We start from the raw sequence: 60,948 nt of genomic DNA on the forward strand, positions 1-60,948 counted from the left end.
AACAGCGGGGCAGGCCCCGCTCCAGCAGCGAGCCGGCCACTCGGGAGGGGCGTGTGGCTCTCGAACAGGATGCAGGCTGAATAACCCTCCATTCCTGAAGAGGGTGGTCCCCGAAGGTCAGGGCTGCCTTCAATGGGGTGGCGGTGTGAGAGGAAACTGCCTCAGAGGGTGCTTTCATAATGCTCGGACTGTGAATAAATTCAGCTTGTTGTACTCCGGGTTCCCAAGAGTTAGTCATCAAAAACGTGAATAGGAGAATAAGGTTAGGAAAAGAACAATTCTCCAGCTGAACTTCCATTCCGGGATGAATGGGGTCCCTCCCCCTTCCTCCTTTGACTCCAGACAAAGGGCTTTGTAGGCCGTGTAGGAATTCTCTTTGCTGCCTAGGAGGAATGCATGGCAGTAGGTGACACAAACAGCCACAGGCTGAAGTTGGACGGACCTCTGGAGATGATCCATCCCAAAGCCCTGCTCAGGCAGGGTCAGCTGCAGCGCATGGTCCAGCGTCTGCCCACTGGCCTTTGACCAGCTCCACACTGCAGCATCTCTGGGCCACGGTGCTCCGGCTCTGCGTGGACAGGCGGTGACCTGAGACGTGATGTCACTGTAGGCCACTCTGACACCTTCTGTCTTCCCAGTAAAAGAACAGAGTCAAAGCACAGTATCACACTACATGTGTGATACTGACTGGTTCTGGTGAGTCTGGGTATGAAGACGTGGGTCAAGGCTGATCCATGCTTTGCCCAGTTGCTTAATTATGAAAATAAGACAGATGAAGAGAATGTTGGGTGCTGCATGGCATTAACACACTGTGGCCCTTTAGGACCATCCTTGAATTAGGATAGAACTGACTGCTGCTCCAGCAAATGCTCCACTTAATGTAGTGGTAGGGGGCCCAGGGGCCTTTGAACTTGATGCAACAATAAACCCAGAGAAAATGATAGAGATATTTCATACTTCAAGACATAATGATTTTTCTGGGTGTATTTGTTTCTCAAGGTTCCAGAAGGTGAAGGGGCAGACAGGGTCATGCCTTCTAGTCTCATGTGTCCACATCAGCACTTTGCCCCGACCATCACTGTTACCAGGGTGTCTGTCACTCTTTGCGAGCAGATCTTATCTGAAATCTCCACTGAGGCACATATAGGCTCCAAGACTGTTGTATGTTGCTCAAGCTAAAGTCACTGAAACGTTTCAGTTAACGAACAAACACAGTCTGTTGCTTTCCTCTGTGTGACGCACAGAAATCTGTCTGCTTCCTCCCAGAGCACAGTACAGCATGTCTCAGCCATTGGCTACTATAACTATGAGGGGCTAAGCATTTATATGGCACTGTAACGGTGAACTGAGTGCTTTGCAAATTCAAAAACACTGATCTCATTCCCAAAGAATTCAGAGTCAAACATGGTCAAGAAAAAAATGGTGTGGTGAGCAGGAGTAGTGAAGTCATCCTTCCCCTGTACTCGGGAACTCATCCACTGGTGAGGCCTCACCTCGAGTGCTGTGTTCAGTTTTGGGCACCTCAGTACAGAAAGGACATGGAGGTGCTGGAGCAGGTCCAAAGAAGGGCAACAAGGCTTGTGAAGGGCTTGGAGAATATGGCCTATGAGGAGAGACTGAAGGAACTGGGGCTGTTCAGGCTGGGGAAAAGGAGGCTGAGGGTAAACCTTATTGCTTTCTCCCAGTATCTGAAAGGTGCTTACAGCGAGAGCAGGGCTGGTCTCTTCTCACTGGTGACAGGTGGCAGGATGAGGGGAAATGGCCTCAAGTTGTGCCAGGGGAGAGGTTTAGGTTGGATATCAGGAAGAACTTCTTCACAGAAAGGGTTGTGAAGCACTGGCATAGGCTGCCCAGGGAGGTGGTTGAGTCACCATCCCTGGATGTATTTAAAAACCGTTTGGATGTGGTGCTCAGGGACATGATTTAGCAGAGGGCTGTTAGTTAGGGTAGGATGGTCAGGTTGCAGTTGGACCTGATGATCTTTGAGGTCCTTTCCAACCTGAGCAGTTCTATGATTCTGTGATTCTATGATGATCTTTAGAAGTCAAGTAATCAACCAATGTCTAAGTTCTTCTCTCTTTAAAACTGATACTACTTCACTGTACACACACGCAGCTACCAAAATAAATGTAGGCTAAAAAAGAATGGCTGAGAGGAGCCCAGAGGTGTTGTGGCAAGAGAGCTCGGGAGGCTCTCAGGAAGCAAGGGAGGGGAATGGAGCAAAAAGAGGAAACTCCAGAGAGGAGGCAGGAAGCCAATGAAAGGATTAAGAAATGAGATGTGTCCTTAAAGTGTGGGGGAAAAGAAGGTAGATTAACCTTTAAGTTAGGTAAAGGGAGTACAAGAGAACCTGCAGTGTAACTAAGCAAATTGCAGCTGCTCAAGAAAGGAATGGGCAGAGCGCGTAGAAAGACTGTAGACCCGGTGATAAAAAAGCAAGGGCCACTTTGAGAAGATACTAAGACAGAAAAGAAAAGCTTTGGATTATACCTTGAATGAGAGCCTGGTTATAAGAAAGAAAACATTGCCCCAAAACTAGAGAAAGTGCTGAAAGCAGATTTAGTGAGAACTGTTCCTTTCACATCTGAAAAAAAAAAAAAAAAGTAGGTAATATGAGCAAGGACTTTGGGAGAAGAAACAATTAAAAACAACAGCAACAACAGCATGGCTATGAAACTGTCAGTCATGGACAAGACATAAAATCACTTCCTCACCAGAAACAGAGGCAGAAACTGGGAGGAGAGTGGCACCGTTAGTAGTGTGGTGTCTGAGGCGCCTCCAGACAGACACCCAGCGCAGCTGACCAGCACAGCTGTTCTATGTCCCCTCTCCTCTGTCAAGATGAACGTTTCCAGTAAATGGGCACAAAGAGGAGAACTGCACTGGCTGTGAAATGCAAAGTGGCCAAGGAAATTGTGACACACAAAAGCAGAGTTTGCTTGGGTTTCACAGCATTGTACAAGGCTTCTTAAAAAGCCATAACTTTAAATTTGCACATCTGTATTGCTATGTATTCAGGAGATATTTAAACAGACTCAGTGTGCACAGGAGCTCGTGACGTATCCTGAGCCTGCCCCACTGCTACAAACGCAGCAAGGGCTTGGCACTGCAGTGCGCTAGCACTTGGAGTTACATGCGATTGTATGAGAAGGGGAGAACAGATGAAAGAGAAATAAGACTGTTTTTATTAGGCTGAAGGGAGTGCAAAGAGCATGGGGAGTAACTGTAAATACCTGAATTCACAGCACCTGGAGCAAGACGCGGCTAGGGCACCAATATTTGTAGTCATGGTGACAGAGAAACAAGGGCCTCTGGAAGTATTTTTCAGCCCTGGTGAGATGGTGCTTGACAATTTGTTGCGACTGATGTGTCTCTATTCACTTTGATTTACAGGATAATAATACCACTATCTTTGGGATTCTGGTGCTCTAAGACTCACAGAAGACTCTACTTATTTAAAATGTTACAGCAACAGGCAACTTGTGATTCTCGTTATGAACAAATTCTGTATTTTAATTATTTGCAAATCACCTCTTACCTATCTTGCAGTTTTAGTGACTGGTGATGAATAAAACCACCCCTAACACTGAAAGGTCGTTGTTTTTTTTTAATTGTAGTCTTCAGAATTTATGAGCTCTTAACACAGTATGCAAATGTAATATAAAGCAGAGAGCAAAAGCAAATAGCACAGATTTGTACATGTGTGTAGGATTGCTGTGGATCTTTTTAGACAAACAAGTGTGTATTGGTAACAGCAGTGGCTGGTGTGGGAAGAAAGTTCAAAATGGCTGTAGGCTGAAAGACCGTGTGGAAGATCAGGAGACAAGCAGTGATATTTATAGTCATCTAACAGGGATACACCGCTGTCAAACACGCTTAGAGTGAATGTCTTTCAGTTTGGACACTGTTTTTGAGCCACATTACCCTCTGATCATATTCTAGTAGAGCATTATGGACTGTTGGAGGTTTTTCACATTCACAGGCTCCTATGCAGATGTCACTCAGAATTTCCCCAGAACATTTTAGGGGCTGTAGTCCTGGGCCCAGTTTTCATAAAACTTTACAGACAACAAGACTCAACACACAGTTTTATGTTTCTAATGCAAAGGTCAGACTATGGAGATAGTTGCCCCCACTCATCTGTCCTGGTTGTGATTATACTGATCTGTAGAGTTCAGGCCACGTCATTTTCTTCATGCAACTGACTGATCTCACAGAAAACAGTAAATACCTTCTCTCATTTTTCTGGCATCCTTCTGTGCTGATAAAGATGAGTAAACAAGTGCAAAGCACACAGGACCTCGGCTCCCAGAACACACAGAGGTGTGACTGTAGATTTTTCTCTGCTCAGTTTTTCTCTCTCTTCCAAGAAAATACACGAGGTTTGTTGGCAGGGATTTCATACGCTGCTTTCAGGTGCCTTGACAATCTGTCACTTTGCTTCCTTCCCACAGGCAATCCAAACAGGTGAGGCTGCCTCTGGAGCCCGTCTGGCTCTGAGCACCTGCCACTTTTGCTGGCAGATTTTGAGCAGGAGAGCTTATGGCACCATACGGCTGTGACAGGTACCCAGTACAAGGCCAGCTCAATTGGCACTACTGCATGAAAGGCAGTTTATTTAGGATAATGAAACACAGCACTGGGCTTACAGCATAACTGAAAATGACTGTGTGTTAAGGGAGTGTCAAAGGCTAGACTTCTGCAGATTGCCAAGGTCAAGACCTAGGATATCTTACAGATATCTCCTAGAGCTTTGTGTCCAGACAACAGCCTGGAGCCATGAGTCTGGACATCCTTTCTCATGCATGACCCTTCATGCGTGGCATCCCTTCATTACTTGTTTACTGACAGCATGACCCAATGGCTGCTCACAATCTGGGAGATGAGAATTGTGTTCCTGGCTTTGCCATTGAACGCTGCGTTCCTCGTGAACATTTGTGCAACCTGGCTGTGTTTCTCCTACAGTCTGCTCCATCCTTTTTATCTGTAGGGGTATCATCACTGCTCTAAAGAAGGTCTCTTGTTATGTATTTTTCAAGAGCAATTGGAGTTTTCAAGCGCACCATCAGTTCCTGCAAGATTAACTAATACTTGACCCATGCTTGGCTGCAATGTTCTTGCTCAGCGGCTGTTCCCCGTGTGCCGTTGCCTTGCATTAACATGGCCTTACTTAACTCGTGGCCATTTCTGGCACCTATTTCCCACAGTGCCATACAAAACCAGACTTCATAAAAACAGAGACACAAACAGTTTTTTTTAAAGAAGCTCATCACTTCTGTCTGTAGCTGACCTCTATACCAGTTTCCACCGTGGTCTATTTCAGTGTGTATGTTAAATCTCTCTTACAGTTTGACTTTCCTGTTTTATACTGGCTGTCCCTTATTCACTGTGCATTGCTGATGTCAATCTGCAGTCTGTCTAGTTCTCTTCCTCTGAACTATGTGTCTTCTTCTTATCCGCAGTTGTACTTCCATGCCCATCTGTACTATTATTTTAATTATCTTTGAATACACATTAATAGTAGTTCTGAACACATGTCAGTGCCCATTTTTTATCCCATCTCTTCCTTTACTCTGTTTTATGTTCAGTTTCCTCTCAGGATTTAATCAGTAGAAATTATATGCTATTATTATCTTTTCCTTCTGAGCAGATTTAGTCATAATAACAAGGCTTACAGGGAAAGAGCCAAGTCTTGTTGAAAGATCTGGTCCAAAGCTCATTAGCACGGTCAGTATTTTTCTGATAATCTTCCTACTATATTTTCCTGCTTCTATAGGCTCTGTCAGATCTGATAGCATCTTAGAAGAATGCTTTCCTCTTAGTCCCACATCTAGCCTAAAACGTGCAGTATGTTGGGAACCTAAAATGTGTTCAAAGGCTATCTGATCTGACACTTTCTTGCAGGATGTCCTTTTCTGAAGAATTGCTTTTCCTTCTATTGCTTCTGATAAGGCAGCCCATTAGAAGTTCTAACTTCTGACTCAATTCTACCATTTGGGTGGAAGGGGAGCCTTTATGTTTCTAAGTTGGGATGCTGGTAACATATCTAGTTTTATTTTCAAGGATACTGTTCTGACAGCCCTGTCGAAATCCCTGGTTAGTACCTTTATTCTCTCTAGCAGTAACTTCAGCCTTAGGACAAGGAGGATCTCTATCAGTTACTAAGAGGGAAACACCGTGAGGATCCTGAAAAGGTCTTGGTGACTTTGCTGTGAGAAGGGTTAGGATTGTGCTAAAGGTTCTGTGACTCACTGTAGTTTGCAACCGAATGGACATCAGTTCCTAACGAACCCTGAGGATCTGAGCTGTGCGGTGTGTGTCCCTCTGCTGCGACAGTTGCATCTATATGACATTTTGCTGGCAATCTTCCGATTAATCATAGAAACACAGACCTCAAGGATTACCAAGCTCCAACCCCCCTGCTGCAGTCAGGGCTCCCAAATCAGCAGGCTTCCATCAGGTTTTTCTGGTGAACCATCTAGTAGACACATTTCTCGTGGTGCTTTCGGGAAACGTGACATTTAGCTTTACTGACCAGGCATTAATTGCAAGCAGGTAACTAAATGAAAGCACCCACCTCAAAGAAAGCTATTTGGGCTTCTTTTGAGTAGATTACAGTCTGTGTCGTGTGAGTCATCTTTGTCTCTTCTCTCAGGGTTTTATCTAAAATATCTCAGATTTCCTTTTTGTGTGAGCTGTTCAGTGGATAAAGCTATCTGTAATTTTACACTGATATAATAACTTATGTCTGCGTTCTCATGAAATGAGACATCTTTTCTGCTTTCCAGAGTTTATGTTTCCTGTAAGCCAATTAAATCACAAGAAAGAGATTTCTTATTCTGTATTCCAAACTGGTAACAGAAAACAACAAAACACTAGGTTCAGGTTAACAGCTGAAAAACATTAAATGCATGCTTTTCTTGATAAGCTCACTTGAAAATATGTGCGGTTAGTTATAAAGATGGCAATATAAATTCCTTAACACTCAGTAGTTTTTAAATTGTATAGATCAATCTAACACAAAAAGTAGATAGTACTTCTTTAAAAAATAATTAGCTTTCTAGTGGGTAGAGCTACAAAGGACTTTAATACCAGACCATCAAAGTAGGTACAGTAAATTATCAGAAACAAATACAGACTTCCTTTAAATCAATGCCAAACTGTGTCAGTGGGCTTTGAGGCATCAATTTAAAATAATGATAGCACACAGAAGGAGCCATTCATCCAGAGATTCTTTAGTCCTTCCAAGACGTGGGAATCATTCAGTTTTCCTAACAGACAGGGAAAATGAGGTGCAGATACAAAAAGATTTGTTGGCAGTCCCAAAACGTGTGAGTGGATGGAGAAAAGCTGAAATGTGCTGCCTTTGGCTCCACAGACCTCATTACCACTGGCACCAATAGGAAACTTTCTGTTAGACTTATCACCCTTTTGAGGTGTTGGATGGTCTCTGTATGGTTGCAAAACATTCTTGCACTGATATATGTAAGGGCAGGGGGCAGTTTATAGTCTCCATGGGTTCATGGGGACTGTACACACGGTTCATTCCTCCCCACATGCCCCACTGCTGCTTTCCCATCCCATGCTCCTCTGGGATTTTTGCACTTTGCACTAATGACTCTGGGATTTTCTTCTCCCATATACTGGAGAAGTGCTTCATTAGTTCCCTCAGCGCTCCCCACAGTTTCCTCATTTTCTTCCTGCTCTTTACCTCTCTACACAGGTACTTTATACAGCTACCCTTGTCCTCACCACTTCTAGAGTTCCTTGCATTTTGCACCACACTAGGACTTGTGCTCCTCCCACACCTTTTCTATCTGGAGAGTGAATCATTTCTGCATCTGTGGCAGGAAGGGCAGAGCCATGCTGGGGATGTTGTTTATGCTGGGAGAAGCTAACAGCAGCTGTGCCAGACCTTTGATGAAAAGACAATTACAGGTCAGATTGATGGCTACTGGATCCCTCACCAGATGCCAGAGCTTCGTATGCCCTGCATTTCCCTCTTCTCGTTTTCTCCAGGATGAGAAGGGCACTGCCTATGGATGTGTAAAATTTCCTAACAGTATGGAATCGGTTGGCTGTGGTGTTCAAAAACCATCTGCATTGCATCTGAAGAAAGGAATGTCACCAAGCTGACTGCAAGGACTTGAAAAGTTGGCCGACTGATTCCCAAATGGAGAGCACAGCTGGCTGCTGTTGGTGAAATTCCACACAGACTCACGACATTCCTGCCGCCCTTTCAGGCTCCAGTTGAAGTCAATGATTGACACCAAGTGCGGGGCTGGGGGCAGAGTACATAGGAGCATGGATCTTTGTGAAATTCAATGTTGAACCCTCTCTATGAGGGTCATAAACGCACTCTGAGCATCCACAATGCCTTTGCCGATGAAATAAACCTGGGTTTGTATTTCTTCTGCAAAGCTGAGTCAGTTTCAAAGCAAGCTTTTCCCTAATTCACCCATTTTGTGTTGAAATCAAATTCCAGTTCCTATATTCTCTACTCCTTTGCCATTAAAAACAAGTTTGATGATAGGTCTCATAGACGCAGTCATGATAAAAATAAATTAACTTATCTAAACTGCAGTTAGAACTTAGTTTTTCACCTACCCAGTTACTGAACCTGTCTTTGCCATTAATGCTAATTCTCACTACCATTAGACATACACATTATATTTACTCACGAGTTGGGTTGTCTATGCTGTGTTGGACTCAGAATGCCTGTTTCTAACCGATTTAGAGTTGGAGATTTGGGAAGAATGATTTTCCAGTATCACTCTGCAAATAAAATAGATGTATTAAAACAAGAACATGTCAGTGACGTTTACCTAAGTCCTTTTTCCTTGCATATTGTTCACTGCATATCATAGTAATTTGGTTCTTGACATTTCCTAGTGAAGGATGTTGCTATCAACAAATTCTTTGAGTATGCTCCCATATGTATGTTCGTAACTATTTCATGTGTGTGTGTTACTCTAGCAGGCAAACAGACATATCTTCCTTTGATGATCTTCCTTTATCTTTCACAAGCTTTCTGAATGAGTTCAAGGCTTTGTTGACTACCATTACTGCATGAAGAAAAGATTCATCCACACACATCACAATTGCTTGGTTGCTAGGAGTTTTTTTAGCAGCATGATTTGGTAATTGGTTCCAAATACAATAATTCAGGAAGACTTACACCTTTGCCTATCTAACAGTGATACAAGAGAACTGGGAGGGGAGAAGGCAATTCATTGCATTCGATGTGAGAGAATGGGAGGGAGCTGCACAGAGCTCCTGCCTCTCTTGCTGTCTCAGGTGGGTGGAAAGAATGTGGAGCCATGGAACTGTGCTCTTTCCCACCATACCTGCACAGCAGACAGCTGCTAAGGCAAGTCAGGAACTGGATGCTGTAATCATCATATGTCCAGCAGACTCACTCACTTTAGTGGAGCCATGAATAAACACACTGACCCTTACTCATGGTAGATTATTATCTCGTGGTCTAGCTGTAAGTGGATTTGCTCGTACAGACACATTGTGTTGCTCTTTTTATGTGCATCTTTCCCTGTGGCAATACCTTGTTCAGTAGGACACAGCTGGGATGAAAGACTTGATGGATCTACAGTCATCCCCAAAAACTTAGAGATCAAATCATGTTCTCACAGAGCTGTTGTATCATGCTACAACCCAACCAAATTCCATTTCCTTCATATTTTCAAGGAACTTGATTTTTAACAGTCTGATTTTCTAAATGCAGAAACAGCCTGAGAAGTTTCCTTATAAGCAGTGGACCAGCTGAATGCAGTTACCTTGTGGAAGCAGATGCAATCCATCTCTCCTGTACCTGCTGCTGCTGCTGCTGCTGCTGCTGCTGCTGCTGCTGCTGCTGCTGCTGCTGCTGCTGCTGGGAATTTAAACCAGCAGCTCTGTGCAAATGCATGAAATTCAGAAAGTGCAGCTGGCTGGAACCAGGAGTGAAAAAGTGCAGCTGAATTTCATTCCCAGGTGGATTGGAATGTTAAAGGAAAACAAACAGCCTGATGGAAGAAAATAAATGAAAGTACCTGTTTTACCTAGACATAAGAATGTGGATGACAACCAAATCTTATGAAATAACATATTAGCATAGTAAGCAATTTTTATCTTGATGCTGTTCCTTTAAGCCATCCTGAATTTTGTTGGGAAAAGGTCTCAAGGCATTGAGCAATCTCTGGTTTGGGCAATCATGTTGCTATGCTTCATCGGTTAAGCACAACAGTAATTCAGAAAATGAAGCCATGCTGCATCTGTCATATCATTTAAAATTTACTTCAGTATAGCAGGTATTTGAAGATTGCAAAATGAACCACATTATCCTGCCAACAGTGGAATCTGTTCTGAACCTGACGGGTTTCTTTAGCTTCCTTTGGAGGAGCCAGAGATTTTCTCCTTCCCCCACCCCCTGCAATATATTCCAGTCAATGACACTATTGAAATTCCAACAGTAATTTATATACAGTAACTGGCTGCCCTCAGATGAGATGCTAAACAATTTCTGTGCAGCAGGCTGCATTTTTTTCTTGTGAAATACCACAGTCTGCTTGCCATCACGTAACATTCACTCTCTTCTCCTTCCACACATAGTTTTTAAGCACTATTGACAGTTTGCAGGAAGGACATTTAAAAAAAAAAAAAAAAAAAAAAAAAAAAGGACGATAAACAACCTTAAGGAAATATCCTTAGATAGGACCATCCATAGGTAACATTACTCACAAAAGTAGTCCCTGTAGCTTAGGAAAAAACTATAAATATATCTCCCATCCTGGAAAGACAAGCATAGTCTCTTTATACTTGCTCTGTTGAAGGCAGTGGGACTGTGCACATAATTGAAGACAACTATGCATCCTAAGCTTTCACAGACCAACACATCCCTTCACACAGCAAAGCTTTCCCTGCTGAGCAGAGAGCCTCAGCAACGAGTCAGGCGGAGAGCCCCTACTCCACACTTTGCCATGGGATTTCAAGGATTTTGAAGTTTTGTTTCGGCACGGGAGGCTTCTCCCGTGTTAATGATCTAACTGAATTTACATTTGTAGAGGGGAGGCCACTTTCTGATGTTTTCACTCCATATTAGCACTCCCTGATTATTGCTAGCATCCTGCCACACTGGAGGAGCCTTCCCAGATCCAAACATTGCTCTATTTTGTGGCGAGTTGTTCCTAGTTGACAATTGTCTTTGTTACAGACCGTAGAGATATCGAAAATCAGAATACTTCATGAAAAAGGCTCGGATCCAGGCAGTTCCATCTGTAATGAGCTCAAATATGAACTTTGCATCCAAAAATCCTTTTGCAGTTTGGGCCTGAATTTTTGATCCAGATGTTCATTCCCTGGCTGTCCTCCTCTGGCACTTCATCACCTCCTCCTCTTTGTGAGAGAAAAAAATCAAACCCTCCCCCAAAAAATTAGCCCCAGCCCTTAAGAAGACCAAATAGGCACTGATATCAAGTCTTGTGTGTGTGATTTTAGATAGAAATCTAAGGACTGGTAACAGATCCACAGCAAAATGTATGATCGAAACGAGTTTGGGGCACACAGTGAGCACCGATGGTGGCGCCTCAGCCCTGCCTGCAGCTCCCCACAGCCGGCAGTGCCATCTTCCTCACAGCCTCCTTCTGCCCCGAAACCCTCGGCCAGCGGATGGGACAGCACAGTCACCGTCACAACCGGGACAGCGACGCCAGCATCTCTTGGAGACCATTTCAGGGCTTTTTTTTTAAGAAAGTTGGTGCGAATCCGTCGAATTGAAGGAGCGGGGAGAAGATGGCGAGACGGTGAACAGTTTGTGAGACGGGCGAAGTTTTTGCGAGGTGGCGAAGTGCCACACGGCGCCTGTAAACACAGCGAGGGGCGGAGGACAAACCACTCCCGCCGCCTCTCCTCAGGCAGCCCCAGCCGCAGCCCCAGCGGCCGTTCCCGCCCTCCGCCCGAGGCCCCTCCCCCCGCTGGTATGTGGCGGGAGGGGCGGCGGAGGGAGGGGGGGAGAGTGGAATGACGCGGGCGCGCGGTCACGTGACGCGCGAGGAATGCTAACAATGTAGCGAATGTCCCGACTGCGCCCCGCACTGCGCCCGGGACGGCCGAAGCGGACGGAGATGGAGAGCGGCCCGCGCCGTCGGGGCCGCCGCCGCAGCGCCGCGTGACGGAGCCGGGAGGGCGCCCCGAGGAGGTGAGGCGGAGAGCGAGGAAGGGTGCGGCGGTGCGGCTTTTCCTCCAGCCCGGCCGCCCCTCGAACTTCCAGCCCGGATGCTCCGCTTCTCTGAGGGGAAAGTTAGAGCCCGGGGCCCGGGGAGGGTGTCCCGCGTGTGGAAGAAGGGCTCGGGAGCCGGGGCGTCCCGTCCCGTCACCCCGGGGGGGGGGGGGGGGGGCGGGGGGGGGGGACCGCCTCAGGCCTCGCCGCTCTCCGGTCGCCGTCTGACGGTCCGGCGCGGGGTGACCCTCGGGCTCGACCCCGGCTCCTCTGCCGGGGCTCCTGCTGGAAGCTTTCCTCCCGCGGGAGGAGCGGCTCCGGGGGCTTCAGCCCGGGCCCGACCGTCCCGCGGGGCCGCGCGGAGGTGCCGAGCTCCGTCCGCCTCAGCTCGCTCCACCGGGCCCGCGGCTCGGCCTGAAGGTCACGGCCCGGATCGGCGCCTCGGCCCCGGCCCTGCCCGCCGAGCGCGGCCGCAGCTCCGCCGCGGGACCCGCGCGTTGTGGCGGAGCGCCCCGCGTAACGCCCCGGGACTGCGGAGGTGGCTGCCGGCCGCGTCCCGCAGCGCTGTGCCGGGCCCGCGCCCGTGAGTCGCGCTGGGACTTGAGCGCCTAGTGGGACGGTTCTGTTAGAAGGAGAGGGAGGGATGTTAGGAAAAGACCTACTTTAGGTTCTTGCCGTTTTTAGCGTGCGTGCGCTTGTAAAGGGAAGCCTGGTTTGTAACGCAGTGAAATTCCTGGCTCCTCTTCGCCAGGTTAGTGTTAGAACTCCAGCATGAAGTGGCCAGGCTGTTTCTCTGCGCTTCCGAGCTAAAAAGCCCGGTGCGATGCCAGGAGGCTGCGAGTTAGCAGGCAGCTGCGTCCGTTCCTTCAAACTTCAGTCCTTACTTCTGCAGCCGTCAGTAGTTCCTCACCGTGCCGGTGCGGTTGGAGGCTGGGAAGCAACTTGCCGGCTCAGGGTTTGGGACTTTGCTCCTGAAGCACAACTGAGCTTTAGTTTCTTGCTGGTGTCCCATCCCACAGAGCCACTGGCATATGCAGCTATTCAGCCTTTCGTTTGCTGAATGAAGAAACTGGCGTGAGTAGGCAGTGGTGCTGGGATGGCAGACTTCAGCACGTGAATGCAGCGTGGCTGGTTGGATGCTGCCAGGCAGCTATTGGTATTTCTCAGATGAAGAAAAAAAATCTCAGTTACTCAAAAATTGTTCTGACTTAGTGTTGTTAAAAATATTTGAAAGATTATTTATTTCTTCAGAGTAAAAGACAAGCTTCTAATTAACACAGAACATGTAACATTTTAGCAGGAGGAAAAAAAACCCAAACCAACATTTAAAGAAACCCAGCACCTTACAAGTATCTAATCAAAATGGCTTGAAGCTCAAAAATAATTCTGAGAAATCACTTCTCATCACAGCAAAAAGGCTATGGATATATCTATGCTGTAGGCAAGGTGAAGTTTTAAGATTCAGAGTTACCTAATGTCCAGATGTACAGTCACAAATCCTTAGACACTGTTTCTTTTGATGTGTATAGACTTTAAAAAGCAGACAACTTGTTTGTCTTTGTAAATTATCTGTCATACTTAATGTCCCCATTTCTTGGCTGATCTTGAATATCTAGTTAAAAAAAAAAAAAAAAACAAAAAAACCTTCTGCAAAATATGAAGCACATCTACAGTTCCAAGTTATGTTGTTGCTGTTCTCATTTGTACTGTCTGAACAATCAGTGTTGCTTTCTAGTTTAGCTGTGCTGTGAATGCAAGCTGAAGAAGCTGCCAGCTGGCTTGACCTAGCATTATTAGACTCAAGCCTAGGCTAAAGGTCACAGCAGTTCTTTATGTGAAGCATGTGTGTAAGTAGGAAGGCAGTTCTTTGTAGCAAAAAGGTGGGGAGGGCTGGAGCTCTTCCTGCACATCCCAGGCCTGCGGGTTGGCACGGGGTTTGAAAAGAGGAAGAACAACCCAGATTCCTAAACCCAGCCATATGGTGCCTGCTGCTGTCAGGAAAGGAAGGGCAGTCATAGATCACTTAATTGCTCTGTGTCTTTCAAGCGCCAGCAAGTTATGATGTGGTCCTAAGAAGGCTGTGATGCTGTTTTTGCTCTTTAACGCTTTACTAAGGCTCTGTGCTATTTGTTGCTAAATTCTAAGTAGTCAAAATTCCGTCATGATCCTTCAGTTGCTTTTATCATTGTTGAGCATAACAAAAGCATATTTTCTTGCCTAATAGCTGATTTTGCAATAATACCAAAATTTGAATAGTACCGTTGCTTTCTTTAAAGCAAGTGATGTGTTTAAAGCAAGAGATGTTGCTAAGTGCCAGTTTGCGTGTTTGGGCTTATGCCACTTACTCTTATATGAGTTAAGTTGCAGGAAATCCTTATAGTGCTGAGTCAAGAATTCAAGACTAATTCTATAATTCTAATATGTTAGAAGTAATCATTAGATAATTGTGCATCTAAATGTTAGCAAGAGATTGACATGGGTCAGCACCACCTGTGTGGCCTCCTTTGTATGCTCTCCAGCAGTTTGACCCAGGAGCTCTCAGCGTTGGTCTGTGCTGCTTTTCAGCTTGGATGGCTCTGGGCTGCTGTTACATTGTACAGAAATTTCCCTGGCATGCTTAGTTAAGAGGGTAAGATGTAGACAGTACTGAAGGTGATCAGTCTGTGCTCCTGTATTTCAAAATGCTGAGCTATTATAAAGGACTCTGGGGTCTGACTTGGCTGTAATTTGCCCTGTGCTCAGTTCTTGGTTTAGAGGAGAGCTTGACTCTCTTGACAGTAAACCCCGTGCTTATGAGGAGGTGATGATGGGCTTCAAGGAGTGTGTCTGGACTCCTGGCTTTCGTGTAGTAATCTGTTTGCTTGTCTGTGAGAGGTGGTGGTATTAATTGTAGAGAAATTGTTGTTTTGTTGGGAATGCTGCCACTGTCACAGGAACTGCAATGAGTGGAGTGTACGACTATTTCTGGAGAAGCTTTTTGTGATATAAAAAAAAAACACTGCAGGCAGAAGTGAAGCCCCTTCATAAAGAGGGAAGGAGGGCTGAGAGAAAAGTTCTGCTCTACTTCTGAGTGACCAACCAATACCAGTGCTTCACCAGCTTCTGCGTTTGCAGCTTCAAAACAGCTGGACAAAATTCTGACCTTCTCAATGAGGCAGCTGGAGCAGCAGGGCAGAGTCACCTTGCAAATGCTGGCACTGGTGGCAGAAGCAAACTTGTGGCATCAGTAGTATATGATGCTTCTTTTTAATCCTTTTTCTGAAACGCATCTGTATGTAATGTCTGGCATGTATAGTGACAATGCCACAAAGACTCAGTAAATGAAGAATTCTGATTACCTCTTGATGCTGTAAGGATGTTGCAAGTTGCAGAGTAGCTCAGTTCTACTCTGTAGTTGTATAGCTGTCCTCTGCTGCATATCAGAAGAGGGTTGTGAAGCTGTATCACAGCTGTGTTTCAATCTCATGTGAGCTGCACGAGCTTCTTCAGCCTTTTGTGCTGTTACTGAGTAGCTCCTTCCCCCTGTCTTTTCCTGTGGGGCAGAGTTGAGGCATGTATCACCCTTTTGATTCCCCCACCTCTGTACCCTTTAAAAATAATACAAAGAAAGGAAATAAAACCCTTCTTCCAATTCCAGGGAGAATTCTTACCTTGAACATTGGCTAGAACATTCATGTGGAACGGCAGAAAATCTTGTCGCTTTGTTTTTGAAATGCTGGCAGTTGCTATGGCTAGAATCATCAATATTTCCATTATAAGTCTTTTTCATGAACTCTTGAAACTGAGCTCAGCTAGTGTAAAACAAACAAAATCTTAAGTGGGGGGAAAAACATTTCATGAGCATGCTCTTCCCTAATTATGAAACAGGATAGGCTTGTCCAGGATTTGGTTATGCAATGGGATGGGAAACCTGCCACAATTAGGTAGTGTATGAAATTCTCAAGCTTTGTAGTTTCTGAGGTTTTTATTTTCATTTATTTTCAAAACGAAGCCTTAAAGAAAAATGCTTTTTTTGATTATGTTGAGAAAGCTTTTTGAAATCCTATTCTTAAAAACAGATAAAGTGATAATTGTCATTAATGGGAATCCAGCTGTGACAGCCTAATAGGCTAAACTGATTCACTTTCACTTGATTAATTGTCATGCTGTCCCTTCGGAGGTGTTTACAGTATCAACTTAATTACACGTGCTTTCTGTTTTCTTTCGTTTCAGACGCCGTTGGTCTGTGAAATGATGACTCCAGAGATTTTCTGTTGGAGATGTGAAGATCGTGAGCTGAAGTAAAATGCTGGCAGAAACCTTTTGAGGATTTTGCCATTTTTCTTTTTCCCTTTGGAGGATTTGTGTTTACAAGAAATTGATACCATTAAGCGACACTTTTTAGAAATAAAATAACTAAAAAAAAACCTCCCCAAGAATAAAGCTGTATTTATGCTCAGAGAAAACTGGATTAACAATGAGGCCAAAGACTTTTCCTGCTACGACATATTCTGGAAACAGCAGACAAAGGTTACAAGAGATTCGAGAAGGTTTAAAGCAGCCATCCAAATCTTCAGGTCAGGGACTACCAATTGGACCAGGCAGTGAAACTTCTCTGGACCCTAAGATTTTAGTAGGGAAGGATGCTTCAAGGCAGCAGCAGATGAGACAAACGGCAAAGTTTGGACCTTATCAGAAAGCTCTGCGAGAAATTAGGTATTCTTTGCTACCTTTTGCTAACGAGTCGAGCAATACAGCAACTGTTGAAGTGAATAGGCAGATGCTCCAGGAGCTGGTGAATGCAGGTTGTGATCAGGTACGTATGAGTTTGAAGAGGGGGGAGTTGTCACTGTGATCAAAATAAATTTATGTTTGATCTTAAGGTAACAATTTTGATGGTGGTTATCAAGTTTGCTGGTTTAAAAAAATGCACCAAGTTTTTTGGCAGTCGTGTAGCTGAGCAGATGAACTTGCTGTTGAGAGGCATGTCTAGTGTGGGTTAATTCATGTTATAAAGATGGTTGTGGTGACCTGTAGGACTTCTGTGATTTCTTAATTTGATGTATGAGGCTTAACAGAGTAGCATAGCTTTTTTTTTTTTTTTTTTTTTTTTTTTTCTTCTCAATACTGTGGCAAGTATTAACTGCGAGTACAAGGGTGGAATTCTAATATGTATAAACTCTACTCACTGTCAGAAGCAAATGGAAGAAATGATGTATGTGGTCTTCTTTGAAGCAGCTCACTTGCTGTTTGCAAGGAGCAAGTGTAACTGGCTGCGTGCCTTTTCTTCTTTACCTTCTTTGCTTCCACCGAGGGAGGGTAGCCCTGTCTCAGATTAGGAATTCAGCAGAGATGCTTGTTTTTGTCATCCTGAGATGGGTGTTGGAATACGAGAGCTGCTCTGAAAGTAACGCCTCCTGTTTTGTTATCTTGGTCCAGAAAGTCAGAGGCAGATGTTGGTGGGATGGCAGTAGAGGTTGAACCTTCCCACCAATACTCCATTGCATTTTGTTGCTGTGCAACAGATGGCAGCAGAGGGGCAGTCTGACACAATGGTGTCTGGCACGGAAGTGCATATGAAGCAAAGGTGTGTCATTAAGTTCCTCCATGTGGGGAAAAAATGGCACCTGCTGACATTCATTGGCACTTGCGGAGTGTTCACGGAGACCAAGCAGTGGCTGTGAGCACAGTGAGGCAGCGGGTGGTGTGTTTCCACAGTGGCAACAATGGGTCACCTGCACTGGTGCATGTTGTTGTGAGCATGACATGCTCTTGTTCATCACTGGCAAAAATGCATAACTAATGGCGGTGACTGTTGAAAGAGAGAGCAAATCCTCGGCTACAAAACACTATCAAATAGTGTTATTGTGCTCTTTGTATCTGTTGTAGTTTCCATGGAAATGAATAGGAGGCATTGCTTGCAGAGAAACCTCTGTATGCTCTCAGGACCATTCACGTGGAGCAGATCATGGCCTCTTTATGCTTAGCTGCACGTACCTTGGATGTGCTTCTAGTTTTGGTACTGACTTTCACCTCTGCCCAAGAATAGCTCAAAATGTCTCTCTTGAGAGAAGAGTGTGCTGTTCCTGGTTCAGGTTCTCATTGCTGAAGGAAAAAACTTTTCCCATGTGACTAAATGACAGTTGTTTGTCAGGCTGAAACAGTTCATAGTCCTTGAAGTAAACTATGTTCAAAACTAACACACCATTTTTGGTATTCCCTTGATTTCAGAATTTAACCTCTGTTCATTCGTGGCAGAAACTTAATCAGTTGGCTCTCCTAGGCCGTATCCCAAGTCTGTGTAACAAGGCAGTCTGCGTTTCCTTAGAGCTATATAGGCATTGATTAGTGCTGTTCCTGTTCCATAGAGTTTATGCTGTGTGAGATTAATCAGAGGTTGCACAGCAGAGTGAGAAGTGCTGCAGTACAAGTGAACCACTTTCCATTTCAGTGAAACAAGATGGCTGTAGTGAACAATAATTCAGCTTGTGGAACTGGAGTTTTTGCTGTCACCTTAAACATGCCATGAAAGCAATGTTTTTTAGAATTCCACTCTCCAAATTTGCCGAGCTGTTCAGGATGAGAGCAATCCCTGTGGGTATGAGCCAAGGTTAAATGAGCACAGCTGGATTCTGGATTGAAATGTGCATTTGGTAGGTTACATGGACAAATCATTCACATGCAGAACAAGCTTGTTGAAATCTTGGAAAGCGTTTTGAGCACACTGCAGCACACAAATGTGAAGCAATGTATAAAACAGAAATACCCAAGCACCTGTTAAAATGTCTTGGCATTAAGCATAGTGTAATGCACTAGACGTGCAACATTCTTAGCTGTTTTGCCTTAAATGTTGATACAGTGGTTTTACTTATTACAGAGCACAGAAAACGAACACTGATTGTTTGCTACCTTCTTGGTTCTGCATTTTTTTGTTCTTCCTTACTGGCTGTGATTGTTCCATCTTAGCATTTAACTTTCTTCCCCAGCTGTGACTTGTTACATGGGAATGGATTTACTGGGGCAATCCCTTCGGTGTGTTTTGAGTTCAAAACCTAAGCGTAAGCATGATCACGTTTGGCTAGAGACCAAGCAGAGATTCCAGAACTGGATTCTGGTGTCTGAAAGGGCTGTGTTTCCTGATGTGGGTCCAGGCCATGTGAAGCTTGGCCCTCTCAGAGCTTTGTGAATGAATGGAGCTTCTTGAGTTGGTGTGAATGGTATCTGGCCCTGGAGAGTGGTGTAAGGTGACAGCCCTGATTACTATGTGTAGATTCTTCCTTTCCTCCTGGTGCCTGTGTTGCTCTGAATTAACAATTGAAATGTTTCAGAGCATAACGTGAAGTAATTTCATCAGCCATTCCGAGCTCTCTTGCTTGTGAATCAAAAGTTCAAAATCTCTAGCATGGGGCCATCTTCTATAGTCCAGTGGGCAGATTATGAATCTTCAGCAGAACAGGGTAAAATCAGCTTCAGCTTCTTTGGACATGGTTTAATGTACACCTGGACCCAGTGCTAATGTGAGGCTGGTAAGTGGGCTTTGCTGCCTTCTTTGCCCTCTGACCCGGGCTCTTTTTATATATATATATATTTTTTTTCCCCACTGCAAACTTTCTCAAATTCCAGAAAGAAGTATGTGAGAATGAAAGGACTTCAACCCATGGATGACCTACTTTAGCCTTTCCTTCCAGCAAGCCTCACAGTGTAAGATCTTATCCTTCCTGCCCTGCAGATCCTGTTTTGCAGACTACTGATCAGATGTTTAGTGGCTGCAAGCATCTGAAGTTGATGATTAGGTAGATTAAGAAGCTCTAATTATGGGTGTTCTAGGAAGCTAAGAAACCATAACTTTCAGTTATATGACTCTAACATTAAATTTGTTCTTGTGTGAGCTCCGTTTTACAATTGATGCTGTTTGGTGTTGTAGGTGGTGTTTTTGGGCAGTAATCCTGCCTGCAGTGATGATCTGCTCTGGTGGACACTGCCAGTGTCAGCGTTCTTCCGTTTATTTATTGGGCCATTCTAAGGATTTCTGGAAGGATGGAGGGAAGTGGTGTCAAGGAATGAGAAGTTACATTTTTAACAATGGGAAAATTGGTAAGGGAAGGTGCAGAGAGGTAGAATTAAGATCAGTTTAGAATTGGTTTAATTAGAGAAAAAGGGAACATCATAATCTCCTATTCCTTTCCTCTTGCTGTGTGAAAGACCCAGGCAGACAGGAAATTGGTTATAGGCTGGCTGATAGACTTAACAAGTATACAGAACGTGGTGAAATTCAGGGTAAATACAAAACCTGTGTCTTTCAGTCATTCTAGGTGTTACGCATGCAGATGTCCTTGAAATCAATTAGGAGATTGTGTGTGCCCTTTTGAACAGCCCATGTTCCTTCACAAAGGTTTGTTTTCAGCTGTTTGTATTGCTTATGGTTTCATGGTGACGTTGGGCTCCAGAAACCATAGGGGGAGTTTGCTATTGACATGGCAGATGCCAGGATTACACTTCTATAGATAGGTAGATATCTTTATATATATACAGACAATTAATCACAGTTCTTCTGAAACAAGAGGAGTAGCTTGTCTGTTCTTTGGTGAAGTCATCTCTTCAGCAGTAGTTATCTAGAGAGTACTGATCGTTTTTTATTAGAGCAGTGCAAATTGTTGGAACTTGTAGAGCACAACTGCAGAAGGCCCGACCTTAATTGTTGCAAAATCTCAAAGCCAGAAGGGCTGGTAATACACCGTTATTTCCTAAATACAACTTCTTAGGCTTGAAAGCGTAACATGCAGCTGCTGCGAGGACACGAGGGCACAGAGTGTTGTTCCTGCGGGCTGATGAACTCCTGGAATCACCTGGGGCAACTGGACGGCGCTCGGCGTGGTGCTAAATGCAGCTGCTGTTGTGCATTGAGTTCTTCTAATGAATAGATGCAATTGAGCATATGATCAGTGGCATTCCACCAACCTGAATGGGCTGTACTGTACTTACTGTACTTCCTCCGAACATAAACAGCAGCTGACATTGTAGTGCAGAGTGGGCTGCGGCGGTTCTGGATGAGCTGAGGAATGCAATGCGTTTGTCAGTTCTTTTCCTCAAGCGGGCCCTTTCTGTTTGAGCCATGATGGACCTTCTGAGTGAAGATTTCTAGACAGCTTGAATGGGCAGCTATTTTTGACAGTGATGTTTTAGGGTTTTTCAGAGGCTGCATATCTCTGGGAACGTGCAGTACGTACTGTAGCCTGAACAACTGTGTGAATGTGAAGCATGAAAGTCCTTACACTTCACTTCTTCCAGAGGCTTTTAATAAATATCTGTGTAATAAAGCCCCCCACCTGTGCTAATGCCAGAACATTCAGAAAAGGAAGATCTGTGCTTTGGGCACTGATTACAGTGTATCCCATGGAACTGGAATGGTGTTTGTGGATACTGTAATGAGTACAAGAATATCAAGCTGACCATCTTATCACCTGCATTACACTGAGTTCTTGAAATTCGGGTTGTAGAAGTATGTGGGTTCGTTATTTTTTCTTCTTGCATTGCAGGATTGTCTCGATCTTCTCATCATGGATTCCATCCTTTTTATTATTATGTGTGTAGAACCAGTGTTCCATGTCATAATTGCATATAATCCTTGTCTTTTTGTTTTGGTAACGTGTTACAGACAATGCGTAGCTGGGGTTTTGCTTCTAGTAAAATATCTTTTGCAATCTGTTTGCTGAAGAGGTGAAGCCTAGGAAAGGCAGCTTGCCTTCATGGTGAAGATGAGTGAATTTTATAATATCCCTGAGCAAGTGGGGGAATTAATTTCATAATAAAAGTCTTCCACTTTAATAAACTTCAACTATGTTGAGGGTTCTGCTGTGCAGGATAAGCATCCTAGTTGTGTTCTAAGTGTATGTCCTTTTAACAAAAAAAGTCTGAAGAATAAACTGTCAGAAGATTGCCTAGATTATTTGCCAAAGATATCAACTGAGTCATCATCAGGTTCTTTTGCAGGTCAGGAACAAATAAAGTATTTGTGGGTTACTGGGAAGGAAAAAAAAAAAAAAAGGGCCTTCTAATGAGGGCACTCACTGTTGAATGTGGGGAGGAATCTTATTTTAGCGACTGATGCAGATTTCAAAATTCAGGCCAACAGTCTCCTGTGTTTTCTTTACTACCTAATTTGAAGGTAGCTTGTGGAGTCTGTCATCTCTGCTGGCTGTTTCAGGAGTTTATTTCATAACCTTTTGCTGTTGTTTTTTTATTTGTAATTTCTCTTCTGCTTTGACCTTTTCGTTATTTCTGAGAAATTTCCAATGTCTTCCAGGGTTCATCCATCCAGGCTTGTAAGGGAGCGTGTTTTTTGCACCACATACCTGAGGTTGGCCCCTTAAGTCATTTCAGGTTTTAGCCACTTCAGAAAGCAAGCGAGTCCCAGCTTTGCAGGGACTGAAAGCAAGAGGTGAGGGCTGTTCTTGAGCTGGTGCTCGCTGATTCCTCTCTCTTCTATCCCTGTTCTCTTGTCTCCAACCTTCCTATCAGTTGCTGTCACTTCTGATGACACTGCCTTAGTGAATATACTTCTCTAGGTGTCATTTTGCATTTCCTGCAATGTATCTGGGAAGGTATTCTGTGGATTTCTTCTATCTGAGTGTGGCTGGTCCTGCAGAAGGGCGACAAATGGTTCTGCTTTCTCTTCCCTTTTCACCTTGGAAGAAATACTGTAGTGGTGGCAGGTGATTTGATGCGCTCCTTCTCGAGACAAGGTGTGTTTTCTTGGCTTAGCAGCTGCGCGTTGTTTCAGCACAGAGGAGAACTGCAGCACATCTTGAGTTCTGCCTGTTATTCTTGTTGGTCTGCTTTCTTAGGCAAATTACGTAGAATATACTGGGACATCCTACTAGAATTATTTGAAATGGCAACAGGAATCAGATGCCAAATTTCAACTACAGATCCATATCAATCTCAAATTATGGTAAACTGATGCTCCCTGTTCTTGTCAGGAAATCATTCTTGGAGTTAATGTAACACTCTGAAATCATAAATTGCTGTTGTAAGCTACAGGATTAACTCACAGTTGATAGTTGTATTTATTGTAACTTAATTGCTCGGAAAATGTCAAGCTATTAATCTTTGAGGCCATTTCCTTTTTTATTAAAATCAGTAAAAATTCTGCATAAGCATTAATTTCAGTCTCTGTACAGAAAAGCTTTTGTAACCAAAAGTAAAGATTGCCAGTAGCACAGCAGGAAGTTGCTATCACAATAGTATTAGGGTGTAACTATTCCTTTCACATTTGTGTTATTCTCAATCTACATCTTGGCTGTTGTTTGCAGCATGTATCTGAGTGTGATGTATGCTGTGGTTTTACTCTGAGCCTGGAAATTAGCATCTTTGCATGTGTATGTGGTTTTGTTTGTTTGTTTTCCCAAAAAATAGATAAAAAACAACAACAAAAAGGAACAAAGCCTTGAAATTTGGAGAGAAATGTCAGTAGGAGAGCTTCACGCAGAGGATTTTTATATGCTGCTGTCCTTAGATTAGAGGTAACATAAGATGTTCATTTTGGAACATTTTTAATTCAACCTCGACTCATTCAATTCAATTATTTTTTTGTTAGACACTAAACTAAATAAAAGGGTATTTTAAAGCTGCTAATGGAACTCATGGGAAAGTAGATAAAAGTCCCTGACTGCTTCTCATGTGGTATACAGGTATGTGCCATTTACATGGAATAATTTTTCTAAAGTGTGGATACATATGCATAGATGCACTTAGAATAGTAAGCTTTCTTCCCCTTCCCCCCCCTCCTTTTTTCTTTTTTTTTTTCTGTTATATTCACAAGAAAAAAATATTTGGAAGCTACTTTGAAGTTACTGGATCAGCAGAACTGAAACTAAAATAACTTGGAGTGGGGGAGAGAGTAGGAGAGGGGAATTTTCATCCCTATCTTCCGTGGAAATACTGACATGGCTGTGTATGTAAGTATACAGTAACTTAAATTATAAGGGTGTAGCCAGGCATTTGATTGCATAATCTAATATGCTAAAAGAATCAAAGCTACTTTTATTGTATTTCATTCTTAAGATACGATTGCCAGATGTCGTATTTGCCTAAGGGCAGAATGAAGGTACTGTGACTCTGTGCTTCCTGAAGACGTGGTCATACTGCAACTGTATGTCTTGAAATACTCAGGATGCTGGCTCAGTTCTTAGAAGGCCACTGCTGGAAGGGCAAACAGTGACCAGCACGACTGTGCCTGGGAGGTGGGAACAGGAAATTGCCCCGCTACTGCTCTGCAGTGCCTGTGCTGTGTGACAAAGCAGCAGTGCTGCTGGATCCCAGGTACTGTCACCTCCCTGCATCACAGTGCCCTGTAACATCCCGTAAGTCAGGCTGCAGCCTGAGTGCCCTTTGTTCTTGGGTGTTATCTCACTGTGACTTGCCAACGCATCTGCAGAATCATAGAATCACAAAGGTTGGAAAAGACATCTGAGATCATCCAGTCCAACCATGTGCCTGTTACCAATATTTCCCACTAAATCATGTCCCTCAGTACAACATTAAATGTTTCTTCAGGAATGGTGTCTATACCACCTCCATGGGCAGCCTATTCCAGTACCTAACTGCTCTTTCAGATAAGTTTTTCTTGATATCCAACCTGAACCTCCCCTAGTGCAACTTGAGGCTGTTCCTTCTCATCCTATTGCTGTTACTGGGGAGGAGAGGCCAAGCCCCACCTCACCACAGCCTCCTTTCAGGCAGTTGTGGAGAGTGACAGTGTCCCCCTGAGCCTTCCCTAGACTGAAAATACCAGCTCTATCAGCTGCTCCTCATAAGACTTGCTCTCCAGTCCCCTCACAGCTTTATTGCCCCTCTCTGGATGTGTTCCAGGCCTCAGTGTCTTTCTTGCAATGAGGGGTCCAAAACTGAGCACAATACTTGAGGTGTGGCCTCACCAGAGCTGAGTACAGAGGGACAATCCCCTCCCTGCTCCTACTGGCTGCATTATTGCTGCCAGGATGCCATTGGCCCTCTTGACCACCTGGGCACACTGCTGGCTTGTGTTCAGCTGAGCGTTGACCAGCAGCCTCTAACACAGTGAGGAGAGTGATGAAAGAGACCTTCAAGCTGAGCCTTCTTGGTGGTTGCAGAATCGTAGAGGTTGGAAGGGACCTCCAGAGATCATCAAATCCAACCCCCATGCAGGTTCTCTACAGCAGGTTGCACAGGTAGGCGTCCAGACGGGTCTTGAACATCTCCAGAGAAGGAGACTCCACCACCTCCCTGGGCAGCCTGTTCCAGTGCTCCGTCACCTCACTGTAAAGAAGTTCCTGTGCACATTTGTGCGGAACTTCCTGTGCTGCAGTTTCCAGCTGTTTCCCCTTGTCCTGTCTCCACTCACTGCTGAAAAGAGTCCGGCCTCACCATTCTGCCCCCCACACCTTAGATATTTATAGACCTGGATCAGGTCCCCTCTCAGTCTTTTCTCAAGGCTGAACAGACCCAGTTCACTCAGCCTTTCTTCACAGGGGAGATGCTCTGGGCCCTTGCCCATCTTTGTGGCCCTCCACTGGCCTCTTTCCAAGAGATCCCTGTCCTGTTTGTACCAGGGAGCCCAGAACTGGACGCAGTACTCCAGATGAGGCCTCACCAGGGCAGAGTAGAGGGGGAAGATCACCTGCCTCAACCTGCTGGCCATGCTCTTTTTAATGATGTCCATTGGCCCTCTTGGCCACAAGGGCACACTGCTGGCTTATGGCCAACCTGTCGTCCACCAGGATGCCCAGGTCTCTCTCCGCAGAGCTCCTCTCCAGCAGGTCATTCCCCAATCTGTACTGGTGCGTGCAATTTTTCCTCCCCAGATGCAAGACTCTACACTTGCTTTTGTTAAACCTCATCTGGTTTCTTACTGCCCAGCTCTCCAGCCTCTCCAGGTCTTGCTGAATGGCAGCACAGCCTTCAGGCGTGTCAGCCAATCCTCCCAACTTCGTATCATCAGCAAACTTGCTGAGCGTGGCCATTATCCCCTCATCAAGGTCATTGATGAAGATGTTGAACAAGACCGGACCCAGCACCGACCCCTGAGGAACACCACTGCTTACAGGTCTCTAACCAGACTCTGCACTGCCAATGATGACCATCTGCGCTCTGTCAGTCAGCCAGTTCTCAACCCACCTCACTGTCCACTCATCTATCCCACGCTTCCTCAGCTTTGTTATAAGGATGTCATGGGGGACAGTATCAAAGGTCTTGCTGAAATCAAGGTAGACTACATCCACTGCTCTCCCACCATCCACCCAGCCAGAGACAACAGCATAGGAGGCTACCAGGTTGGTCAAGCATGACCTTCCCCTGCTGAGCCATGCTGACTACTCGCGATAACCTCCATTTCTTCTAGTGATGGCAGCTGCTGTTTTTCATACTTAGTGGATTACCCATTGTATACATTCTGTGCTTGTCTGCTGTTGATAACCAAAATACTATTACTGCTGGAATATTTCTGACATGCCATTGCTTGGTGGCTGGCGTGCCTTCCCTAATGTTGAGTGCTGAGGTGTATCTGTTGACTCAGTCTTGATGGGGTCACCCACCTATAGCACATAGTGAAACAGAAGTGTTCTGGTGATCTTTCCTTGCTCTCTGGTCCGTCACTGGCAGCTTACAAGTTGATATGTAAAAATCAGGTTGTACCCAGGAGATGTGTGTGTTGGTGTGTGTGATGACTGCAGTGTTTGCATGGTACCAGCTGTTAGCAAAGAACTTAATCCATAGGATTTGTTTCTGTTCTGAATGTTTCTTTTTCAGCCTAAGTAAACAAGGTACTGCATTCTACTTCCCTGCAGTGCAAGAGATGGACTTCCCTGATTAGAAATTTTTGCTCTTCATTTTAACCGAAGCCAAGCAATTAAAAATGTTTCCCTGGGAGGGAAAGGAAGAAGAGAACAGAAGAGGATATGGAAATAGTTTTTAGAGAATTATTTCTAGGTCAGTTCATTTTCTGAAGGCCAAGAACACGGTGTACCAGTAACTCTGAATCAGGTAACAGCTGTGGCAGGACAGCCTTTGAAAATAACTGCTCTGTGCAGCTGTGCCTTTAATTGTTCTTAGTATATGTGTACATATCAGAAACTGTTACTGCAACACATGCCATCTTCTGCACGGTTACAAAAAAATAATCCAAAATCAATGCAGAAAAACATGTTGAGGGTTAAATGTAGGTAGAATTGGAATGTAGGTTGAAATGTAGGTTGAACATTTTGTGATTGTTTTCTATATCCTTTGTTTCTCTAATGCATGACTTGTAAGTAATTTGATCAGAAGTGTACAAAGATGCAGTGTATTAATCTTTACATAGAGAAAGTGATAGAATGTTAATGATGCTGAGTGGTAATACACTCCTGCCCTGCGAATATATCAACTTTAGTAGGAGAGCTAACTGGCAGCATGAAACTACTGCTGTGTGTTTATATGGCTAGGTTTGACTTGTCATCCCCTATTTATGAATCTGTTGGATGTGTATTATTTCAAAGCAAAATCTAAGCAAGAGCTCAGAGATTGTTGTTGCTGCTCTGTAGCATCCTCCTCTTCATTTTTGTTCTTCCATTGCATTTAAAAGTAAATATTTTCAAGGCTCTTCTCTTTGCCACCTTCTAGTGTTGAACCTGTTGTTCTGTTGCATTGTTTTCTGCTCTACTGCTTTGAATAACTAGTACTCAAAATCTCCCTCATTATTTTCTCCACGTACCTCTGAATACCCCAAATTAATTACATACGTAAAAGTATTAGGAAATAATTATTCTGTAGACTTCAACCTTGGTTTTTTTTTATGTTTACTGTGACATCTTTAGGAATTGTAGTTGCAAGTGGATTTGGACATTACATCCTATATATTTTAATTGCTTCATTGTCTTCTGGTTAGTGTCAGGATGCTGTGGTCTGTGCTTCAATTAGGCACTTGTCCTACCTTAGCTTTCCTTCTAGCCAGACTTAGTCTGTTCATTCTGTGTTCCTGCCAGATGTCAGCCTAATAAAGGTGCATAATCTATTTCAATTAATGAACTGCAACCTTGGAACTACTAATACATGCAGCATATCTTGGATTATGGAAACAAATACGCCTGTCCCAATTAAAACATTTTTAAGTCAAGACAAATCTGGTCTGAGCTGTTCTATTCCAAATAACTGCTAAGCAATGTCTGTTCCACCTTGATGAAGCCTAGTTTTTGATAGCCCAACTCATTCTCTTCACCATGCCCTCAACAGCTCTGCTGACTGCCTGTGTCATGCCCAGATGTGGGAGCAGGCAGCTGTCTTTGTGCTGCAGCAACCTGCGAGTCTTCTCTTGGAAGAGCTCCAGCACTTGCTATTTCATTTCAACTCATTTCCATCTCCTTCCTGTGGTCCTTTCTGCACCTTGGCGTGCCCTCCTATTCAGAAGATTGGTTTATTCTATTCCCTAATGCTAACACTGAGTTCATTGAATGCTTTCTTGAAGATCTGTTTTGAAGAACCTGTGAAATGTGCATGGTATTGCAGGCATGGAGATGGTGGGGAGGTGATGTTGGTGTGGTGCTCTGCTGCACAGATCGGAGACATGGAGGCTAGAAGATGTGTATAAGTGGGCAAAACTTATCAGTTTGTTCCAGGGCACGTGTGAGCCAGTTCCCATACTGCAAAAGTATGTCTGTAATGCCAGCAAATTCAAAAGCAAGCCACAAGAATTTTCTTTTGCGTTGGTTTTCACCCCCTCCACCCCCATCTCTGCTTACTGAGAAGTGAACCTTCAGGGCTTTTTAACCACATGAAAGTAGCCTAGAAAAGGTATTTTTCGGAACATCTTCAGTGCTGTAAAGCCTGTAACGGATCAGTTCTCCAGGAACTTTCCTGAGATATGTAAGTGTTAGAAGCTGCTGGAAGATGAGAGCTGCTACACAGGCCCTGCTCCGTGCTGCCAGCAGGCCCAGGTGCTGAGGGCAGGCATTCACCTCCTGAGCCTGGGCCGTATCCCTGCAGGAGGCAGAGGAGAGCATGAACTGCAGCACGTCTGCGCCAGGCTGTGGTGCTGGGAGTAGTGCTGCCTTCTGCCAGATTCCAGGGAGGGTCAGAACGTCCTGCTGCCTGTTAGCATCTCTAGGAATGCTGTTTTGCGCAACGAGCTGTGCTTTGTGTTTGACAGTGTTCCTCAGTTTTCAGAAGGAGACATTTTCATTCTCCCTCCTTGTGTAGGGGAGTGCATGTGCTCTCTTCCTCTCTCAGCCTCGGAATGGGCCCATTGCTCTGCACCACACAAATCCCTGAGTTAGACTACCTAGGGGCCATCATCCCCTTGGCACGCAAGTTTTAGCGCCCACCAGTTTGAGGAAAATCTCACCCCCTGGCTGCCATTCTGCTTTATTTTGCCATTTTCATGTAGGATTGCAGTTACCTGATCTAAGAAGAGGCACCATGGGACTAATTTTTAATTTCCCTTATTTTTCTTACTTTTTTTTTTTTTAATCAAACACTGAGACTATGGCAGCTAATGGATAAAGGAGCTATTACTGCTGAGGAAATTCAGATGGTTGGGAAAGTGCTGGCTGGCAACAGTGAGGGTGCAGGGGAAGCACAATAAGGCTAATGCCCTTGCTGAAGGGCAGGCAGGCACTGGGTGCCTGAGCAGCGTGCAATGTTTGGTGTTGACTCTGGGAGGTGGGCAGCTGGGCCACAGGGCTGAAGCTTCCAGCAACAAGAGACATCTTCCCCCATGTGCCCAGCTTGCTGACTCTAAAGGTTCCATGTTGCTCCATGTTTCCCTCTGCTTTGTAGATTTTATGTACTTACTGTGTAAAATCAGGGTTAACCACTCATCTGCCCTTGTGCTCTGCTCACAAGGCTGAACTGCTTTTTGGTAGTATAGATAACTCCCTCCTCTATTCCAAATGTCTTGCTTCTGTGCTCCTTGCAATGGTTATTCTTGCTGTTGGGAAAATAAAGGATTTGCTTTTCATGTAAAAATAGCTTTATTATTTCCATACGCGAGTAGCAATTGGGACAGGCATATTTCCAGGTCAGCGTAGAGATGGGGTTGGATAGCAAAATACTCTGTTCCAAAAATGGGCTGGAACCAGCAACAGTTCTTGCTGTACTGAACAAACCTTGCTGGCTTGGAGAGAAGTGGGATCCCTTTTTTGGGTGCACATGCAGCATGCTGGTATTCTTTCACTTGGGAGCAGCACCCAGCATGGCCATAGTGAACACTTCGCTCTGTTAAGGACGTAGCTTAGTTTTACATTTGTTTTTATTTTTTTTTTTTGTTTTCTCTCTCTGTAATTGTAGGCATGGTTTTTGAGTAAAAGACAGTAAAGGAGAGTTTCTTAGGCCATGGCCTTTGAAAGCATGGCTGAGCAGAGTGCCTGCAGCTGTCAGTGTCTAGAGAAGCTGAGCAGAAGGGACGTGTGCAGGAGCAGTCTGTATAATTCCACAAGATTGTGCTCAGTTGGGTACTGAGTAAATAAACGGTCAGTGTGCAAATGTTGGATAAAGTTGCTCTGTGCTTGTTTAGATAGTCCAGCTGGACTTTGGATTTTGTTCTCCATGGTAGCTGGCTTGTGAATCTCTCATGGCTCATTGCCACGTATTTCTTGATTTATATGATTATGATGTACATTTTTTTCATGTTTTGCTAGTCCATATTTTTTCTTCTTTCAGTCTTAGCTTAGATGTCTCTTTAAGGCCTTGAAAAGCTAGTCAGCTTGAATTTTCCCTTTATCTTCACAAAAATCACTACAGAAGTAAGAAAAATGCACAGAAGGAGAATTAAAGGCAGCACTAAAAATTTTCCTTCAGAGCAGAAAAGCAAATTTAACACAAATAAAAATCTCAGCTCTGCTTCAGAGTTGCAAACTCTTCTATTCACTAGAGAACTGTTAAAGCTAGTCATTTTTGGCATAGTATCGATCAGGGAAGCGTGACAAAGTGCAGTGGAATGCACTGAGCTGCGATCCAGCCTGTGGTGGTGTATGACTTTAGTGCATGGAGCATTGCAGGAAGTGCTTGGGGGTGGGGAGGCCTTTTCCTCAGCTGCTGGGAACTGTGACCTCCTCCCTCAGACCCCACCTGCACCAACAGAGGGTCCCTTGGATACTGTGGGTCAGAAGACAAAATGCATGAAGTTGACACAATCCAGGTTTCTGGCAGGATTTGGCTGCGTTCTCTCAGCACTGCAGCGTGGAGTTCTTGGGCTGCGGGATGGGAAAGTTGGGAAAAGTTATGTGTTGGGATTAAAGAGCAACTGTGCGTATCTAGACAGGGCCTGTATCCCCAGCCCCACCGTGCTGGAAGGCTCTTGTGCTCAGATGCTGTCTTCATTGAAATGAGTAGTAAAATTCTATTCATTTCATCAGGCCTGAGTTTTGCTTCTTACTTTGAGTGATGAATCCCCCTGTGCCACCAGTATGCACACATGCTGTTTGGAATTGGGTTTTAGGCATAGATTTTAGCCTTAAATGGAAACCTGATCAAATTCATTTAATATCTGCAGCTTAGAATTTTAGTTTATGTGAACTATTAATTATCACCTGCAGCTGTACTTTAAGTTAAGGCGCAGTTGTGCAGCTGTAAGATGTACAGTTAAGGTGCTCCTCTCTGCTGAAGTGCACCTGATATTCACTTTCTTTTTTTTTCTCTCTAAATGATGATGGCGGAGTCTACAGAGTTTTTCAGGCACTGGTAGCAGTGTGAGAAAACACGATGGTGCCATTCCTGGATGAACAGGATCTGTGCTGTAAGACCTGTGTCAGAAATTGGGGAAAGCTTGGCGTGGGACAGATCACATTACTAGCATAAATTGCTAACAAGAGTTTCAGTGTTCACCTAGGGTTTCACATTTGCATTGCTCCGTTACAGCAATAATCAAATACAAAGGCAGTGTTCTATTGGCATTGCAGTAGAGGTGTGTGGTGCAACAGCTCTGCAAAGAACGAGGACTCTACCAGGAGGTGTCACAGCCAGAACTGACATTTCTAGGGTAGGGGTGTAGGAAAGTCGCAACACAGAAAAAATGAAAGGATGGCAGTATTTAATGTGTTTTTATTGTCCTGTATAGATCTCTCTCATTCTTACCTCACTGTTTGCTTCCTTAATGCTCTTCAGGTGGTAATCTAGATATATGTTCGGTCAATGTTCAGAGCAGAGGTAAATAAGCAGTGAACAGGTGGAATGTCTAGACTGTATACTCCATGTTGGAAGGAATGCTATGGAAGGAATGCTAGTATATGGAGTATATATGTTGATTGACAGACAGATCACCTAGGTGTTACCACTGAAATACTAACTTAAAGATCACTTGGCATTTATGGTCATAGAATGGCTTGGGTTGGAGGGGACATGAAAGATTTTAATCTCCAACCCCCTGCTGTGGCCAGGACACCTTGCTCTAGATCCTATGTAGGTCCTATTTAAAGTGTAGGCTGTCTGATTATTACAGAAAGTAATATGGGATGCATATGGAGCTGCTATGACTGTGCTGATGTTTCCTTTGTGTGATGGTCCTTCAGATAGTTCCAGCATTTCAGATATTGCGTGTTCTGGAATATAAATACTACAAGTTTTAGCTGTGGGAGAAAGTGCCTAAATTCAAGTTTCTATTCATACTTGTATCTTTAGTCATACTTCTGAAATTGCTTATCACTGACTTCTACAGTTAGTCTCTAGTTGTGGCAGTTACTGAAAAGCTTAATTAAATATGAATTGTAATGTCAATAGTTTTGACACGAGATGGATGCCTTGGAGGAAAGGAGCAGACAGTTGCAATGCTTGTTATGAGAAGCGGATGTTGACCTTGGAAGCAAACTGTCATCTGGAAGCAAATTTGAACACTGATGCTCAGGAATCACTAAACTTACAGTTGTGAGTCTTGCAGCGTTGCCCAAAGCAGTTTGCACAGAGGTGGGAGCCACATGGGAGAAGAGAGGAACACTACCACAGGATGATCTCTTGGAGTAGAGTGGTGTAGAGTGACCTCACCATCTAAATACAGAGACCATTTCCATGTATCGTTGCCATGGGTGTTCAGCTTTATTTTGGACTTTGCCTGCTCAGGGAGCACAGCTTTCCTTGATTCTGCAGAGTGGTGTGATGCAACATGTGTTTAACAGGACTTGGCAACACTCGCGCAGGTTAGATACCAATAGGAGGACTGTCTCTACCCAATTCTTGTAGGGGAAATTTAGGAGTTTGGAGCTTGGTTGCTTAGCCAGCCATAGATCCTTACCTTTGGCAGCTTTGTAGAACACTTGCATGAAAACTGTATTTTTTTACTTCACCCAGAAACTTCACCAGCACCCAGCTGCTCGTGGTGAGATCTTGGTTTCTGGGGAGCTGCATGGTTGAAACCTGTGCTGCTGTGCTGGTTGTTGCTAGTGCTGTCCTGTCAAAGCACTGACCAGTCTTTTGAAATACTCGAGTTTTGCCCTGGGTTGTTTTGCCGTAGGCACCCCTTCCTAGAATATTATCTCAAGGAAGAAAAGTGGTTACGTGTCTCTTACCGCTTTCTTAACATGTTGCACCCTCAAGGATCTCTGAAGAAACGCGGCTGTCTCTGGATAGTATTGATCCAATCGAGCACACCTTGCAATGATAGCAAAGCCTGGGAAACATCTGCCATTTGTTTTCCTACCAAGTGACATGGCTTGAGAGCATTGGGAAGCAGCAGTCTCCTGAAAGTTGGAGGAAAGGCTTGAAAGATGGAGGTGAGGAGCATCTGTCTGTTGCTAGGAGTATTAGTAAGCAGTGGTGTCAGCATGAGACAGTTGGCCAAAGGCACTGCTTCAGCTGTGGAGGAGGATGAGGGGAATTGTGCCCTCTGGCTTTCCTCTATCTCTTTTGTGTCAGTTGAAGGTAGTAGAATTCAGACCTCTTTAGAATTCAAAATACTGCATTTTCATAAAACGTGTAGTTGATACAGAATAGGTTCAATACGTTCTAGAGTCAGTGCTACAGGATCTTTATTGGCTTGATAGTGGGGCTTTTTTCCCCTTCCTCCTGTGGTTTAAAATGGCTAGTCTAACATGTTGATTTATATCCTGTCCTGTAAGGCTGCTTCCCCTTGGCTATCTCTTTTTAGGATGATCACATGCATTTTTGAAAGATGTCCTGTTGTTACCTTGGAATATTAGGTGATAACTGCACATGTTAACAGGGATTACCTTGTTAAACCTAATAGGACACCAACACACGAAGTGCTGCAACGGAAAACTTTCTTAAGGCAGGAAGGGGGAAAAACACAAACCAACCAAACCAACAGTAAAACACAAAAGCCCCATCTTATGGCGTGGGGTGTTGTTGGAAGCGTATCTGCTCAGCTGAGAAGTTTGCAGGTTGGTGTGCAGGAAGGAGCTCCAGCAGAGCTGCTGCCTTCCCTCTTTCCCTCCCCTTGCATTCCCACAAGCGGCGCTGGCACCGTGCTGAGCTGAGTGGTGACTGCTCAGGGATCCAGTTCAGGTTAAAAATAACTTTTGGGTTCAGTGGGAGAAATATGAACACAACTGGGGTACAGCACGGGGTGTAGGAATGAACAGAGAAGTCGACCACCACCAGAGAGAAAGCTCATCCTGTGCTCACCATGCTCCTCCTTCCAGCTGTGCTCTAAAGGTGGCCATCAGTTTCCCGCTGCTTCTCCTCTTCCCCTCACCCAGGTTTGGCGGCCCCAGCTGAGCTGCTGCTCAAGTTAACCCTTGCTCACATGGCTCAAAATGAACTGAGTTACCTTCAGCAGCTTGCTTAAAAGTCTCTGTAAAGCCAGCTGTGAGCGGTCAGGCAAGGGGCATTTGTTTCTGACACAGTTGCAGTTGGAAGATAACGTGTGCGTGCTGACTTATCAATGTACAATGTACATTGTAGTGGTGTGGTCATTTTTCATGTTCTGTGGCTGATCTCATGGATAGCTAATGGCAGATTTGTGAGGAGATGGTGGTGGTCATGGGATGGCTCAGATCTCAGAAGAGGATTACTTTTCTCACAACAGCCCCAGAATACACGTGACAGCCTTTGCGTGTGGGTGGAGTGGAACAAGAAGGGTGATTCTTCAGCACTATGTGTGTCTTAGTTATTTGAAGTGTGCCACTTCAGCTATAGCCAATGGGAACAATGTCAAGGTGAGCTGAGTGGAGGTACTGCTAAGGAAATACAAGGTAAAAAGAGAACTTACACGGGCTGTTGTGGAAACCTTCAAAGAAATGGGTTTATACTTACCAAATATATCTCTGAAAAGAACTACACAGTAGAAGTGAAACCAGATGACTGTGTTTCTTTTGGTTGTTTTATTCATTATCTGATGTTTCCTCTACTACTGCTCTACATTTAACCAGACCTGGGTGTTTGCTTACACGGTTCCTCTAGGACATCAGTGACATTGTTACCAGCTGGCTCTGTTTGTTTATTACTCTTCCTTGTTGTAAGTGAGCATAGAAAAGGACTGGTGGCACAAAGCCATTGCCCTGGAGCAGAGCAGGCACAGCCTTTCATTTTCTTCCCACTCTTGGTCAGCTTTGGGGACCCTGGTGGGCATTCCCCCCACAGCTGAAGGAGACGCAGCTGCTCTCTTGGGCGAATTGTTTTGTCTCTCCGTGGAATCTCATCCTGGGCAGTTATGTGCTAAGAATGTGAATAATTTTGCTGCGGCTGCTTTACATGTAAAAAGCCTGACCTTCACATATTTTATCTGGTCAGATTTTTTTTCTCTCTTTTTTTTTTTTTTTTTTTTTTGCCTCTAGCACTGTTAAAGGTTGCATTTTATCTTGCAACTGCAGGAAGCTGCAGTGACTAGTAGTCACACAGAGCCTTCAGACAGTTTAGGGATATTTCTATCCTTAAGCAGTGGTAAGTAGTTGCTGCTTTCAGACCCATAGTTGTACACATGCATTTGACAGAGTGAGTGAAACTAAGTGACCTCTGGAACACGTCTCATGAGTTCCCTAATGCAGTGCAGTTGGAGCATATTGCAGTACAAAGCTGAGTGCACTGATTTTTAAGTCTTAAACGATGAATGCCTTATTCATATTTTTGAATAAGATTTTTAAAAGAAAAATCTCCAATTAATAAATAAAAATCCAAAATACCAGCAAGTTTTAAAGCCATATTGCGTGTAAAAAGTCCAGCATGCATCTTCGTACTCTTTGAATAAAAATGCCAAGCAATCTTGCCTTGAATTCTGCTTGAATTCTGTGCTAGTGTGTGTATATGTGTCTGCACTGAAAAATATGAGGAATCTTGAGATGAAAGCCAGATGTTTTATCAGTTACATGAAGCTGCTGCCTACCATTGGGAGGCTGAGAGAGGAAGGAAGGCCACTTCTCACAGTGTTTCTTGGATTGTTTTTTTCTCTCTGCATGTGCGTTACTGCAGGATATCGGTTGGAGTTCCATTGGAGTTTCATTGTGGTACAAATCCTTAAAGAAGAGATCAGTTCAGTGGCAATGTATTCCAGCCTGGTATCCTGGTGGATTTATAGTTCTGCTAGAGTATTCCTAGGAGAAAAATTAAGGGGGAAACAAGAGTTTATGAGACAACACTTGAAAGTTCTGGTGTTTTTAAACTCAATAAAACCATGCAAAGTTGCAAGAGAGGAGAGGAGTACACTCTTTAAATGTTAAAATCTTCAGTAATACAAGAAAATTTGTAATGCCTTAAGTAAGCAGCACTCAGTAAATCTGACATAGGCCCCATTAATGAGGATGGGTGCAAAATTGAGTCTGTTAAGCTGGATATGAAGAAATGCTGTAAGCTGTACTAATGCATTTCAAATGTGCAGCGCCGAATGACAGCGCCGAATGAGCTGGGGTGCAGCTGAGTTTGGCAGTGCTGAAAGCTCTTGCAGTCTTTGACACAATTCCCTTCAGTGCTCTGGGGCTTTATTCCTTAACAACAAAGCTCATAACTCATTTTGCTGGAGCTGAATACCTAGCTGACAAGTCCCTTGTATCGTGTTTGGCTAAGGAATCATTTGCAAGCTCTGTGAATATCTGTAAAAATCCTTTACACATAACTGAAGATGTATCCATAGTAGAAGGGCCATGAGAACCACTCATTTTAGTGTCTGTGGCCACTGAAAAGAAATGCTTTCATATACAAATAGCATCACCGTAAATGGAGTGCCAGCCAAATGCATTTTGGGCTAACATGAGCAATAAAATTAGCAAACACATCACTTGCTGCTAATGAAGGGGAATAAGCTCATCATGAAGCCTTCACTGAACTGCTATTCTATCCAGCTTGATTTACTTGCCCTGATAGGGTAAAAAACCTGCTGTCTCAGAAGGATGTGGGAGCTGCTGGAAGGAGTCGTGGTGGTGTTCTGACTGCTCAGAACGTAATGGCGGCTCTGGGGGGAGCAGGGACAGCCTGCCTTCCTGAAGCGAGTGGGCCTGCTTGTCAGGCAGCTTGCCTGGGAGGGAGAACCTGAACAAAGATGTTTCCAAGAGATTGGTGTTAACTGAAAAGGGTTTATACAACCCTTTTTAAATAGCAGCTGGTTCTGGCACAGCATGATGCTGCTTTTGCTGCAACTACTGTTTTAACACATAGAATAATAGAATCATTTAGGTTGAAAAAGTCCCCTAAGATTATCAAGTCCAACTGTCCACCCATCCCACCATGCTCACTAACCGCATTCCTCAGAACCACATTCTCATGTTTCTTAAACACCTCGAGGAATGGTGACTCCACCACCTCCCTGGGCAGCCTGTGCCATTGCCTCACCACTATTTCGGAGAAACAATTATTCCTACTATCGAATGTGAACCTCCCCTGGTGCAACTTAAGGCCATTTTACCTCTCTTCCTATTGCTGTTACCTGGGAGAAGAGGCCTATGCCCACCTTGCCACAGCCTTCTTTCAGGCAGTTGCAGAGAGCAGTAAGTCTCTCCTGAGCCTTCTCTGGACTGAACAATCCCAGTTCCCTCACTTGCTCCCTATAAGCCTTATGCTCCAGACCCTTCTCAGCTCCGTTGCCCTTCTCTGCACATGCTCCAAGGCCTCAACGTCATTCTTGTATTGAGAGGCCAAAACTGAATACAGTACACTCTGAGACCAGAGCTGAGTACAGAGGGACAATCCCCTCCCTGCTCCTGCTGGCTGCACTGTTTCTTATACAAGCCAGGATGCCATCAGCCATCTTGGCCACCTGGGCACACTGCTGGTATATGTTATAAAACAGATGAATCGAAAGGAAGGGTTCAAATGGCAAAAGAGCACTTGAAGATTCTTGCACTGTTTGTTTTCCTCCTCATTATAAGACTTCAATGGCTAATTTTGTCTGCTAATGACTGGTGATACAGCCTGGCAGTTCCCACAGTGCTGCTGTTGAAGGACTCTGAAGGTTTCTCTTGTGTCAGCTCACCTGTTTTCCTCCTCAAAGAAAGGAAATGGAAGTTGGGGTTGGGAAGAGCTGTGTTGAAAGCTTTAGCAACATCAGTCAAAATGAGGCTGGCAACAAGCTGCCTGCTTCTCTGCCCTGCACAAAAGATTTGGTGGTTGACTCTTTCATGAGGAGTCAATGGGTTGCTTGTTCCTCAAGTGCTAGATGGGAACCTCAGAGCTCGCCCAGCGCTGGATTTGGTGCTGAAACAGGCTGGAGTTTGTGCTGGCACCTCTTTCTGTTCAGAAATGGGAACAGGAACCGGGTGGATTTTTCATGGTATAGTTTGGGATATGTGACGCTTCATGGCTAGGGACAACTTGTGTGTTTACATCAATTTTAAATTTATTTTCTAGTTGCTTTTCATTTCTTTTCTTCAGAATTCTATAGCTATTCTAAGGTGTTGTGTTACTTCTTCAATACTGAACCTGAGGGACCGTGGGTTGGTGTGGCTCCTGTCAGCCAGAGGAACTCAAAAGCCTTGCAGGTGTATGGCTTAGAGCTGTGGGATGGGGCAGCAGTCAGCTCAGAGGCTGCAGCTGGGAAGGACAGGAGAGATCTGGAGCTGGGAACCTGCTGCAGGCCCTGACCAGTTCCCTGTTCTTGCCTCAAAGTGGTGTCATTTTGAGGAAGTAAAATGACACCTTAGGAAAGGTGCTGTGAGGTATGTGTGTGTGAAGCAAGTACGGTCTTCCATCCTGCTCTATGATACAAACCTGACAATGCAATAATTTGTGAAGTGCTATTTATGTAACATATCTTATTCTGAGTACAGGATTTCTGATTTAACACATAATAATGCTTCTGATTTGAGATGCTTCTGCTCCAGCGCTGAGTAAAGAGAGATTTAAAGAACTTTCTGTTGATGAATCGGTCATGGGTCATTTGTTTAGCCTGAGCTCTGAATAGTTGGAATAGCTCTCCAGTGAGCAGACTCAGAATAATGAGGAACAGCTATGGCTGCATATACAATTGTTTGCTCTGCTTTAAATCAGAAATCTCTTTCAGAATAGGATTCTTCCTTTGCGTCTGCGTAGGGCTCAGCACTGTATGGAAGGCTGTGGGTGTCATCACAGAAAGGACTTGGTGTAGATAGAAGATGAGATCTGTAGCACAGTGAAAACATACAAATATGTGCTTCTTCTTGCCATTAATGCAAGTCTGGCTTGTGAATTTAGCATGGAGGTGATCCTGTCCTACTGCACCTCTCAGTTCTCTGTGTGACCTGCAGCAAGGCATGTTTTCTAGGATTGGGCCTTCCTGTGCTTGTGGAGATGTTCTTGTTGCCTGTCACTGTTGGCAGAGCTTGAACCCGTGCTCCTCGCTAAGCTGGCATAGGACAGATGCCTCCAGGAAAGCGTGTCGGTAAATATATGAGCATGGCAGCTCCTCTGCGGGTGCTGTCAGTGTCTCTTGTTCTACTGGATGCCTAAGGGAAGTAAGATTTCTCCCAGCACAGGTGTGTTTTTGGCCAGAACAGGAAGGAGAACAGGCACTGCCATTCCCTTCAGGTCCCAAGCCAAGCTGCATGTGCCAAGGGGCCAGCTGCTTACTGCTGCCCTCTGCTCTCCCCACCTCCTGCTTGGGTCACAGCAGCTCTGTTCTCTGAGCAGGCTCTTGGGTCAGAGCAGGCTCTGTTCCAGCCTACTCACCATAAAGATCCCCAAACAAGTGGCATTCGTGATAGCTTTTGATTATTCTCACTCCCTTTTCATTACTGTTAATGCTATGATCACTCTTTCCTTGCCTGTTTTTAGACGTTTCTTCTGGGCAGCTTGTGTGACTTGCAGGTTTGTTTCTGAGGGTAGCACCTCTCAGTTTCCTGCAAGCCTTCCTGTTACCACCTTCTTTTCAGAGTGCTTAACATGCAACCACATGCATTCTGTCTATTAGCTAGAGTAAACGTGCTATGTCCTGTGGCTTCAAGGATGAAGGCAGTCTCACAGGTTGGTTTGTGTGGTAGCAGTATGAAGATTTCTGTCCTGGGACCCAGGAGCAGTGACGCACGAGCATTCCAACAGCTTTTGTGCCTACTACTGCAAGTTGAACCATTTGGGCTTGTTTCCTTACTTCTATGTAATCTTAAATTATCATAGTGCCACAAGAGAAACAAGAACAGTTCTACTGTTCTGCTGGCTGTGCAAACACAGGTTAGTTAAGGAGCCTGCAGGTGACCGTCTGAATCAAGACTAGAAAGTTAGAGAAGCATGAGCAGTGAGGTGGTGGTGAATGTCGTAGTAATTTTATTTCTATTTTGTTTCTTCTGATAGGATGCTGACCAGAAGCTTGTATCGTTTCCTAAATTCTCCCTCTGTTTTTTGGGCATACTCCCTTTGTTAGTTCTTCAAATAAAAAGAAATGTTATTTTAAAACTTTCTTGTTAAAGTTGTTCCTTACCTGTAAAACCCCATTATTAACTTACTGCTCAGACTTCTTTCACGTGTTGATTTGATTTAATTTAGTGAGTCTTGTTTTTCACCACCTGCCCACATTTTTGTCCACCCCTCAGTACTTTATGTACTCTAGGTTGTCTGTTCTTTATACTTTTTCTGTTACAAAGCCTGATTAAACAAAAAACAAAAAACATTCTGACAGTACAAATTGAGAACATACAGTAGGTGCAGAGCAGGGCTGGAGTGGCCTACCAAAGCAATGGATGACCTTAAGGGTTGAAGTACTGCTTGAAGTGGGCATAAACTGGAGAACACAAAGAGCAGAGTCTCCAAGCAAGGACTGAAAGCCAGGAGTAAAGCCTCAAACTCAAACTTCCTCTGCTGAAGTCAACAAAGAAAATGAATGACTTTGCTTCCAAAGTAACATCATCTGCATCATCTGCATCTTACTCAGAGTGGTGTGTGCAGCTCTTACCAAAAACCTTATTCCAGTCTGATCTTCCTTGATACAGAGAAGAGCTACTGCAGTGAAGAAGAGAGCAGAGAGCCTGTTTTTGCAAGAGAAAACCAAAGGAATGTGGTTTGTTTAACCCAGGAGGCCAACCTGCAACCCTTGGGATGAGAGGGGGTTCATTCCCAATAGATAACAGCAGAGCTTGTGAAGTTTAAAGATAATCGAAATTAAAGATAGGGGGGATTAACTGGCCATGTGAAATTGAAGCTGAAAATAAGAGGAAGGTGTACAGCCAGCAAAGCACGGTAACTGTGAAGAGCTTCCTAATGGGCTGATGGAGGCAGAAAAATCTTGTCTGGCATTGGAGTAGATTCCCCTTGTTTTCTGAATGGATTGCATGGATTATGAAGAGGCTAAGTAATCCCATGTCAGACAAGTAGGCACTCAACAGGTCTTTTTTTGCCTGTGCTGTTGTTCTCCTGTTATTTTGATATCCTAAACTGAAGATCTCTAGTAATTCTCAGGACAGATCTTTAGTTACATGTCTAGAATGTTTCAATTAGGGTTTTAATCAAGCATGGGAATCTGTGGGCAAGATGAAGGCCCTGCTGCCAGCAACCTGAAATCAGGCAAAGCCAAAGTAGAGTACAGAGTTGGATGAAGCGTCCAAATGGGGAGCATTTGCAGATAAGGATTATTAAAAAAATACAGTTCTCTGTTCTGTAGAGCTGCAGTAATTCCATCAGAGCGTATTGTACGCATTGTTTCCTGAATTTCTTAGTTTTCGCACATTTAAAATCATGAATGAAATTTCTTACAGTGGTGGACTGTCTCCGAAAGGTTCCTAATCAATTCTGGAACATGCCTTTTGGCATGAGTCTGATTTTTCTCCCTTCCGGAGGGAACCTGTATCTGTTTCCTGCATCTGTTGCCCATCCTCCATTGTGAATGGAAAGTGGGTAATTAATTTTTAGCTGTTGTTAGCAATTAATTGCCTTTGCCAAATTTTGGAGGACCTATTGTCTCCTTCAGACACAATGTTCTTGGGAAAAGGTCTTACTTATTGTGCAATCTTCACTTGGATGATAAATACATCTTGGCAACTGGGAGCCTTCTGAATGAAAAATGTTGCTGGACAACTCTGTACTAGAGCAAGAACGCTCGCCGCTGCCAGTGCTGGTGGAGCGAGGCCAGGCAGGAGGGTAAAGCAGGGGAAGCCTTTCACATTGTCTGTGGAGCACAGAGAGGTGCAGCCTCTTTGTGCACATTTCCAAATATCTGTTTACCATTAAACAAGGATTTTCCCTGTTGAGCATCCGAGCTGAAAGGTGCCTTTCCTTCTAACAACATCCTGAAGCGGCTTGGCAAGCTGCTTTCTGTGGACACAGAAATGGGGAAATTGCTGAGCACACTGGCACGCAGCTCTCTGGTTTGGGTGGCTGCTGGAGGCTCTAGCTGAGAAGCAGCCCCTCTCCCATTTTTCTCTCAGCCCACAAATACGGAATTTAGCAGAGCTGCCCCAGTCCACAAAGACTACATTGGTAACTTTGTGGTTCTTGGCCTGACGCTAGTTTTCCATTAGGTCTGTCCTGAACCACAACTAACCACTGAAACCTCATTTTAATATCGCAGTTGTAACATTAATTATGAAGTTATTAGTTGTTTGTAACAGCACGTTTTCCTTTTGTAGCTATTCTTTCTTCTTCTCACCAGCAGCAGAGTCTAGAGGCAAAAAGGTGCGTGAAGGCTTGCATAGAGACATGTTTGAATGCTCCAAGGGGAATACACAGAATGCAAAGAATGAGCTGGGGCCGGGACTGCTCTGCTCCCTGGTGATTTGGGCGCACGCTGCCAGGGCTCGTGTTTGTGCTTGGACCCTGACAGCTGGCTGCAGGGTGTGCAGAATGAAGCCAGGGGCTGGGTTTCTCAGCAGTGCTGCAACTGACAGCACTTGGCGTGCTGAAAAGGAAACGAGCAGAAACAGAGAGCAGTGTACCTTGCAGTTAATGGAAAACTTTGTTGACTTCAGTGGGAGTTGGATTTGGTCCTGTGCCTATTTGAATGTTTTGGCATTCGATACTGTTCCAAATGGATTTTTTTTTTCATGTCTCATTTCTGGTCTTCTCTTCCTACTGTTTCTAAAATGTACTTACCTTGCAGTGATATCATTGGGACAGCTCTGGCTGTGTCAGTGTAGCTGTGCACATTTCTCCCTGCCCAGTGTCTGTCACATTGTTCACCAGCCTTTCTGTTGTTTCCAGTATCGGTCTGCAAACTTGCGGCATTGATTCCTCTCCTTCCTGAGCCCATTCTGCTCCTTCTTACAAACACCTTCCATCTGACTTCAACCTCTATCCCCAACCTCCAGCCTCCCATAATTGCAGTTATCGGTGCTATTTAATTCATTTTCTGCACTGCTTCCTCTCCTTTTCTACATGAAATCTTTATTTTTTGTTTGTTGGCCCCCATGTGCTTAGAGATGATGCGAGCCTTCTGGGAACTGACCTCATGAACAGAGGTTGTGTGTGTCTCATGGTATCTGTGGGGGAAAAGGCCAAAGCTATGGGATTTGGGGAATACAGGTGTTCTTTTGAACCACAAGAAACCTTACATTTTTCCAGCAGCGATATAAATGCTGAGCAGACAGGGTCAGTGTTGAGGAAACCCTTCTGAGAGCAGGAGCTGACTCATGAAGATGAGAGGCGGAGAGCTGGTACCAGGCTGCTGTCCTCACAGTGGGCTGCAAGGGTGCGATTGTCATTGACACATCCACCAGTCAAAGCTCTTGCTGGCTCTTCCAGGTTAACATACGGTCTATCCTGAAATGTTCGGGGCTTTTCCCTCCCATTATTCCCATTGATTTAAATATGAATCCCCTGTTATTCCTGCTAAAGGTAGAACACACAGCTGTGAGCAAACTGTTATCATTTTAATGGTGCTAGTCCTCTGACAGTGGCAATGGCAAAAGATGAGAACTGTAGTGCAAGTATAGGAGGGAAGGTTTGTTTTTTGAGATATCATGGTGGTGATAAAAGGCCACGTTCTTTAACTTCTCTAAATTCTGTTTATCACATTTAAGATGGGGAGAAGTGCATTGTTTACCATATGTTTGTTCTCTTGATCCCCCATAGCAGACAAAATCAAAAAAGCTCAAGATCCAGCTCGGAGACCTTGTTGTGTATTGAGCACATTTGATTTTGGGGAAATTGAAGTCTTGTGTCTAAGGTCAGATCCAGCCAATGTCAGAGGGCAGTGTGTGAGCAGCCAGAGCCCCTTGATGGTGAGACTGCTGAGCACTGAGATACGAATTTGCTAATGCTTCAGAAATGTATCCAGAAAAAGAAAAAAGAAAGGGGAAAAAAACATTGTGGGAAATTCTTTCCTTCATGCATAATAGTTTTGTTGTTTTAAAATTGCACTTAGTAATGTGTTGATGCCAGTGAAATATTTCAGCTATAGGAAATGTGAAACCCACTACTGCCTTTCTATGAATTATGACTCATAAATTGTATGAAAAATATTCAAACTTGCTATAGCTATTCCCCCAGCAGAACCTCTGAGTAATGGAGAAAATACTTCCATTCTGGGGGGAGTAGCAGGAGACTGAGCTAAGTGAAATTAAATGCCAAGTGCCAGCATGTAGCTTTGTGCTAAGTGTCGTCTGAGACCATCCTCCATTGCTAGGTAAACAGTGAGTGTGAATGTAACACGCACTTGCAGTTGAGCCAAGCAAAGCTCTTTGCTCCAGATGATGTGGAAAGGGGCACATGGGCTGGGGCTACCTGCGTGCAATCTGACACATAGCCTTGCCCTGTGGGAGAGCTGGGCGTTTGCAATGCTGCACCAACACAGCCAGCACATCTGCAGCCAGCAAGCCAAATTTCATCTGATTTAGTGCCTATGGGCAGGTCTCAATGGCAGAATCATAGAACCATAGAAACACCAAGATTAGAAAAGACCTTCAAGATCATCTTGTCCAGCCATCCACCTACCACCAGTGTTTCCCCACTAAACCATGTCCCTCATCCGCTTCCCACCAGATTTGTACTCCAAACCCCTCACAGTTCTGTTGCCCTTCGCTGGACACACTCCAGGGCCTCGATGTCTGTCTTGTAGTAAGGGTCCAAAACTGAACACAGTACTCAAGGTGCAGCCTCACCAAAGCTGAGTACAGAGGGATGATCCCCTCCCTGCTCCTGCTGGCTGCACTATTGCTGATAAAAGCCTGGATGCTGTTGGCCTTCTTGGCCACCTGGTCACACTGTTGGCTCATGTTCAGTCAAGAGTCAACCAACACCCTCCAGGTCCCTTTCCTCAACACAGTCTTCCAGCCATTCTACCCCAAACCTCTAACATTGCCTGGAGTTGCTGTGGCCAAAGCAGGACGCAGCACTCGCTCTTGTTGAACCTCATTCTGTTAGCCGCAGACCAACAATCCAGCCTGTCCAGATCCTCTGTAGGGCCTTCCTACCCCCAGACAGATCAACACTTCCTGCCAACTTGGTGTCATCTGTAAACATACGGAGGGTTCACTCAGTCCCTTCATCCAGGTCATCAATAAAGATACTAAAGAAGACAAGCCCCCTAAAATGGCAATATGGTGGCAAGGTAGCGAGCTCTGCTGACAATTCCTTGACAATAACATTTATTTCATGCAAATTCTGCTATCTAACAGCTAACTATCTGGTTTAAATTAGTCTTCTAATTGTCTGTCGCCAAAGATGAGTTTATCTCCTGTTGTTTCTGTCTTATGAATTGCCTTCTGGAAGTAATTATGGAAGTACCTGGAAGTTCTCGGCAACTACTTTAGACAGTTAATCTGACTTTTTGATGGCTGAAGTTCAATGCTATGAATTCATGCTGGATTTCACTTCCTCCATCATTTCAGAAAATACCTTGCAGCTATGTGAGGATTTGCAAATTTTACTTAGCAGCCAGAGGAGAGTCACTGTTGAAATCTTTTGTATATACCTGAGCCATAAGTAAGTGTATAAACAAACTCCGGGAGAGTGGTTTCCTGGCTGTAGAGCAAGGGACACTAACAGTGATTATGATGGAGTAGTTCAACTGGAGTATTTACTTCTGCGCAGTTTCATTTTTATGCCTGGCACCCATACTAATTTTTCAGACTGAAAGTAATGTGTGCCCACTGAAATGCAGTTAGAAAGGCCAATAATGTGAAATACAGCTTAATGTGCTGGTATTTTACCACATAGATAGTGAGCAGTACTGCAAAGACCATTGCCTCCAGCGGGGCCAGGATTTGCCCAGCGCAGATCAGTCCCTGCCTACTTAACTCTTGTGGTGTTTGGGGAAGGTCAGAATTGCACTCGCTGTATAGAGAGATGCTGGCGCGTTAGAGAGACGTGCTTTCAACTACCAAAAGCCAAGTATTTCCTTCTGTCTCACACTAAGTCAAACTGTGCTGACTTTTCCAGATCTAGAACTTGGGTAGGTTGAAATTAGTGGGTTCTTTTAATTTTTAAATTGTACAGGGTAAGCAAGTGTTTTCAAAATGTGAGTCCATTTGGCTTCAGACAGCTGTTACCAGGTGTAAATTGCAAAAAGTTTCTGTAAGTTTAAGACTGGTTTCTAGCTTGCAGTAAAATGCTTGGGCTCTGTCTCGGGGTGATTCAGTTTGTATTTGCTTTACACAGGAAATGGCCGTGCGGGCGCTGAAGCAGACGGGTAGCAGAAGTATTGAAGCAGCTCTGGAATACATCAGTAAGATGGGCTACTTGGATCCTAGAAATGAGCAGATAGTACGTGTAATTAAGCAGACCTCACCAGGTAAGCACGAAGTTTTCTTTAAACTGTTCTTTCTTGCAATGAACTAGGTTTTGAGTAAACCTGTTGCTGTTAAGAAGGAGAAAGGCTGTGTCCAACAGTAGTCTTGCAGATGGTGGTTATGCTCAGCTGGGCTGCAAGGTGAGCATAGCTCACCTGCTTCGCAGCAGCCATCTGCATGCACATTCCTACTGCTCCTTCCTAAACACGAAGCTGTCTGTCCTTCAGTGCAAGTCATCTCAATCATCTTGAGTCTACCACGGGGTAAAAGCTTGCACGTAGATAATGGCTGTGGAGCTGTGAATCTCACTTCCCAGGAAGTCATTCATGTCGGCATCCTTGTGAGTAGACTGCAGAAATAGCTCAGGCTAGGGTGGCTTTTCACTCATCCCTGCTAGTCTGCTTCAGCTCTGTCCCATATAAACTAAATGAGAGGATTTGGGCCCTGCGTGTGCCTGACCAGCAAACGTCAAAAATAACATACATCTCTTCTAAAAGGGTTAAAAAGTCTTTCCAGGAAAAAAGCTTTAATGACTCCGTTGTTGGTTTTGCTTTCTTAACGTTCTAATACATGCAGATGTTTTGAGTCCTCCACCTTTTGAGCAGATCTCCCTTTACTTTTAGGTACATAGAAAGCAAAACTTAAATATCATGCAAATAATGTTTGCTTGCTTACGGTGCAACAGAACCATACTGATCTGCTTGATGTTGCATTGTTTGTGCTAGGATAGCACAGGTCTCTGCAGATGATTGGGGAGCATGTAATGCTACCTGGGAACTTTCCATTTACAATTCAGGAATGTGAAACTCACAGTTCTGAATTTCATGTATTGGTATATGGAAATAGATTTTTCACATTACTCATTTTAGTCCTAATTTAATAGTAAAGCTAATGAGTTTTAGCATACCATCAAGACTTAAAAATTGAAAGATGTTTCTTTTGGACAGAGACTATATATTGAAAGAGTTGATGCCATGAGTACAGTTAATGAATCTTACAGAATACACTTAGAACACTTCACAGGCAAGAGATGGTTGTAACCTTTTTGGATGGGAATGTGCAGGGGAAAAAAAATCAGCAGCAACCAGTATATTTGGTATCTTTACAGTTCCAAATATTCCTTAGACAGACCAGAACAGACTTACTGGTTTACAAATTTCGGAGGTGGAGTTCATACCTCTCCTTACATTAGCAAGATTCTTTATGCAGTTGAAGAATATGTCCCATAAGAGGACAGTTGTTGCTGCTGCTTTCCTCAGTGGCCTATGAGAAAACAAAGTCAGTTTGTCCCTGAGGCTGCAAGTGATTCCTGATGACAGAGATGACAAAAGGGTCATGTGGCTGCCTCCCACATCCAGCCCAGAGCAGCCACTTCTTAGGATTATTTGGATTGCCACAGCCTTATCAGTGCATCTCATTGTGTTCTGGCAGATCAGCTTCCAGGGAGTAGCTGTAAGTACAGCCTTGGAAGAGTGCCCTTATGTTATCGCAGGAAAAACTGCTGCTGATAATAGATGACATTTGAAAGAAGGTTGATAATTTGTCCAACTTCATTTAATTTCAAAACATTGCATTGTTTATGATGCGTCATTTAGTATGGGCACAGCCTCTTCAGTGTGCAGAAATGATGCATAGGCCTTGCTTAATGTTCTTCAGGTTCTTGTGAGTTTGTGTGTATGCAGGTGAGGAGTTCACAGCAGTGCATAAGGGTGCTGCACCTGGCCCAGCTGAGATATGCTGTAAGGCAAATAAGCTTGCAATCTAGCAGTCCAGCCTGTTGGACTTCATGCAGTGCAACTGCACTTGCAGACCTTGTGAAATCAAGATTTTAAAAGGAAATTGTTCAGGCATACATGGGCCAAGTCCTACAATTTGTGAAAGCTAAAGAGCCAGAGCGGGAACAAAAAGCCAGCTCAGAGTATCTCTCTATCTTTTTCTGCACCCACAGTTTGTCCATGGATGAGAGAACTGATGAAAAGTGCTATTAACACTTCCAGCACAGGAATGCTGGCATTTTGTCTCTGCAGTCCTTCAAGCTGAGATTAGCATGTTGACACACTGAACAGCAGGAAAATGAGTGATTTAAGGGGACGTTCTTTGCCCAACACATTGGAAAGAAGATAGGATAAGCTGTCTTACACCTTTGTTGTAAATGGAGTAGAAAACAAGGATGTTTGAGGAGCATTGTGGAACAGAGAGATGCAAACAGATCTCCAGCATGAGCAATGAGCTCACTGTAGAGAAGGAAGCGGGCTGATTACCTGGTGGCTTAAAGCAATGTGGATTTCAAGTTGTACTGACAGTGCTTCAGGGAGCTTTTGTCCCTGTTTGTGCTGCACATACCCCTCTGCTCTGTAGCTTCCTCCTGTCTGTGGGCAACGACCAGCAATGTAAAAGCTGGTCCAGCTTTAAAAACCAGGCTGAAGTGTAATCTGATGACTTCACAGTAAAGGAATTTGTGCTTCTATTCTGATTATTTAGTAGAACTCCCTGATGATTCCTGGCATGATCAGTGTTGTGAGCCAGTAGCTTGTTATTGGTGGTAATACTTGGCACCTATCACTTTGATTGCTGAGAGTGCTTAATTTAGGTTTTGGGAGGTAGGGTTTTTTTTGTAACACATAATCCCTAGGCTGTGTGCATGTGTATGGATAGGTGGATGAGTAATGCAAAGTAATTGCTTCACCTGAATTGTTTCCTAATGTTTTTCTGTGTTCTTTTTATAAAGGAAAGGGTATTGTGCCAAATAACGTAACTCGCAGGCCAAGCTTCGAAGGATCGAGTGAATCTTTTCCATCCTACCATCAGATCAGTAATGCAGCCTATGAAGGGACAGGCTTTGCAGCAGAAGGTGCAAATATGCTAACTGAAGTTCCACGGCCATACATGGACTATTTAATCTCTGCTTCACAGTCTGCCGCTATGAATGCGCCTGTACAGCGACCCTCTGGCGTAGGCACTCACAGCACTCCAACAAGCCATCAGCAGAAAACATACCCTGCAAATATTGAGTCTTCTGTGATTAATTATCCCGTGTCTAATCACAGCAGCCCAGCCTTGCAGCTTCAGGCCTCCCATGGCTCCAACAGCCAGCATTACAGTAGGCAGCACATGATGGTGCAGGGGGAGCCCATGGGATATGGTGTTCAGAGGAGTCCATCCTTTCAAAACAAGATGCAGCAGGAGGGAGGTTATGCCAATCTCCCAAATAAAGGGGCAGTTGTTCAAAATAACACCGGTCATGCATTTCAGCAGGCACCGGCAAGCCTGTATATGTCACATTCTCATCACAAACAGACAAGTCCTCCCTCCCATCAAATGCACGTGATATCCAGAGGTCCAGCGTTTGGTAATGATTTTGCAGACAGCCCACCACAAAATCTATTAACTCCATCTAGAAATAGTCTGAACATGGACCTCTATGACATGAATAATCCTCAAGTTCAGCAGTGGCAGGCAGCAGCGCCTTCACGGCGAGATTCTTTACAAAACCCAGGAATAGAATCATCTCCACGGCAACACGTGTCCTTCAGACCTGATGCCTCGGTGCCAAGCAGAACAAACTCCTTTAACAACCATCAGCAACAACCACAAGTGACCGTGTCTATGAGACAGGTTCCTCCAGGAAAACCCGATCCTTCAATTACATCTCCAAATACAATCACAGCGGTCACATCTGCTCATATTCTCCAGCCAGTGAAGAGCATGCGAGTGATGAGACCCGAGCCTCAGACTGCAGTGGGACCTTCCCATCCTGGTTGGTTACCTGCCCAGGCGCCGGCCGTGGATGGCCTAGAGATCATTGAACAGCACGTTCCAGCTGTTGGAGCGGCCAACGCCTATCAATTAGATGTGGATTATGGTAACCAGGAGCTGCGGTGTCCACCACCACCGTATCCCAAGCATTTGTTAATTCCCGGCAGCTCCGAGCAGTTTGATATCAATTGCTTATGCATGGGTGTGGAGCAGACCCTCCGTGTAGTCCCCAATGCGACGTGCAATAAGGCTGAGGAGAACAGTGAGAGAAACGACAAAAACAGCAAGAACACTAAAGCTGAAAAACCAAGCAAGGATAAAAAGCAGATCCAGACATCTCCAGTGCCTGTGCGGAAAAATGGCAAAGATGAGGAAAAGCGAGAATCCCGAATAAAGAGCTACTCACCATTTGCTTTCAAGTTCTACATGGAGCAACACGTAGAAAATGTCATAAAGACCTACCAGCAGAAAATTAACAGAAGATTACAATTGGAGCAAGAAATGGCTAAAGTAATTTTTATGTATATATATAATAAATAGGGTCAATTAATTATTACTATTTTAAATCACTCAAAAAATGTATAAAGGAGAGTTCTCTGGGAAGTGATAATAGATATTCAACACTCCTTGTTCCGGACTGTTTTCACTTGGAGGCCTGGGTGCAGATCAAGGAGACTGTTTGAAAAAGCTGAGAGAAGTAGTCTGTCCTCACAAGAAAATAAAGCAGAGACACTCCTAGTAGGAAAGTGTTAAGCTCGCATAGGAGAGGACTCAGACAGGTTTGAGACCATGGTAACTCTGATAATACTTTACAGCCCTTGAAAAAATCTGAGGTTTTCTCTTTGCTCCAGTTCTTCCTGCCTGTTCCTGATAGTGACTGCTTATTCACCAGAGCCACAGTTTAACTTGGCTATAGGTTTACTATGCTATATTTTCCCTTGAACATATGATACCTGACTGAAAGTTGTCTCTTGAACATACGTTAGTAATAATACCATGCAAGTAATCATCTCTTGGTCAGCTGAAATGATCTTGGGAATTTTGCTGGAACTTGTTCTAGAAGCAGGTCTCGGTGAGGTGCACTTTGAGAGCTTCATTCACATCTCATAGTAGCACTCAAACTAAACTGACTCACTGACAGGGCTTTCTGAAGCAAGCTGCCAAGTTCTGATGATTGCTCTGGCAGTTCTGTTTTTAATTTTTACATGTGGAAAAGTTTTTGATTTTTTTCCCTTCAGGCATGATTAGCTAGAATATGACTAGTCTACTTTTGTATTTGAGGATAAACTCTAAGAAAAGCTGTTATTAATGCATAATGGATAATAACTTATCTGATCTTCCCTAGAACTGTCTAGAGTCAATTAATTTGATACTCACACTGCCCTCCTTCAATGGAGATATTCAAGACCTGTCTGGATGCTTATTTGTGCACCTATTGTAGGGAGCCTGCTCTAGCAGGGGGGTTGGCCTCAGTGGTCTCTTGAGGTCCCTTCCAACCCCTGCAATTCTGTGATTCTGCTCAAGAAAATCCGGTGGTTTTTTTTACATTTAATGCTTCTAAAAGTCTCTTAAAAGGTCAGTATTGTAGTGACAGTTCATAGTTTGTCCTCAGTGCAACTATAGGTTGTGTTGCACTGCTTGGATTTAGTGAATATTTTCCTGAGATTGAGATAGCTGGGGAACAGTCTCTAAAGAAATAAGAAACTAACAGCATCAGTTGTGTTCTGGCCCTTCAGCCTTTGTTCACTTTGTAACTCAGAGATAACTATAAACAAAAACAGCTCCTTCCCCTAGCAACCTCATCTCTGGCTGGAATAACACACCACAAACTCAAGAGATTTTGGCCATCTGAATATCACATTATTCCAGAATTAACCAAGAATACAACACACTAATTGTTTTGCATTAAAACAATAAATGCTTCTTCTATTATGGATTGAGGTACCCTACCTATTCTGTGAGGGTTTTTTTACCTCCTTCATCCTTTATTCATATGGATTTCGTTTTTAAGCTGTGGGGATTTGCTGTGTAGTCCAGCTGCCCACTTTTTATCTTTAATGGCCTCGACTGCAGGTGTGAAATGGAAAAAATCAGTCAAAGCAGCAGCCTTGTGGGTCAATACTTGGATCTTTAGCCTGCTCCTCAGTCAGCTTCATCTCCATCCCCCATTGCCTCTTCCCATCACTCACTAATCTTCCTCTCAGAATGCTTCACTTAGTTCAGGATCTGGGTTATTCAAAAGGAAGGGGTCTGCTGTGGAGAGGGAATTCTCAGAGGATCCTGGAAGTCAGCCCAGGGGCTTCTGCTGGTGAAGGCTGCCAGTGTTCTCAGACAAGCACTGAAGGCAAAATTGTGCAGGCTCTATCTTGAAGCCTGAGGAAAGTCCAGCTGGGTACTTCTCTGCTTTTCCAGGAGATGTTCACCTTCAGCCATGTGAAATTACGTGTAAAAATACTTTTAACTACTTTAAGACACTGTGGGGACAGATGGTGCCTGGACAAGCCAGCTTTGTTACTGTGCAGGTGCAAAGGGAAAAATTACCCTTAAAAGAGAAATAGGACCTGGATCTTGGCTTCAATGTCTGGGAGGAGGCCAGAGCTGAGGGTTATATACGTATATTTTGGAAGATAGGGATCTGCCAAGTGTGAGAGCAGGGGCTCTGTATGACAGAGGAAGAAAAATGGTTTTGGAGAAAGAGGGTTCCCGAGATACTTTGTCAAAAGTATTGTTTCTTAATTGCTATGAAAAAGACAAGTGCTAGGGAGGAAGGTTTCATGTGAATTGCTCTGGGGAGCTATTAATGAACCAATGGGCTTCTGCATCTCAGTTTAAGTTGTGCTGCACTGTGCATACACGTAGTGGAGTGTATTGGTGAAGTGCACAGCTGAGAGTTAAAAACCAAATCCTGCGATCAGATCTGTTCTGTTCTGTTCCCCTGACAGTATTGCCCAATACCTTGTAGTTCAGGAGAATGAGAAACACGTAGCAATCTTAGATTCAGGTAGCAAGGTATGGCAAATGAAACACCTTGACAGACCAGAGGCTGACTGTTTTCAATATCTTATCTAGTTCTAGATTACTTTTTCTGAGAAATGTTTTCTGGGAATGCTAGTTTATTGTTCTATTGCTATGAATATAATCTTACTAGCTGTCGTGGTTTGCTTTCCCTTATAAAGGCAGGCCTTTGCGAAGCAGAACAGGAACAAATGAGGAAAATTCTCTACCAGAAGGAGTCCAACTACAACAGGCTTAAAAGGGCCAAAATGGACAAATCTATGTTTGTGAAGATCAAGACACTGGGCATTGGTGCCTTTGGAGAAGTATGCCTGGCCTGCAAAGTGGATACTCATGCCCTGTATGCCATGAAAACTCTGCGTAAGAAGGATGTACTGAACCGGAACCAGGTGGCTCATGTCAAAGCAGAAAGGGACATTCTTGCTGAGGCAGACAACGAGTGGGTGGTTAAACTCTATTATTCCTTCCAAGATAAAGAGAACTTGTACTTTGTAATGGACTACATCCCTGGTGGGGATATGATGAGTCTGCTGATTCGGATGGAAGTCTTTCCAGAGCGTCTTGCTAGATTTTATATTGCAGAGCTCACTTTGGCTATTGAGAGCGTACACAAAATGGGTTTTATTCATAGAGACATCAAGCCTGACAACATTCTGATAGACCTCGATGGGCATATCAAACTGACTGACTTCGGACTGTGTACGGGATTCAGGTGGACTCACAATTCAAAATACTACCAGAAAGGTTAGTGTTCCTAGCCTTTATTTGCACTTCTTATCTTGAAACAAAGTTACCTCTTGGCAGAAATGTCAGGAAATTATGATGGGTTTGTCTTACTCATTCTGTCTGTCTGTTTCTAGTCTTTTGTTTCCAACACTTTTCAAATCCCTGACAGTAATTTGGCTGGATGCTGCAGTGGCAGCAGTTTTTCAGTACATATTTGTTTGGAGGGTCTCTGTTGGTAGTGAAAGAATTTAATCCCAGATTTAAACTAATCCAGGTACCTCTTGTGCACGCCATCTAGGAGAACTGGAATATGTCAGCAAAAAGGTCACGAACAATTGGTACAGTTGATCTAAATATATTCTCTGTCTCCTGTATGGGAGCATGCTTCCCTGTGTGGAGACAGAGACATTCTGCTGCTTATGGAAAACCAATTGGAAAGAAGGCAGAAGACATTGCCTTGGATTTAGAGTTCAGGTGCTGTTCTTCAGTGATGTTAGAAGATGGCAAACTAAATCTGGATAAATGCTTTTCTCTTTGCATGTTGTGTTTTATGTCTGTAACTGTAAATTTTCTCTCCCACTTGAAAGGGAGTCACATCAGACAGGACAGCATGGAGCCCAGTGATCTTTGGGATGATGTGTCCAATTGTAGATGTGGAGATAGGCTGAAGACATTGGAACAAAGAGCTAAGAAGCAACATCAGAGATGTCTAGCCCACTCATTAGTCGGAACCCCTAATTACATTGCTCCTGAAGTCCTGCTTCGTAAAGGTAGATAATGTCTATTTATCTCCTGTTTAAATAATCATCAATATTGTGAAATTCTTTTTTTTTCTTTTTTTTTTTTTTTCTATTTTTCTTTTTTTCTCCTTAATTTGCTGCTCTGGAAGTTTGTCATTCTGAAGTCCATAGGCGCTCAGATTAAGGAGAACAGATTTCTGTGCATGTTCTGCTGATTAACTTCACAATGCTGACATTAAAGGTGATTGCGCTTTGTCTGTCTCCATATCTCTTCACTCTGAGGCCTTTGATGAGGACTCTAACATGTCAGATGTCATTGGCAGTGGTGTTTCTCAAGTTTAAAGCCAGTTATCTGTACTCGTAGACCGTGACCACTAGTGAGATTACAAACAGCATCAAGTAGCCATCTGATTGTTTAGAATCACCTGTTGAGATGGATCACTGCAGTATAGCTGATAAAAACTTGTGGATACATATTCTTCAGATTCCCAGTCAGAATCTTGACTAAACAAAATAAAGTCTTACCCAAGTTACCCTGGACATACTACACCTAAAAGCTGTGCTTGTGGAATGTAAACAATACTCTGTGACTATCCATGACAAACAGACATGTTCACTATAGTAAGCAGATTAGATGTTCAGAGTTGTCTGCAACCCTGACCTTGAGGCTTATCTCTACACTTTTTCATTTCTAGAGATTTCAGGTTAGATTCTACAGAATACAGAATTCTAATAACAGAATTCATTGAATGCAGGGTTCAAGTCCTCCATTCCTTTTGAAGATCTCAAAGCTGTATCTTACTTCGTTTGTCTGAACAATTAAGTGATTTAACTTGTTCCTCTGCTTAGAACTTGCTCAAAGTCATCTTTATCTCTAGTCTGGCTTTGTCTTTCAGCAGCTTCTAAAACCCTAATGTCAGCTCCACTGAACCTGGAGGGGGACATTGGTCATTAAGTAGGTCACTGAGTCCTTTGAGGGCCACTTTATGCTGTGAAGTGGTAGAACTGTTGGATGGGTCGTGAAGAAAAACAAACAAACAAACACAAAAAATAGCTCATTCTTCCTAATTATGTGGTTTCCCCACTTACTGTTGTTGAGAATGAAATATATTGAGAATGCTTCCCAGACAACAGTATGAGATCTTTACTGACAACACTAGAATTTATATCAGCAAGAAGAAGCGTTTTATGATGAAGTTGGATCAGGAGTCCTTTGGTTTTGGGTCACTTGTTTGAGGCAAAGTAAAAGTCGATGTTGCAGTTTTGATCTTCAATTGCAAGAGGAAATAGTAGCTCTGTACAGACTCTCTGTGACTGGTGGAGGACAACCTTTTGACTTGCCTTTCAGGATACACCCAGCTCTGTGACTGGTGGAGTGTTGGTGTGATCCTCTTTGAGATGTTAGTGGGACAGCCTCCTTTTCTGGCTCCTACGCCCACAGAAACCCAACTGAAGGTAAGTGGAATTCCTGTGGTAGCAAAATTTTAACCTTTTCCATCTTTTCTCCACCACGTACAGACACATCCCCTCTTGTATTGGAGAAAAGAGCTGTTGTTATGAAAGCTTGATTTTAAATAGTTCTATGCAGGGACAAAACCTTTTGCAATCAGTGAAGATGCTGATTGTCAAACCAGAACTGACTTGTCCAGTTGCATAGATAGTTGCTAGTTTTATGAACCTTTTCTGCATAATTTTGATTTCTGGAGCACAGGCTCATCCATATCAATTATTTAGGGTGCATATCAGTTTTGAGTAAGCTGATAGAATAATTATAATGTCAGATGGCAATGTGAGAATTTCAAAGTTAAGCAGTCAGTAGTTTTTATTAGAATGAATATATCTCATAACCAATTTCCTACAATTTGGAGACTGAATGAAGCAACGTCATGGAAGTCATTCCATGAACTAATTGTCTTTTTTTAAAATGTAATTGCTTCTTCTATTTGTTCTCTGACATTTCTTGATTTGTTTAAGAAATATTTTAACAGCTGATGCTATTTAATCATTGGGTTCTTGAACCTCTAAAATAATTGAACAGGATGTGAGTGGACTAGTTTCGTGTATGCTTTTCTACAGTTAGTCTTGACAAAAGGATCAGAAGGTTTCTGCTTCTAGGATTAGATGTTGTTTAATACCATTCTCTCTTCAGGTGATAAATTGGGAAAGCACACTGCACATCCCCACACAGATCAAGCTAAGCCCTGAAGCAACGGATCTCATCACAAAGTTGTGCTGTGCAGCTGAGGACAGGCTTGGAAGAAATGGAGCAGATGATATTAAGGCCCATTCTTTCTTTCACTCTATGGACTTCTCTGCCGATATCCGTAGGCAGCCTGCTCCCTATGTTCCAAAGATCAGCCATCCAATGGACACTTCAAATTTTGATCCAGTTGAAGAGGAAAGCCCTTGGAACGATGCTAGTGGTGACAGCACCAGGACGTGGGATCCATTGGCTTCTTCCAACAGCAAGCACACCGAGCATGCCTTCTATGAGTTCACTTTCCGAAGGTTCTTCGATGACAACGGCTATCCATTCAGGTATCCCAAACCTTCCGGGATGGAAGTTGGCCAGTCTGAGAAATCCAGCGTAGAGGACAAAGACATGGTGGATCAGACTGGAGCTTGTCAACCTGTATATGTGTAAATTATTGTATAGAGTACTCCAGGTAAGACTAATCTCAAATCCAGTTGGGCCTTTAACTGATCCTTTGGGAGCTGATCCTGCAGTGCTTGTTCATGTCTAACATCAGATGAAGCTGAAGTCATCCTGGGGAGTCAGAAACTTGCAAGGCCAGGTCCTAAAAACGGCACTCTTGGAAGTTCAGGTCAGTTTTACTGTAAATAGCTTTGTTGATGATTACACTTGAAGTCCTGGTCTTCACCAAAATCTGCAAGGCCAGAAGTCTATCATTTCTAGGCCTGTTGTTATTTGAGGTCAGCACCCCCCTACTCAGATAAATTTCTGCATCTGTCAGCATTATTTTTTAAATGAATAAAGAGCACTTATATTTTGTTTATAGCAGGGTGTTTTTTTTCCTACTAAATTATAGGGATTAACTTTGACAAATCATGCTGCTGTTCTTCTTTTCTACATTTTTATTTTATCCATAGCACTTATTTCACATTTAGGAAAACGCGTAAAGCTGAAGAGCGTGTGATGAAAGGTCTCTGTGCAATAATGTAAGAAAGGAAAAAAGGAAGAAAAAAAAAAAGAAAAAAACCCAAACAAAGAAGTCAGCTCTCTAATTTTCTTAATTTACTGACGCCATTGTATTCGCACCACGATTTTTGTTTATTATATGTATTTTCCACATTTCAAAATTGTGACGTAACCTTAAAGCTGCTTGATTTCCTTCTGCTTGTTGGAATGTAATAGAAAGTGTGAGCAGGCGACTATTTGGGTGTGATTTCATTGTCTAGCGTGTGAAGAATGTTGCATGAGCAGTGTTTTTCTATTTGAAATGGCCTTTTCTTGCCATTCACAGGCAGGTCCTGTGGATCCGTTTTTTCTGAGGGTCTGAAATCAGACCGTTTTAAACCATGTGTTGATAATGCATCGTGTGGATGGTTTTTTCTTACGATTGTATCCAGTACTAATTTTGTAAGACAGATTGCAACGTTTAGAACCGAATTGTCGTTTTGTGGTCTGACGCAGCGGATCACTGGTAAGCATCTGTGGTGGGCACACACACTGCCCCACGAAGGATCGATAGCACGACTGCTGGCAGGGGGCAGATTGGTGGCGGCAGGCCGGCTCTGACCCCTTCACACAGCGTGCAGCACAGCCTTCCTTGCTTAGTGCTGTCCGTAACGCAGAGCACCAGTGCCAGCGTGGAGCTCGGTGTCCTCAGAACAGAAGGGGTCAAGCTGTGCTCCTGTAGCAGAGACCCTGAGTTCGTGCAGGGCCGCGGCTTTTCCAGCCTGCGCATCTCTCGCAGGGCCGCCTGTGTGTGGCTGCAGGATCGCGGTGCTTCGGCCCCGCAGCCGGCGGTGCTGCTGTTGCTGACAGGTCGTTCTGCCCTCCTGTCTCTAGAGAACGTTGCTGTGGTGGAGCACAACAGTCCTTTGTTTCTGTCGGATTGTAGACTTACTTTGAAATATCAATCTTAACTATGTTAAAATATGCGTTTTTCTTATATGTATAAGTGAGAATTATTTGAGATGATATCAGAATACTAAAGTAATTAAGCCATACGTATTTGCATATATTATATATAAGTAAGTAAACACACAGAAAAAATCCTTAATTCAGATGAGTGTAACAGTCCTATTTAAAATGATTGACATCGTAACATGTGAGGAAAACACTCCTTTATGTGTTTTTGCTTCTTTTTTTTTTTTTTCTCTAATCTGGAACTTCGTTTTTTTTTCCATATATTGGTCCACATATTATTCCTTAATGTTTTAGCATATCCTATCCTATCCAGTGTTTAGATATCTAAGCAACATCATATAAATTCATCAGCCTAAACTAAACAAAAATGATTGTGTATTTGTTTACATTTGTATGAAAGGAATGTTCTGAGGTATGCAGTGCTTGTGTTGTGACAGTTCATGTAAGGTTCAGTATTACTGCTTTTTTATATAGTAATGCCATTTTTTGTTATTTACATCTATTTGACATTCTTTCATGTGGTAGGTTCTTTCTCAGGAACTCAGTTTAACTGTTATTTATTGATATATCATTGCCTTTGAAAGCTTCTACTGGCACAATTTATTAAAAATCTGAATCAAAATCTAAGCTGCATTATGTGTTCTTGAAAAGGATCATTTCTGCCTATTTTAAAGTGGAATTTTTAAAGGGTCTGTTTTGTAATGTTAGTGATGGGTTTGAGCTACAAGCACAAGATCCAAATCTCACCTCTTCGTAGCATTTGGTGTAGGATTTCTGGGCACATTAAGGCAATTTTGATATAACAGAGTGTATGGCATGGAATTCAACGCTGTCACTTTCACAGCAGCAGTTCTTTGGAGCAGCCATTTGGAGGTGTGCTTCCTTCCTGCTCTTAGAGGTAAGTAACTCACCTTCAAGTGCAGAATCTTTGCAATTAAGCAAAACAAGACCAAAAAGAAGTGGTGATTCCGTACCTGATAGACTGCTTGTTCAGCATCTGTACTGCAAGGAACATCTACTGCCATGTCACCCAGTGAAGAGCTGAACTGGAAGTTACATCCTTTCAGCTGATCAGGCACCATCTCCAGAAGGCTCTCACCTTCTCATCCACCTCAGGGGAAACTGAAGTAAGTGTGAAGGCACGTGGCCAGGTAGCTGTGCAGCACACATTAGGACTGGCTCCAGGCATTCTCATTGAACTTCCTGCAAAAATGTTTTCAGTTGTGTCACTTCCATTTTTTTGATTTTAAAAAACAAAATAGCAAACCTCTCGTTTTAAAAGAAAAAAGGGCTTCTGCAGCCTCCCATCTCTGTGTTCTCTGGGGCCAGGAAACAGCAGCAGCTCTTGGTAAGCATATTATTCCTGGTTCAGGGAGAAAGAACTACCTGCAGAAGTCACAA

General features: G+C 43.8%; 1 protein-coding gene and 2 long non-coding RNA genes across 3 annotated transcripts in view; 2 read left to right on the forward strand and 1 right to left on the reverse strand.

Moving 5' to 3' along the window:
* The window catches only part of LOC122171601, a 7,446-nt gene extending 3,895 nt beyond the window's left edge, over positions 1–3,551 (forward strand). Inside the window, exon 4 of the long non-coding RNA XR_006172029.1 lies at positions 3,394–3,551. This is a non-coding gene — a long non-coding RNA (uncharacterized LOC122171601). The remainder of the gene's footprint in view (positions 1–3,393) is intronic.
* A 4,106-nt stretch (positions 3,552–7,657) lies between these two features.
* LOC122171602 lies at positions 7,658–9,836 on the reverse strand. Its single transcript, XR_006172030.1, has 3 exons — positions 9,792–9,836; positions 8,682–8,775; positions 7,658–8,281 (listed from the first exon to the last, which is right to left on the reverse strand). It is a non-coding gene; the product is annotated as an uncharacterized LOC122171602 (long non-coding RNA).
* Positions 9,837–12,128: 2,292 nt separating this feature from the next.
* Positions 12,129–60,174, forward strand: LATS2 (large tumor suppressor kinase 2). Its single transcript, XM_042838872.1, has 8 exons — positions 12,129–12,190; positions 16,424–17,006; positions 47,066–47,198; positions 49,925–51,462; positions 54,129–54,711; positions 55,281–55,463; positions 56,782–56,888; positions 57,583–60,174. Exons 2-8 carry the CDS (start codon positions 16,668–16,670, stop codon positions 58,075–58,077), a joined length of 3,378 nt encoding a protein of 1,125 aa, XP_042694806.1. The 5' UTR covers positions 12,129–12,190; positions 16,424–16,667; the 3' UTR covers positions 58,078–60,174.
* Positions 60,175–60,948: the final 774 nt, after the last annotated feature.

This window comes from Centrocercus urophasianus, unplaced genomic scaffold (genome assembly GCF_019232065.1).
Source record: "Centrocercus urophasianus isolate 14NV4802_14NV808 unplaced genomic scaffold, USGS_Curo_1.0 seq_9, whole genome shotgun sequence".
NCBI classification, from domain to species: Eukaryota; Metazoa; Chordata; class Aves; order Galliformes; family Phasianidae; genus Centrocercus; species Centrocercus urophasianus.

Bases quoted from the DNA above. Each gene is read 5' to 3' on its own strand.
- LATS2 (XM_042838872.1), top strand. From the start codon at position 16,668: ATGAGGCCAAAGACTTTTCCTGCTACGACATATTCTGGAAACAGCAGA. The intron at 47,199-49,924 runs GTAAGCACGAAG...CTTTTTATAAAG, and splicing joins AATTAAGCAGACCTCACCAG to GAAAGGGTATTGTGCCAAAT. The intron at 54,712-55,280 runs GTTAGTGTTCCT...CCCACTTGAAAG, and splicing joins TTCAAAATACTACCAGAAAG to GGAGTCACATCAGACAGGAC.